This window comes from Hemitrygon akajei, chromosome 23, assembly GCF_048418815.1.
Source record: "Hemitrygon akajei chromosome 23, sHemAka1.3, whole genome shotgun sequence".
Classification (NCBI taxonomy): Eukaryota; Metazoa; Chordata; class Chondrichthyes; order Myliobatiformes; family Dasyatidae; genus Hemitrygon; species Hemitrygon akajei.
The window spans coordinates 46978748-47050836 of NC_133146.1; positions in this window are offsets into that span (position 1 = coordinate 46978748).

The window sequence follows — 72089 nt, forward strand, 5'->3', positions numbered from 1 at the left end:
TAGCCCTCCCCTTAGTGAAGAGAAAGGTCCTAGAGGTAGGAAATAAAGATGAGAAACGGATAAAGCTGTTAAAACGTCCAGAGTTGGACGTGGTTGATCTGTCTGGTTTGGCAGAATTGTTTGGAGAAGTTGAGAGTCCTAAAGATGTTCTCGATGGTCCCGAGAGTGAAATGAGGGCAGTCTTAGAGGAGAAGGGTACCCTTGCCGTGGAGAAGTCAGCTGAAATGGCCGAGGAGGTTGTTTCAGCTCGCAGGGTTGCGCCTTCCCCAACGGGGGGCTGCCTAGAGAGTAACTGGAAGGATCGGGGGACGTTAGAATTTGAAAAAGGTACGGGTATTGAAAGCCTGGAAGGGGCCAATGTCCCGTTTGAGTGTGTCCAAGATGGGGGCGCACGTGGTGCTGAACCTGGTAACAGAGCTCAGGGGAAGTCTGAGGTGTTTGATTCAGGGGGACGGGGCGGCCGTCCTCGTGAGTCAGATAGACCTGGTTCGGGGAAAAAGGGGTTAACCTTGGGAAGTGTGAGTTCCCAGAGGGTTGTACAGAAGGGGGTCTTCAGAGTTAATGTGGAGTTTACGAATGGGGAGATAACTGTTGTTGTGGAGGGAGACGGGAAATCTGTAATTCCCAAATCAAAGGAAGAAAATTTAAGGTCTGGATTGATGTCAGAAGCAGCAACCAGGCTGCAGAGACAATGGCTTGGTAACACGGTGCCTGCGAATCAATTACAGGTTGATTTGGAATGTAAAGGTGCCCCACACGCTATTGTTATTCAAGAGGGTGCTGTGAAAAGGCAGAATTTGAAATGCTGTCTGAACAAAGCGAGATCGCTTGCGGATCTTAAATTGGAAACTAATAGCATGACGGGTCCTGAAGAGGAAAACGACAAATGGCCTAAAATTAAGGAATTGGGTGGTCTAAGTTTGGAACACGCTGACAAAATAACTCCTATGAAAGGAGCGGGCGAAAGCTTATTTCGCCAGGGTGCCCAAGATCGCCACGAGGGAATTAACCGGAAAAAAGGCGAGGGTTAATGGGGGCGCGATTTTTAAAATAGCAGAAGCCGGTTTTAAGGGATTTTGACAAAGTATGTGAATAATAAAGACAACACCCATGGAAGCTTGACTGTTAAGTTTGAAAGTAGCATAAAAATTTGTCTTTTGCATGAACCTTTGTAGATGTATGTAAGCTAAGATCACACCTCCTTAGTTATGTTGCCGAAGAAAGCAAATAAATAAGGTGGTTATTGAGCTGAAGTTTGATGCTACCAGGCGTTAGTAGGGCACACGAGGTTAAGGTATTAAAGGAAAGGGGCACTGTACTTGTTAACTGTTTAGATGCTGACTTGAATGTATAACTGTATTACTCTGTATTAGATTCAAAATTTCTGTAAGACTGTACCACTCTGGGTTTTAACCGCTGGTAAAAACCTTTTTAAGAGGGGAGGTGTTATGATACCAGCCCCCTCCTTTGTGAGAATTGCAAGAGCCCTAGAAAAGGGGGGGGTCAATGACCCAAAAGAGAGAGAGAGAGACAGGCTGAATGGACACAGGAAATGGAAAGACATTCCACTGGGACAAAAGCTGGTGACTGTGGCATTGTTCTCAGGAGACACCTGGGAACTGCAGACGTGCCAACTCGCAGGGACATTGTAAAGCCCTCGGGCAAAGTGGGCTGGTTGAGAGAGAGATTGCACCACCTGCAACCTGATTGACACCTGAGATCCCGTGAGGCAGTATAAAGAAGGGTCTGAAAGAGGACGACCCTCAGACGCACCAAGGAGACACCAAGAAGCACGATAACGCTTCCCGTGGGAACGGGAAGCCATTTTGAAATAAGCCACGTGCGTTAAATTCCGAATGCGGGGTTTGTGGCTGGAACCAACGGAAGATCGCTTTTAACTAACAACGGGGAAGATCGCTCCCCTGATTACACGGATGTAAACGGCAAGTTTTTCCGTTTTATCTCTCTCTCTCTCCAACACGTGAAACCGAAAGCCTGCAGACTTCAGAGTGACTCTTTATATTTCCAATTGGACTCAGTATTATATACCCTAGACAACGAAAGAGCCTATTTCTGATTGATTATGGTTACACCGGTGTTTTAGATTGAGTTTTGACGATTTGAATGTTTTGTATTAACCATACGTTTGTGCCCTTATTGAATAAAACGTTTGAAAATAGTAGCATCCGACTCAGCTGATCCATCTATCTTTGCTGGTAAGTTACCTGGTTACGGGGTTTTCGTAACAGAAGGTAGAGGGAGGGGAAGGAGAACTAACTAGAAGGTAATAGATGAAGCCAGGTTGGGGGAGAGGGAAGGTAAAGGTGGTCTGCAGTGGGGCCTTTTTCAAGGGTAAGTAAGCAGAAGTGTCTAGGAGTTGTTGCCTAGCCGCAGCAAGGTAAAGGTTAGTCCATCACACTACGACAGCACCCCCTGTGTCTGCAGGTTGATGACATGGTTGGAATTGGTGCAGAGAGAGTGGAGTCAATGCGTTCAGAGTGGGTAAAGTTCAAGGAGGAGAGACCTTGCTTAGAGCAAACTGTCGGTTGTGTGTGTTTGTGTTCAAAAGCTCTGATTTTTCTTATCGATAGCTGGCAAAAAAAAGCAGTAAGACAATTCAGAACTGTTTTGTGGTTTCAAGTATTCAGGTTCAAAGATGCTAGAAATGGCCAGGTGAGAAAATGAAGCAACTTCACTGCTTCAAGTTAGGAACATGAATAATTTGAAGGTATTGATAATCATCTTGAATGTTACAATGAAGATGAAGATTTGGGGGATACAATCATCGAATGCAACTACTCTACTTTCTGAGGAGGCTGAAGAGAGCAAGAGATCCTCATGCATCCATACTCACATCGTTCTACAGATACGTAGTACAGAGCACCTTGACAAACTGCGTCATTGCTAGTTGTGGAAACTGCACTGAGACAGGCCGGAAGGCCCTACAGGGTAGTCAAAACTGCATAGTACATCACTGGAAACAGCCCATCTACCTTCAAGGGAGTATATACAGAAAGGAGTTGGAAAAGGGGCAGTATCATCATGAAGTGTTCCATACATCCTGCTCATGGACTGTTCGACCAACTCCCATCACATAGCATTCACACCAGGACCACCAGGCTCAAAAACAGTACTTTTCACAAGCAGTAAGGCTGATCAACACCCCTACCTACTAACTCCACCACTAATTTATTATTTCCTATCAGGTCACCTTATGTATAGCCTAGCGTTACTTTATGGACATACAGTCAATCTATGTATATAAGCTATCTTATGTATTTATATTTATTCTTTTTTTATTATTATTGTATTTTTTATCCTTTTTGTGCTGCATTGGATCCGCAGTAACAATTATTTCATTTGCCTTGCACTTTTGTACAGAAAATGGCATAAACAATTTTGAATATTGAATTTTGAATGAAAGCTGTCTATTATAGGGACTAGGTGTCTATGCTGATTTTGTTCATTTACAGTCAATCAAAAGAACGCGACAAGGTACACCATATGAATTTGTCCATCTATAACAATTAGGAACTAACACATAGTTTTATAGTATTGTAGTAGTATTGGGAGTATTCTAATTTGGTCCAAGTTAAACAGTATTTTTTTCTTTTTATGCCTTTGTAACAATTTCCACGAAACTTTAGCTAATTGAACAGCTGCTTAATTAGACAAAAATGTACTGGTCCCGATGTGTCCCAATTAACTGCAATCCACTGTATTAACATATTGAACTATCATGACCAGCCCAATAGAGTTTGTCGGTGGGACTGTAATAATAAACTGTTTATTTATGCAGCATCATAGAATATTGATGCTGGATGATCCAGTCACTGACTTTGAGTGCTCCTCTGTCCATTGGGTGAGTTTTATTTACTTATGTTGGAGTAAGGCCAATATTTTCTGCAGGTATCCAACTGCCCTGGTATGAGTCACTTTGTTGGATTGTAGGCTGTCAATGAGGTGAAGATCCTTGCACAATAGTGTTGAATAAGGCTTCTCAGGATTTAGACATATATCAAATAGTGATATATTTTCAGTTCAATGTGGTGTGTAATTTGAGGGGATTTCAGAGGTGCCGCCGTCCTTGTGCTTTAAGATCTTGGACTTGGAAGGTGCTACTAACAAAGCCTTAGCTAACTGCTCCAGTTCCGTTTGGACATGATAAAATTACAGTCAGAATTCTGGCGGCAGACCTGGGCATGAAGGGGGTGCATGATTCACTGAGTCGGTTTGTCTGGCTGGTGGATGTTTGCAAAGAAAAAGAATTTCAGGATGTATATTGTATACATCACTCTGACATTAAATGTACCTATTGAACCTATTGATATCAGGCTGTTTAATTGCTAACAGAGCTTCACTCCTCTGAGTAACCTCCTTCTCCTTGCGGGTTATTGAAAGGTGTCGAAGATACCCAGTCTTTGACTCGCTCTTCTACCTATATTATTTGTGCGGTTGATCCAGCACAATCTCTGTTCTGCGGTAGCATCAGGATGTGGATTGAGGGGAAATGGCAATGATAAATTGTTAGAAGTGGAGGAGACACCTTAGCTGGATTGCCTAGTTCTTGTCAGGAGTGAATGTAACTTTCTACATATAATCCTGTTTCTGCTGGTGGTGAATGTAGGTAGCTTGGGTCCAGGCATTTGGTGTCGCGGTGTTGGCCGATCTTGACAATGAGCTTGCAGATGATTCGTCACCAGTCAAGGTGACATCCTCAGTGTTGGGACACCACAGAGGTTCGGGCACAGGCAAACACGAAGCAGGCACGAGAATCTTTAAGAAGCATCGTTCCCTGTAAACACACATATCAAGGTTGATGCCATCCACGAACCCCCTTAGAGACAAATAAATGCAAGCCAATAGAATTCACAGGTCAGCTGAAGGGATAGCCAATCAGAATGGAGGCAAGGGAATGAGGTCCAATATAAGTGCATGCACTCTCAGAGAGAAACACCAACTACTGCACACTGAGGATATCACCTTGACTGTTGATAAAGCATCTGCAAGCTAATTGCCAAACTCAGCAAACAGCGCAACACCAGATCCTGCATGCAGTTTAAGCCTTGATGGCTCGTTACCTGGCAAGTTCCAAATGTGAGACACAAGAGTCTGAAGATTATGCACATATTCCAATACTGGAGGGAAGACCATTGTGATTGTAAATTGTTCCATGATTAGGCTAGGATTAAATAGGGGGATTGCTGGGCGGTGAGAATCGAAGGACTGGAAGGGCCTATCCTGTGCTGTATCTCATTAAGTAAGTAAATAACAATTATACAATGCACAATGTCATTCAGGACAACACAAGTTTTATCTAATTTTCTCCCTTAATGTCAAATTTTCTGAATTGATCTCCGTGAATAAAGCAAATTTATCAATCACACTTGATAAATATAGTCCTACAACTTTATTGAATTAAGGCTTGCATTATTTATAAGCATTATATTAAATGAGCTTTATTTGACAATCCAAAATGTCATCAACTCTTCATGACTTATGCTTCTCAAAGATGAGGGGAGTCAAATGCAAATACTATCGAAAGTGGATACATACATCATAACGTGTTAATAAACCATGTCCTTTGGCTACAGTGCACACAGTATGGAAACTTGGCACAGCCAGACAAGCACCTCCACCAGTAGCACTGCCCACTGTCAAGCATGATAAGTGGCCAACATCAAGAAAGACTAATTCCAGCTTAAGTTAGCCTCTGGTGCTTAAAGCTACCCTGTAGCTCAAAGAAAGCATGCTCTGAGGGGGAGCCAGACAATGGCAGTTAATTCGCAAGTGAATCTAACTTGGAAAACATTGAGAAACAGCGCAACATTGGGGAAAAGGAGCTCGAAGCTTCACTGCAGGTCTTGGTTGGAGTTATGTTGTTAAGGTGACCAAGGAGCCATCAGGGCACCAAAGGCAATAGGATCAAACAGCTATGTAGTGGCAAAATCGACCCAAAATCAGAAACAAAACAATTGCTGCTAACCTGCAGAGTTGTTATACTTGCATGACATGGCCACAGTTCCAATGATTGCTCCGACGAGTCAAATTCCCTATTTTAGTTAGCAAACAGAAGCATTAACTTACCAATCGGTATGTCTTTGGACTGTGGGAGGAAACCAAAGCACCCACAGGGCACCCACATGGTGACAGGGAGAACATACAAATGCACAGGCAGCAGTGGGAATTGAACCCAGGTTGCTGGTGCTGTAAAGCATTGTGCGAGCCACTATGCCACTGTGCCGCCTTGTGTTTTGGAAACTCTGAAATATTTGTCTGTATGAAAATTGTGACCAGAAGCATTACAAGAAATTAACAAAGATTCAAATAAATATTCTCTGTCACAAAATAGTAAAAGGGCGGCAAATCTTCATTAGTAGACTCTAATCAGAAAGCATTTAGGTGTGATTTTCCGGCCAGGAACTGTTACATAAAGTGTTACAATATGAAAGTTATGGTACCTTTCCAAGAAGTCCTAAAGTCAAGGTAGTAGGATGGTGTACACATGTTAAATTGAAAAGAAGCAATACGTACTCAGAGGCCAAGTTATGTGTTTATGCCCAGGAGATAACATTGTCATGATAGCTTTTTTTAGGGCTACTTCAGAAGTACTCACTTTCTTTTTACTTTATATGTTTATTCAGAACATTTTTATTCTCAGGATTTTTCTTGCTTGAACCACTGTTGATGACACATAACAGGAAACATCAAGCTAGTTTTGGAGCGGTTTGCCGGTGATGTAACGGTGGTGTATTGAGCACTGCTTTTCAATATACAGTAATCCTAGAGGTTAGGCTTTTGATTCCGTTGCCATAATGAGAGGAAGAAAACATTACCTTCCAACTGAGCCAACTCAAATATTTGACAGGACATTACATGCAGCCCTACTATATTAACTTTTGCCACTGAACTGTCTATATTGTTATCCAACTTGTATCTCATCTGAGCTTGATCTAAAATCTTATCTATTTTGTACCATTGTTAAAATATAACTGTCATATTGCTTTTGTGCTTGTTTGCACTCTTCAAAACTGATGTACTTTAGTTCTCCATGTACTGAAAATGGGAGTGATGTTAGTAGGTTCACAAGGGGAAAACAGAGCTCTCAGTTCATTCTCCCGAAAACTTAAACATATTGTGGGCAAGATGTAAAAAGGCATGAAATGTTTCATGCTGGATGATCTAGTTAAAGCTATTCAAACATAATGTTAAATAAAATGCAAATTTCAATGCTGGAACATGAGGGCAAAGGACTTATTAAACCGCATTGCTGTGTGATTCAATTAATGTATAGCTTACATTCTATAAATTAACCCATGAATTCTACATGACACCTAATTGTATTGTTCCTTTAAGAACGTGCTCCAAATCCCTTATAAAACTTAATTTATTGAAATTGCCAATTAGTATCTACTTGCACAGCAATCAGATTTTGTATTTTAATAACCAATCTCCTAATACAAGCTGAAGGCTATAATATTTTTACTGTTAATTGTACTGTACATTAGTCACAAATGGGTAAGCATGTTCTAGAAATGTTGTGTATGTTATTTGGTTAGTTAACCCTTTGAGTGTCAAAATTCTGTTTCAGCCATATACAGGTATTCTATCTGACTTAGTCTTTACAAATTGCCTTTATACAAATATTTTATGAAGTAGCATTAAATGAATTGTGCATGGTTTAAAAAATGTTAATTATATTAAATTGTTGAGGAGGGTTTAACATTTATATTGAAGAAGATTTAATTTGTACCAATGCATTAAACCATGGATATAGGGACTTGTTCATTTTCTAAGTTCATTTGTGCCAAGATTCAGACTGGTGAAACATGGTTTTGCACAGAGATAGGAGACTTTCCCATGAGAATGGATGGAAATTTGGTGGATGTGTCAACCTTAGCTAACCTCAGGCACCTCCTAGTGGCTAGTTAGGTAACTACACTGCACAAACCTGTGATGAGGTTACATGACTCAGGAGGTGAAAGTGTTGGAACGAATATTTTTTTTAAGAGGGAATAATTCAAAATCCATTAAAAAAAATAGATGTCTCAAAGTACATTCCTCCTCCAAAAGAAGAACGTTCGTGGCTTCACAAAAGCAGACCTCCTGATAGAGCAAACTCCATGGAAAAAAACCATGACTATGCTGAGGACTTCAAAATGCACATGTTTCCTTTGATTTTCCAGTCAAACTAAAGGAAAATCATAGGGAGTAGAAATATCGAATGACAGCAGGTTGTTACTGAGAAATGTCTGTCCCCTGCTTCTCAATTTTGCTACATCCATCCAGATGGCAGATTAGAAACAGGATTCTGTGAGGTTGTGACAAATACTGAGGTAATATCATTCAGTTTGCTTAACTGTGAAACAGAATTTACCACCACCCTTTGTTTGATTGTCGACCTGATGCGTCAGATGAGAGAGTCTCTTGGACAATCTGCCAGAACTGCAGCACAGCAAAATGCTACAGACAAGTGGTACTTGATGTAAGACAGCAAACAGTGCAGCTACCATGAGTGGCAGGCCATATGTTTTATAATCCACAGTATAGATACTTCTGCAAGAAAAATTGAAGGATTATAGAAAATAATCTCTCACCATTTAAAAAATATTCTATATTTTAACCTCCAAAACCATTTTATGTGACATCTTTTTCTCAGTATGTGTCAAAATAATTCTTCTGAAATACATTTAATTGGTTATAAGGCTAACGCTGCTGTTATCTGCCTTATCCTTCACTGCTGGAAGAAAATGCATTACCTGGGACTGCTACCTAATTATCCTAATTTTTTATTTAATGTAAAATAGAAGCTGTTCATATGTTAGACATACAGTAATGTTGCCAGATAGATTTGTGTTTAGATCCATCCAGAATCCAGTACAATAAACTCAAATTCTTTAATAAGTTTACTTCATTATTTCTATCATCTATTTAATCTGGAAATATTTATTTTGGCTTAAATATATCCCCTTTACTGAAAAATGTCGTGAATTCAACATCAATCATCTGGTGATCTCTGAGCATACTGTTATGAACCATCAGCAAACAAATCATCAGCATAATATTTTCATCATATTTACATGAGAAGGATCCTGGATAATTAGAGAAACATACGAGAATAAAAATAGTGGGTTTTTTTGCTTCCACTAGCTTTGCCTTCAACTGTCCTGAAAGCTGCTGTACAGTTCAAAGTTTAACTTTACTTGCCATACATACACATTCTGTAGATATTTCCCCTGCAGAGGCCCAGCCTTGTGGTCACTGTTAATGTTTATTTTTTTTTAGATTATTTGACCATCAAGGATTTCACAGTTGATCTTAATCTTGTCTTTGTATAATCTATGAGCATCCACTTTCAAAGAAAATGTCACAAGCTACTTGTTGGCTGTATTATTTTCCCTTTTCTTGCCTTTCAGCATTCGGACCATTTGGACTGTCTTTTCTCCTATCTTGGCTTATTGCACACGGGGAATCTTCTGGGCCTCTATGGATTGGTTACATATTTGGCCGAGGGATATATTGGCAGAGACTGTGCCAAATACTTGTTACATGCTTCTGAAAACACGATTCCAGGCTGGCCCAGGTGGATCATGTGATCGATCCAGTGGGATTGGTCCATGGAATTATAAATAATTCAGAAACTGTATTAGCAATTTAGGCTGCATTTTTACTTCCCATTCATGCACATTGAGTGCAGTTTTGGGATTATTAGATGCTTGCTAACTGCTTCAGCTGTAACTACTAGAACAATTATAAAAGATAGAGTTCAGAACTTCAATCTCCATAGAAATTTCACCTCACAATTGGGAAATAGTGGGTACATATCTTATACTCCTTCCCCAAGTCTGCTATGATGTTTTCTGTCTGGGCACAAAGAAACTGTTTTGTAGTTGAAGAAAAAGGCTGCAAAATTTCAATATTCACTACAAAGAACCAGCTAAGGAAAGTTTACACAAAGAACCTGTACAGTTGCAGCAAGTCCCTGACGCACAGCAATTAATGCACCTCCTTTAATTTACTGTACTATGGGCAACAATTTGAAGGTGTTGATGGAAGGTTAATGATGTTGCCCCATTGCTTCTGGAGGGTGATGACCTAACTAAAGAGTTGGATTCCACCGATGAAAGTGAAGACAGGTTTTCTAATGGCAAGTATAACTATTGCCTTTTTTTATTGGCTTCTGGAAAATGAATTTCTCAGTTATAACCAAAGCAATCTAGATGAAACAAAGTGGATTCAAACCTAACACTCCACCTTAATTTAGCCTCCTTTGGAGTCAAAAGAGCTAAACTAGGGTGAAAGTGTTTGGCTCCAAACTCAACCATTCCCAATAGAGATATAATGGGTTACAGTTCGGGCTAACATGATTAAAATTCCACTTTGACAGTGTGACTGCTCTGATAATTTTAGGATTCCAGGTTACAAATTGCAACCTTTCTTTCTGATACAAATATGAAGCATTGCATGAGCTTTGTGTTGGTCTGGATTGCTTTTACAATATGTCTTCCATAAAATTTAACACATATGCAACTCAATATTTAATGGAAGGTGAGTTTTCTTATCATTACGATTTAAATAGTAATATTACAATGTAATTGTTTTGTGTGACAAAGATAATATACAGGTCAGAAACAATTGTTAAGCAAATATTTATTACCTGAGATTGTAAAACACATTAGGTGTAACAAACGATAGATTTAATTGTTTCAGAAGTATTTAAATTAATAAATGTGAGAGGAATGCTTAACTAAAATATCAATTCACTGTAAGAATGTTTTTCAGAGGTAATGGCTCCAATCAATGTGCAAAACACTCCTTATATTGAGAAAAATTTTTGATATTCAGTGACTTCCAACACTCCTGTGTTAACAAAAAAAAGTTGACTGGAATCTATAAAAATCCAGTTAAGTAAAATGACTGAAAGATAATGCATAGAGGATATCACCTCTGATACAAGGTGGGAGAGATTCAGTTTTCTGAAGCCCTGAAGGGAAATTTTCTTTCTTCAATGCTACGGGCAAACCTAGAGATTTTGCCTAATACTCTTCTATATTCAATTCCTCCAGAATGTTTTAGCCATGCCAGAAAGAAGGTAGATTCATGTGATTATTAAAGTGTATTCTGGAGTTACGGTCTATAGCAAATATTAAATTCAACAGCAGCCAGTCTTAGATCTGAAAGTGAATCGCAGATTGAATTAAAAAAATGCAGCTCAGAGCAATGGTCTTCCTGGAGCTGCAGATTGTGGTCAATTGTCATTCAGGAAACACCCCATTGACTTGAGATGTCTGCATTTTGGGTGTCTGGAATGTTGGTGTGAAGCCAAAGGTGTTTGAAAATTATATGTAATTCAAAGGAAGCATTGTAGATAAGAAGGGAGGAATGCAAAAGAAAGGACATTGTAGGGCAGTTAGCTAATCCTCAGTGGGTGGGGAAGTGTTGAAATCTACTAATAAGGATGAGGTTTCAGGGTACTTGAAGACTAATGATAAAATTAGTCGAAGTCAGGATGGTTTCTGTAAAGGGAGGTCTTGTCTGACTAATTTGTTAGAGTTTTTTGAGGAAGTAACAAGCTGGATGGACAAAGGAGAGACAGGGAATGTCACTTACTTGGATTTTTAGAAGGATTTGATAAGGTGCCACATATGAGGCTGTTTAACAAAATAACATCCTCTGGCATTACAGGAAAGATACTAGCATGAATAGAGGAATGGCTGACAGACAGAAGACAGTGGGAATAAAGGGGGCCTTTTCTACTTGGCTGCCAGTGACCAGTGGTGTTCATCAGGGATCAGTATTGGGACCGCTACTTTTCACATTGTTTGTCAGTGGTTTGGATAATGGAATTGATGGCTTTGTGGCAAAGTTTGCAGATGATACTAAGATAGATGGAGGGGTTGGTAATGCTGAGGAAGTAATGCAATGCAGAAAGACTTAGATTAAATTGAAAGACTGGGCAAAAAAGTGGCAGACGGAATACAGTGTTGGGAAATGTATGATAATGCATTTTGGTAAGAGGAACAAAAGTGCAGACTGTTATCTAAATAGGGAGAAAATTTAAGCATTAGAGGTGCAAACGGACTTGGGAGTCCTCATGTAAGACTTCCAGAAGGTTAACTTATAGGTTGAGTCTCTGGTAAAGAAGGCAAATGCAATGTTGGCATTTATTTCAAGGGGAATAGAATATAAAAGCAAGGAGATAATGCTGAGCCTTTATAAGACAATCGCCAGGCCGCAGGTGAAGTATTGTCATCAGTTTTGGCCCCCATATCTCAGAAAGCATATGTTGTCCTTGGAGAGAGTCCAGAGGAGGTTCACAAGGATGATTCTGGGAATGAAGGGGTTAACATGTGAGGATCATTTGGCAGCTTTGAGCCTGCACTCACTGGAATTTAGAAGAATTTAGAAAATCTGCAGATGCTGGAAGAGTCTCGGCCCGAAACATCGAACTATACTCTTTTCCACAGGTGCTGCTTGGCCTGCTGAGTACCTCCAGCATTTTGTGTATGTTGAATGTTGAAAGGACTAGATAAGATGGACGTGGAGAGGATGTTTCCTAAGGTGGGGGCATCCAAAACTAAATGGTACAGCCTCAAAATTAAGGGGCAACCTTTTAGAATAGTGGTAAGGAAGATTTTTTTAAGCCAGAGAGTAGTGAATCTGTGTAATGCTCTGCCACAGACTGCAGTGGAGGCCAAGTCCATGGGTATATTTAAGGTAGAAGTTGATCAGTCAGGGCATCAAATGATGCAAGAGGGCAGGGGTATGGGGTTGAATGGGATCCAGGATCAGCCATGATGAAATGGCTGAGCAGATTCAATGGGCTGAATAGCCTAATTCTGCTCCTAAATCTTATGGTCTTAAATATGTTGTAACTTTAGAATTGTCCTGCTGTAACCTTTGACCTTAAGCATGTAAAAATGTCATTTAATATTGGGTCAGCAGGCATCTCCTAAGAGTGTCTCCATGCTTGGTTTGCTGAATAAAGACTTCGATGTTCTCCAGCTTCAGTGCCTCCCTGCACCTTTGATGACAGTCATAACATGCTGTGTGATTCAAACTGAAATGAGCAGCATCTCAAGCTGAGAAGCAGGGTATTAAATAAAAGTATGAAGGTGACCATCAAGAGCCTAAGTTTATTTTTGCAGAGTTTGATTCAGTAAAGTGTGAAGTGATACAATTTGGAACACTGAATTTGAAGGCAATATACAGGGTTAACGGTAGGTTTCTTAGCAGTGTGGAGGACCAGAGAGATCGTGGGGTCCCTGTCCATAGCTGCTTCTAAGTTGCTGCGCAAGTTGATCGGGTGGTTAAGAAGGGGTGAAGTCTATTGGCTTCCCTTAGTTAGGGGATGAAGTTCAAGAGTAATGTTGCAGCTATATAAAACGCACCACCGTAGTGCAGCAGTTAGTGCGACACTACTACAGCTCAGGGCATACCGGAGTTCGGACTTCAATTCTGGCGCCGTTCTATAAGGAGTCTCTGTATGTCCTCCTCATGGGATGCGTAGGTTTTCCCTGGGTGCTCCAGTTTGCTTCCACAGTCCAAAGAAGTACCAGGTATGATAATTGGTCATTAAAAATGAGTCTGTTATGGTTAACTGGGTTTGTCAAGGATTGCTGAGCCGGTGTGACTCAAAGGGCCAGAAGGACCTACTCTGCATTGTATCGCCAACATAAATTTAAAGTAAAATCCCTGGTTAGATCACACTTGGAATATCGTGTTCAGCTCTATTCGCCTCAATGTAGGAAGGGCATGGAGGCTTTATAGAGGGAGTGCAGAAGAGATTACTAGGATGTCTTATGAGGACAGCTTGAGCTTTACTTTTTGGCTTTTCTCTTTGGATGAAAGGAGGGTGAGAGGTGACCAGGTAGAGATGTACATTATGATAAGAGGCGGAGATAGAATAGACAGCCAGAGATCTTTTTCTTGGGCCAGAAATGGCTAATGTGAGGGGGCATCGTTTTAAGTTGATTGGAGAAAAGTGTTTGGCGGATGTCAGAGGTATGGAGGATGCATGGAATACGCTGCCAGAGGTGGTGGTAGAGGCAGGTACATTAGAGACATATAGGAGACTTTTACGTAGACAAACAGATGAAAGAAAAATGGAGGGCTATGTGAGAGGGAAGTTCAGATTGATCTTAGCGTAGTCTAAAGGATCGGCACAACATTGTGGGCTAAGGGGCCGACACTGTGCTCCGCTTTTCTGTGTTCTATATTCTAGGAACATAAGAAATAGAAGCAGAAGTAGTCCCGTCGAACATGCTCTGCCATTCTAAATCAAGTAATTTATCTTATTGCAATAAACACATTGATATCTCCTTGTATTAAGATCTGGTCGTGGACTCAGCTCCACTTACCTGCTTATTACATATAATCTTCTGCTATGCAAACATCTACCTAACTGTGTCTTAAATATCCTTAGTGAGGTAGCTGCTACAGCTTCCCTGGGCAATGAATTCCAATGAAATACCATCAGTCCATACAATAGTGCTGGTACAATGTTTATCTTGTACCAGATCAAGTGTAATGAAAATTGAGAAAGAATGATGCAAGCATTTTCCCAACCTATTCTGATTTAAAATAAATCAGTTATATTTTGTCTGAGTAAATAGAACTTTCTAACAATCTTATCTCCGTCACTTTAGCAGACATTTTCTCAAATAGCCAATGAAGAGAATCTTTTTCCATGATGGCCCACTCATTACTGGTTATAACTAGAATGAGATTCAAATTTCAAGTGGTATTTTCTTACTAGTACTTATAACTAGATCAAGTAATTTATCTTATTGCATAGAACACATTGATATCTCCTTGTATTAAGATTCAATTGTCTAAACATCTTTTCATTAGTGGTCATTATCATACCTTGTAACAGATGCCATGGTGATTATCCTAGTTTTGGGAAAATACCTCAGATCCTGATCCAAAATGGGTGGGATCCAAAAATTCGGTCTCTAATAATTAACTTCACACAATTAAATATCAGGCGTTTCACTACTGGCCGATGTTGCGATGTAGGCCCATCTTGCGCCACTGCCAGAGACGAATTTCTACCGCTTAATATTTTTGCTGAAAGAGAAGCTGTCACGTTATTGATGATATTTTAAAATGAATAAAGGAACTCTTGTCATGAATTTGAGAGAAAGGAATAACTATGAGCATACAGATGATCTCAAGAGCCCCTGGGGTACATTGCAGAGAATAATGCTTTCAGTATATATATGCTGTCTCAGAAGCACAGCCAAAATCTACCAAATCTCCACATTTACCTAGGAGACTCCTTGAGACAAAAGCTGTATATGGCTGCCCCTCATCGCATGTAATTTCTCCCAGAGAGAGTTATTTCTTCTTCTGTGCACCCTCTACCAAAACTACCTTAGTAGCATCTTTAGTAGTTATTCTGGTTTATTTTCTGAATAATGACCTTGAAAGCAAAGAAAAATCTCAGAGCTGAATCAGAAAAAGAGTTCGTATTAAGTATATTATATAAATAAAGATCACAAGTGCTATCTGGTACAGTACTAAGAGAATCATGAAAAGATTATGCCTTCACTTATTGCTCCAATTGCAAACAATGACCTTGACTTCAGATGCGGGGGAAGGTTGTTGAATTTTTCAGAAGGCAAAATAAAATGTTAGATTTCTAAGTTTTTTGAAATGAATATTTTTCTTCAGGTTCAAGGTTTCTTTTTGTTGATCCATGTTTAATAATTAATAAACAGAGTGAAAACACACCCGGGACACATTTTTCAATTAACCCTTTGAGGGCTTCAATAGCTCTGATACTCTAGTTCCAAAAAGAATGTAGAATTAGAATTCTATATATTTTTCACAAATTGTAAGATAAATTGCCACTAATGTGCAATTTGCCAAAACTTAAGTAAATTTACTATACTAACATTATTACACTCTTGTATTTGTTATCAAGTTGATAACAATATCCTCTAATTTATTCAATCTCAATGCAAATTTCATTGAGTTGAATTGTTGGTTTGCAAATTGCAATTGTTAATTCTGCATTATGGAAAGTAAGTAAAGGCAAGCTCTTAAATAGTTCAGACTGATAAAAAACAAAATGAGTGTTTTTTTGTGAACAATTGATTGGAGATTGCAAATAAAGTGTTGGAACTCTTTCACAGTGATATAATTAATCAAAAATGAAACTATAATTTGAGTTTTTTTACCTTTATTAATTGTTTCTGAGCTTGTTGGGTGAATTGGACTCTGGAAAAAAAATTGGGACTGAAAAAAACATCTTAGCTAACCCAATTTACGAAAGATTAGTTCCACTTATTTTTTACTTCAGAGCAGAACAAACATTCGGTCTAAGTAGATTGAAATAAGCAAAAATTGCAACGGAAATTCTTAAGTCTGGCAGCATCTATGGAGAGGAAACTGACAAAAAGGCATAGATGTGACACATTTGTCTGTTTTTATTTCTTCAGATATAATGCCTTACCAGAAAGTATTTTTAGCAACCCTGAAGCCACTTCAGATTTACATCTTCTGCTGGTTTTATTTGATTTTATTGACTTCAATCTATTAGTTAAGAGGTTAAACTTTGGCTACTTTGTTGAGAGCAATTTGCATTAGAATGTTTGGTTAGAATGTCCATAATATTGCACAGTTCAGTAAAGACAGAAGTATAAATGCTCTTTATTTCTTTGACAAGAAAATGGTTAACCTTTAAAAGTTGTCTGCAGATCTCTGATAGAATGGTAGTATATGAACCTGCTCAGGGAGAGTAAAAGTATATGGTAAAAAGTGCATGTCACAAAAACAATCAGTAGTTAGTGTGATCTGCTGATTTGTTTTGGAGGCGCAAGGTGAATATATCTCCAATCATTGGTTTTAATAATCGTCTGTGTTTTTTCATTAATCTGGTTTATGCTACACTTGCCTCCTGGTAATGAGGTGCAATCTAATCACAATGTCTACGGCAGCTTAGGCAGAATTTGGCTTAGTATTGCCCAATGGCTGAAGGCAACAGGAACTAAACCAATTTGAATCTGGAGACCAAAGTAGACATGCAGATTGGGAAGGCCAATAGGACATAGAGTGCAATTCTAGTCACAAGCAGACGGTACGGTTCATTCATGGATTAAACACAATCAAATGAGGCTCTGTTAATGAGAGATTATAATTCCATAATTCCAATTTACTCCTTTGGCACAGGTAGGATGGAATGGATGATCTTTTCATAACTAATAGTTTTCTAGTTTCATGCCTCAGCCTCTTGCAAAACCCTAACCTTGGATTTGATACTTCCCCTAAAGCTATGAACTGTTATTCTGTGGAAAATCTTACAGATTAAGTGTACAGAATTTCCCAAGGTGCGCCATTCAGATTGCTGTTGGTACACTGGAGTGATGTTTCATTTCAGACTTCAAATAATATGAAATAGTTTGGTTATTTTTCAATCTATTTGATGAAATGCTAGAGGATGAATTTTAAACATGTTATTGACATGCTTTTTCCATTTGTGATTCTGAAGCCCATCTCTGTTCAGATAAGCTGCAGTGTTTGAGAGAAACATTAATAATTTGCTTTCAAATGTAAAGCAGTGTAGCATAGGATGTAATTAATTATTAGCTTTTTTTAAATCTAAAACAAATACTCTGGGATTTTTAATGATGGTAAATAATTTATTCAGAGTTAAAGAGGGTAATTTTAACTTAACCTCCCCAGCGGGAAACGAGAAATTAAAATGGGGTGAAGAGTACAACAGGCACCCGGCAGAATCCTGTTGGTTTCCTGCCAGGTGGGTTAGGATGAAATTAACATCTAATTCTGCAAGTGTTTATGATTGACAGCAAGGCCAGCTATTCAGAGGCTTGTTGTCTGCAAGTCATGTGATCTCACTGCAACTTTCCATGTAGACATTGGTTTGCTGAATACAATTCCCCCATAATTGCCCCTGAACCGAATGTCTTGCAAGGCCTTTTCAGAGAACAATTAAGAGTCAACTCTGTGCTCTGAGTCTGAGTTCACATGCAGGCCAGGGTGATTAAAGGCAGGAAATGTGCTTCATTGAGGGGCATTGTGTGGGTTTTCATGATAAATTGATAATTTCAAGGTAACTACTGACAAAATGAACATTAATTCAAAATTTATTGCATAACTTGATTTAAAAAAATTCCACAGACACCGTGGTGGGATTTGAACACCTCTCGATCAATAGAATGCTGGTACTTGAAAAACACCAAATTTTCCAACACAAAGAGCTTTCAGGAAAGTGAGTTTCTGTATGTTTTGTTTATTTTCTTTTGAAGTCCAGAGGCCTAAGCAGCTCTTCCATGTGGGGTGAAGATTCTCCCAGTGTGGCTTTTTCTACCCTGGCTTGAGGAAGTGCAGACTAGGCAAACAGTTTGTAGAGCATCTGTGCACAGTGGCCATTCCTCACCTACTGGTTGTAAGCCATTCCTGCTCCAACACTGCACTGTCTGTCTTCAGTCTTCTCCACTGCCAAAGTGATGCCCAGGGCAAACAAAAAGAAAAGCAACTCAAATTTCCCATGGATTTTCTATGAACCAATGGTATGAAGATTGAATTTTCCAGTTTCAGGTATCCTTTCCCTTCTGTGTTCCCTTCTCCCTCTCTCCTGATTAAACTTTGCCCTTTTTTTTGTTCTCTTTCTCATACCCATCTCCCGCGACCCCCTCCCCCCCATCACCCATGTTCATCATTGTCCCTCTACTGGTTCCATCCACCTATTACCCACACTTTACCAGCTCTTTCTCCTTCTCCATTTGGTTCTATCTGCCCATTATCTTTATGTTAATGGTTCCCATTATCTTTTTCCTTTCTTAACAGATTCTAGCACTTGTACACTTTGTGTTCCCTTCTATCACCCTCCAGCTCCACTCTCCTTCCCCCAACCATTTTTCTTATCTAGTTCCACCTCTCACCCATCTGCATCTGCCTCCCAACTGTCCCTTTGCTGCCTGCATTTATCTCTTCTCATCATCCTTCATCTTTCACCCCCTCTTCAATCCATCTATCTACTGTCAGCCCCTGTCTTACCCCTTACCCCTCTTTTCTGTATGTTGATGCAGTGTCTCAACCTGAAATGTTGAGAATTTCTTTCCCTCCACAAATTCTGCTCGACCCACTGAGTTCCTCCAACAGTCCGTAATTTTGCTTCAGATTCCAGTTTGTTTTTTGTTTCTCCCTTACTTTAATACTAAAGGTGTTGTGTTTGCTCTATTTATTCTCCAAATCTGGGCCTTCTGGTTAGGCCACATTTAGTAACACTTCCTTAAATACTCTTCAAGGTCTTCTTGAATCATTTTTGTTCTCTGGGTGAATCTACTCTCTTGGAGTGGTTAGGTGGGGAATTACATATTTTGATTACTCAGAGATGATAATTTTATCCCTGTGTATGGTGAAATCACAGGTCTGTGCACTGTTTCACTATGTACTGTAGATGATACGTCTTGCAGCGCTAGAAATACACACAAAATTCTGGAGGAATTCAGCAGGTCAGGCAGCGTCTATGGAAATGAATAAACAGTTGACACTTTGAGCCAAGACCCTTCTTCAGGACTCCTGAAGAATATTATATCACACTCATTCTTTATATCTTGTAGTCGGTGCAAAGGATTTGGGACCTCGGGAAGTTAGTCCAAGCAAGTTCCTAGTCATTGTTCCACTATTTTCACCACAATGTTTCTAGTCAATATTAATACACAAATGTTCATGAAGAATATTCAGCGTAATGGCAATGAAACTCGAGGGGAAATGTTTAGCTTTTGCTTTGCTAAAATGCAGCAACAAAGAAAGCACAGCAGAGGCTATAATTCATTTGGAATTGAGTAGATTAGGAGAGCATTCTAACTGGCTGCATCACCGTCTGCTGTGGTGGGGGAGGGGGGAACTACTGCACAGGAGCAAAGTAAGTTGCAGAGAGTTGTAAACTTAGTCAGCACCATCATGAGCACTAGCCTCTGCAGTATCCAGAACATCTTCAAGGAGCGATGCCTCGAAAAGGTGGAATCCGTCATTAAAGGCCCTTATCACCCAGGGCATGCACTTTTCTCATTGCTACCATCAGAAAGGAGGTGCAGAATCCTAAAGGCACACTCTCAGTGATTCAGGAACAACTTCTTCTCCTGTGCAACCAATATCTGGATGGGCATTGAACCCACGAGCACTACCTCACCACATTTTTTTATTTCTATTTTTATGCGGTGTATACGTATATATCTACACCATAATTCACAGTGTTTTTCTATTATTATGTATTGCATTGTACTGCTGCCGCAAAGTTAACAAATTTTACAACATATGCTGCTGTTATTAAATCTGATTCTGATTCATTGCTTGGTATGTGACCAATCTTCAACCCAACCCTAGATGTTATTCAAATTTGCTGGATGCAGACAAGGATTATCTTATAAATTGCAGGTGGAACTGAACACTGCAGTCATTAGTGGATCCGCCTATTTATGACCTTATGACCTGAGGAAGCAGCTAAAGATGGTTGGCCTAAGGACCCTCTTAAGCAACAATGTCCTGGGACTGGGGAGATTGCTGTCCAACAACCAGAACAATCCTTCTTAATGTTAAAAATGACTGGAGTCTGCAAATAGACATCCCATGTTTCTTGGCGACACCATCAGGATATTTTAAAGAGTTTACAATGAATATTGTTTTGTTTTACTAAAAAATATAACATCCAATTTGAAATGGAGAGTATATTGAGAATATATCACAGCCTGGTATGGAAACTCAATGCCCTTGAACAGAAAATCCTACAAAAAGCAATGGATATATCTCAGTCCATCATGGGTATCATCTCTCCATCACTGAGCACATTTACATGAAACACTGTTGCAGGAAAGCAGCATCCATCATCAGGGACCTCCAACACCCAGGACATGCTCTCTTCTTGCTGCTACCATCAGGAAGAAAGTACAGGATCCTCAGGACTCACACCACCAGGTCCAGGAAGAGTTATCACCCCTCAACCATCAGGCTCTTGAACTGGAGCGGATAACTTCACGCAACTTCACTTGTCCCATCATTGAAATATTCCCACAACTCACTTTCAAGGACTCTTCATCTCATGTTCCTGATATTTATTGCTTATTTATTTATTATTATTATTATTTCTTTCTTTTTATTTTTGCATAGTTTGTTGTCTTTTGCACACTGGTTGAGTGCTGAAGTTGATGTAGTCTTTCATTAATTCTATTATGGTTATTATTTCATTATGGATTTATTGAGGATGCCTGCAAGCAAACAAATCTCAAATGACATATATATACTTTGATAATAAATTTACTTTAAACTTGTAATTATATAAGGTATCATAACTAGTGTGTGATTTAAAAAAAAAACTAATTACAAGCAATTTGGTGGAATTGGTAAAATTTGTTCAATGTTCCAGGACAATTCACTCTCCTCCTTTGAAAAATGGCCTCAAAGCTTTTTAATAAGTCTAGTAACGAGCTTCATTTTTTCTTCTTGCATACTGTATATAAAAAAACAGCTGCTCCGTATTGTAGAGTTCCCCTGGTGCTGCATCGCTGCACTCACCATAAGTTCGTGGAGCGAAAGAAAAAGTTGATATATTGGTCCCCACTATCCAGACCATGCCATCATCAGGCAGGAGGTAAGAAGCCTGAAGTCCCACACCATCAGGTTCAAGAGCAGCAACTTCCCTTCAATTATTCTGATCCAAAACCAACTGGCAAAGCCATTATCAACAGGGTTTAGCAACACTATGACCACTCTGCACTAAAATGGACTTAATTTCTTTAGTTCTTATTGTGTTCTTCTTTGTAAAATTTGTGTATAATTTTGCTATGTGTCTGTAATGATGTTGCAAGTAATTTTCATTGCACTTGTCCATACATATGAAAGTTCAAAGTAAATTTTAATATCGAAGTACATTTATGTCACCATATACAACCCTGAGATTCATTTTCCTGTGGGCATACTCAGTAAATCTATAGAATAGTAACGATAATAGGATCAATGAAAGATCAACCAGAGTGCAGAAGACAACAAACTGTCCAAATTTAAATTTAAATAAGTAGCAATAAATAACGAATACATGAAATAACAAGATAAAGATTCCTTAAAGTGAGGTCGTTGGTTATATATGAAACTAAATTGGCTTTGACTCTTCACATAGTAGTGACTCTAAGCTATGATTTGCCAGTTCCTTCCACAGATTCTGGTTGAGTTCCTCATCTGCAGTTCCTCATTCCAACATCTGCAGTTTCTTACGTCTTCATCAAGATTCTGTGCTCGTGAACTGCAGTTAGGTCTAAAACCACATCAAGCTGATTAATATTTGGATATTAAGGGAATTAAGGGATATAGGGTTATTATAAGAAGGTAGTACTGGAGGTTCACCATATTGGTCCATTGGAAGTCACCTTTGCCATTTGAGAAGTAATTGTATAGGTTAGATCTGTTTTTCATTCTCCTGAGGTTGAATGAAGTAGATACAGGAAGGGTGATTACTCTAGTTGAGGAAACTAGCATAAAAGATCATGGTCTCAAAATAAGGGTCAGCCGGGTAGATGAGCGAGGAAATTTAGTAAGAAATAAAGAGATAAGTAAGGGTGTGGTGAATATTTGAAATTCTTTATCCCTGCAGAGCCGTGGAGATTTGATCACTGAATTCAATACTGATGTTGCAGAAGATCATTTTTGATTTTAATGAATGGGTTGGGGAGGAGTGCAATGGGTGAATGGCCTAATCCTGTTTCTATTTTCATAGGCTTATGAATAAGAGGGAAAATGCTACCTTTGAGCAAAGCTGACAATTATGAATCAGGATCTAATGAAGCTGAGTGTCATAAGCTTTTGATCTTGCTTGCAAGCAAAATGTTGAAATGTTATGTTTTTTTTTGTAGTTAATCATCTGCCTAGAATATGTATGGGGTTGAAACTTACTGCCTAACGCAGCCAGTTCTGAAAAGTTACTTTGAGATTGCCTACTTTCATGTGCTGTAATGTATGAAATTTCTAAACCCCTGAACAGATTCAGAAGCCCAAATGTCACAGACATTTAAAAACTTTTAATAATCCCTCACAGCTTTCATAACTGGCAAAAACTGGGAATGAGGCATCACCATCTGCCAAAGTTTGTGGTGGGGCTCTCTCAAAACACAACTGAGAGCGCATAGCTGGAGACCACAGCAAGGATGGCTGTCCGACTTCCAATCCTGTCTGTTGAAGGGTCATGTCTGGTGATTTAAGGCACAAGGATGTAGTCAACAAAATCTGGCTCAATGCAACATAACTCATATTTGTTTAAGTCCTCATATGATTTCCCTTCTTACTGTATGAATTATGCATCTTAATATTGTCATGCCATACAGAAGCCATTAGGAATAGAAATCTTTTCAAGTTATGTTCAATATGCATTTCACTACAATTCCTTTCCACCAGCTGGAAGCAGCAGCCATGAGGCAATGCACATTTCCCTTTTAAATCTACAATTATTGTTTATGCAGGCAGCAATGATCTGGGCTGACATCAGAATAACAGGTTGGGAAAAATTGTGTAAATTAGCCATTATTGCTTAATTATAAGTCAAAATGATTATTTGCATGTCATGGGGAATGATATGGGGATGGGTGGAGATTAGCTTCATCTTTTGTGAGCACAATATGTGGTTACACAAATGAGATGTTACAGAAAACACATCAGTCTCACACGGGATGTTTTTGACACAAAAGTGTACGTTGCTTTTCTTATTGCTTTTTTTCTCTGTTGAAAGATACATTCAGAAAGCATCTTTGCATAATTTCCTCTTTTTATTACAATGATTTGTTTAAACTTTTTAATTATGTAGTTCTGCATGAATAGGAAATGCACATTGTTTAAAGATCTAAACAATTCCTTTTTTTTGTTATTGGTTATTCCCCAAACAGCAGGTGATGTAATTGAGCATCCAAAGGCAGGGTTCTGAAGAGGAATTCAAAATGGTGCTCCTGGTGTGTCACAGAACTCGGATTAGCTTTGTAAAACTTTTGAAAACATCAGCTTTGCTCAGTGCGATAAAGAACAAAAGCAACTTTAAGAGCAGGCAAACGTATACCAATGTACAAACTGAGGACAAAGCTGTATCTAACACTTTATGTAAGAGATAATCAAAGAACAAATGCTTAAATGTAAATATATATTTTTATGTTATAGCTTCAAAGTCTAGTTCTCACTTCTACCTGAATTATTAAGGAAGATTTGTATCCATGTTTGTTTAACATTAATTTCCAGTGGACAATTTAATAAAGTTTCATTTCATTTTTCATTATTGATCACAAATTTTGTCCCTCACTTCACAATGATCAGAAATAATGCTGAAACTACCAGTGTTTGCCATCATTACACTGAAACTGAATAGTACTTTGCAAATTTCCATGCCTATGCAGTTTACGAAAAAATGTGAAATTGCTGTTTCTTTTACAGATTGTATTGTTTGCAATGTTCTCCAAAGAAAAGCAGGGCAGTGTAAGTAAGCTCTTTACAAACTGATGTAAAATCCCAGTTTAAGTTATTCTATGGATTTTTTGAATATGCCCACAAGAAATTAATCTTAGGATTGTAAGTGGTGACATACATTTACTTAGATAATAAATATACTTTTGAACTTTTTAACTTTAATGATATTTCACCTTTACTGCCAATCATATATGAATATTTCAGTCCCAACTTATTGTATAATGCTTCAAATATTTAAAACATTTAATTTAAATTGTTAACACATTTCATGGCATACGCCAGTGATATTAAACCTGATTCTGATTCTGATTCTATTGCTGTGGGAATTCTTTATGTGTTTGGTTGTTCAGGTACCTAATGTCATCGCAACCTTTGGATTCCGAGGATCCAAATGAACCAACACTTCACACCAATGAGCACCACTGCTTCCTCTCCTCTCAGTGTGGGTTAATTGGCCACTGTAAATTGGCTTAATGTGTAAGTGTTTGTAGAAATGGAGAGCGCTGATGGGAAGGGTGGAACAGTAAAATGGGTTTAGTACTATTTACAAACTCATTATGATCTTGCACATAATTGTTTACCTGCACAGCTCTTCATTGCTAGCTTTTACACTTTATTCAGTATTATTATTGTTTTACCTTATTCCAGCGCAACGATTTGATCTGTATAAACAGTATGCAAGACAACACGGTATGCAAGACAAGCCTTTCACTGTATCTTGGTGCACGTGGCAACAATCATAAGACAATACCAATAGTGTAGGATTATTAGAAATGGGTGCTCAATCTTCAATAGAGGCTGAAGGGCCGTTTCTGTATGATACGATTGTACAGCTCTACAAGGTGATTGTATCTTGCTTATCTAAAAATATGGTTAAAAATAATACAAAGCTAAAGTATAATCATGGTAAAAAAAGTAATATTTTATTTCAAAGCAGTTCATCATGAATTTTTCAACAGACATGAATGGCCTGGCACTGGAATAAGCTTCTCTTTGTGTTGTTTTCACCAATTACTTTCTTCTTTTGTCTGGCAAATTGTAAGTGGCAAAGGAAAACAACTTTCTCCATTTATTACACAGTGAAGAACTCCTGTTTATTCCAAATTGTGGAGCCTTTTAAGGAGACTTATTAGTGGAAGGAGACAATACTGCTGTTAAAGTAGATGCCATAATAAAGTAATGCATTCTGAAGACAAGATTTTCAATGACTGGCTTGCCCACTTGGTTAATTTGTGCATCAGACTCATATAACTAGGTCATATTAAATATTCTGCTTCTTGACTATATTTGTAGTATTTGACTATATTTGTAATACCATAAGACCACAGCACTATAAACATTGTAATCTGTTCATAAGAATATAAATGGATTCATAAAGAACAATCAAATTGCCACAAAATTGTATAAGATATGCATTTCTTTTTATTTCCTTTCTCAGATTAATTTCTGGCATTTCTCCCTGTTTTGTAAAAGGTATTTATCTTCTGTGGCCAAGTTCTGTAATTCTGCAGTTCAGCCAGAATCAAATCTTCTCTGTTGACCATGGAGACCACACATTAAGGTGCAAGTCCATTAGGCCTCCTCATCCAGCTCCAGTTATCTGCTGACTCTGCTATGCAACCTGACATTGACATGGTCTTTGTCTGATCCAATTTCAACCTGATCCAGCACATTCCCACTCATCCAAGTGCCTTCCTCCCTGACTGGGTTGGAATGGAATTTTCTCTATTAATTCCCGGTAGTGTGTAATCTTCTTCTCTGTATACTTATATTCAGCTCATGGAGATTCTGAGAAAAATATGTTAATCATTTTAAAATATCCAAATATCAAATATATTTGTGCATTAAATTGCGCACTTTCCTGTGAATTCATTTCTGCATTTGAGTGTTGAGGTTTGTTATCCCAACTCCTGAACACCTGTGCAGTCATACAAGATATGAAAGAGTAAAATGGTTCTGCAACTCTGTTGTGTGACTGTTTTTGGGCAGTCATGTCTTACTGTCTCATTTCTGATCTGACTTGCTCTAAATGTTTCTGTCCACACACTTCAAAAACTAATTTTGCATTTTGCCTTACTGTTTTGAACACTTCTTCTTTCATCACCTTCCTCTTAACTTTTGTCACCAGTTGTCATACAAATAATTGACTCTAGGAGACATCACAGGCGATAGTATAAAACGTTTTGCATTCACAGGGTGGGATTGTAGATTCTGTGTCCAATCCCCAGCCTGGATGAGCAGCGTACCTCTTTGGTCTGGGTCCTCTTCCTTGGAAAATCTGGCACAATTGAACCTGCCAGAAGCAAAAATCCTTACCAGCACAAATTCTGACAATTATTTGATCACACAAATTGTCCTACATAAGCAAGGGCACAGGACTGCTTCACTTGCAGGCTTAATTAGGAATACTTCCTTCTTTGTAAAACAGAAACAATAGTACATCTAGTAGAGGAAGACTTCTCTTACGCCGAAGGACATAAGAACATTTTAACGTGGGAAATAGGAGCAGGAATGGGCCAGAAGGCCCCCCAAGCCTGCTCCGCCATGCAGTAAGATTACCACAGACTTAATCTTGGCTTCAACTTCACTTTCTTGCCTAGTTCCCGTGACTCTTAATTCTCCTAAATTGTGAAAATCTGTCTCTCTCAAGCCTTAAATATACTTGATGACAGCCTCTACAGTTTTTTGGCATAGTACATCCTGGTGATTCATAACCCTCTGAAACTTCTTATCTCTGTCTCGAAAGGGAACCATTTATTCCAATTCTAGATTTCTTCATTGGGGAATGATCATCTCCACATTTATCCTCTCTTGTTCCTTCACAATAACTGCTCCAATAAGATAATTTTCCATTCTTCTAAGCTCCGGATAGCACATTATTTAATATTTTAACTCAAGTTCTTAGTAACTAGAAGCAATTTTGAACCTTCTCTGCTTTGCTTCCAAGAAAATTATATTGTTCCTTAAATGAGACAAGATCTGTATAAGATCGTCCAGGTGTGGGTTCATTGAGGGGTTGTGTTTGCTTCATTCTACTGTAGCCATTTCTGAATTCCACTTCTCTGACCAAGCCAGCACCACCACTGGTGGCATTACATAGCTGAGTTCATGCAGCGAAGCAGTTAGGGCTGGGACCTGTTGAGAACTTGAGTTGATTATTAAACCTCTCACTTTTGGACATGCACCGGTTGTGCTAGTCATACCTTTATCCAAGGCCTGACCTAAAGGTTTTCCTTTTTTTATCCAGGTTCAATGCCATTGGCGCTTGACCAGCGATGACAAATTGTGTAGGATTTTTCCTTCAGGACTTTTAGTAACAACTGGAAAATATCTTTTGCTATTATCACATTCTGGTAAAATAGTGCATATACTTACAGAGAACATAGAACATTACAGCACAATACAGGCTCTTTGGCTCTCAAGATGATTGTGCCGACCTTTCAACCTACTCTTAAGATCAACCTAACCTTTCTATCCTACATAGCCCTCCATCTTTTGATCATCCAGGTGCCTCTATGTCTCTAAAAGTATCTTCAATGCCTCTATTGCATCCACTTCTGCCACCACTACCAGCAAGGCATTCCACACACCCACCCGCTCTCTGTGTAAGAAGAAGACAAACTGTGTGAATAAAAAGAAAAGTAAATAAATAATACGGGGACAGTGAGTTCTCGAGTTCTTGAAAGAGAGTCCACAGGTTGTGGCGTCATTTTAGAGTTGAAGTGAGTGAAGTTGTCCTTGCTAGCTCAGGAGCGGGATGGTTAAAGGGTAACCGTTCCTGAATCTAGTGCTGAAAGACCTAAGGGTCCTGTACCTCCTTTCAGATTTTAGCACATGGCCTGGATGGTGGGAATGCTGGTTAATGGATGATACTCTCTTGTGGTGATGGTCCTTGCTGAATGGTGGAGAGTTTTGCAGGTTCTGACAGGTTCTGTCCTTCTGACAGTCATGAATGACTAATTAATGTCATAAAAACATATCTAGTAATATAGTATTGCCAACAGTGTCATTGTCCAGTAGCACTTACATCCACTGTGAGGAAGTGCTTTGAGAGATCTGTGATGAAACATATCAAACCCTGCCTGAGGATCATCTTGGATCTGCTCCAATTTACATGCCATCACAACAGCTGATGCCATTTCATTGGCTCTTCACTCAGGCCTGGAACCTTTGGACAGTGAAGATGCATACATTAGGATGCTCTTCATTGACTACAGCTCTGTATTCAACACCACCATCCCCTCAAAATTATTCAATAAACTAAGCTTTATTACCTACTTGTGCGACTGGATCCTTGATTTCCTCACCCCAGTCGGTTCAGAAATGCCAACAGCAGGTCCTCAACAATCACCACCATCTCAGGTGCACGGCAAGGCTGTGTGTTTGGCCCCCTACTCTACTCACTTTATACTTATGACTGTGAGGTTAAGTGCAGTTCCCCACTGTAGTTGGCTGAATCAAAGGTGGTGATGAATCAGAATATAGGAGGGGATTGAAAATCTAGCTGAATGGTGTCACAAAATCAACCTCACACTCAACGTCAGCAAAATCAAAGAGCTGATTATTATCTACAGGAGGAGGAAATCAGATGTCCATGAGTCAGCCCTCACCAGAGGATCAGAGGTGGACAGGGTCAGTAATTTTAAATTTCTTAGCATTCTAACTTCAAAGGATCTGTCCTGGGTCTAGCATGTAAGTGCCATTACAAAGAAGGCACTGCAGCGCCTCTAGTGACTTAGTTGCTGTGAAGATTCAGCATGTCATCTAAAACTTTGAAAAACACCTACAGATGCATATGGAGTGTATACTGACTCATTGCATCATGGCCTGGTACAGATATCCCAGTGTCCTTGAACTGAGAAGCCTACAAAAGGTAGTGGACAGAGCCCAGTCCATCACAGGTAAAACCCTCCCCACCTTTGAGCATATCTTGAAGGAGCATTGTTGCTGGAAAACAGCATCCAACATCAAGGACCCCCACCACACAGACCAGACACTCTTCTCACTACTGCCATCAGGGAGGAGGTAGGTACAGGAGCCTTAGGTCGCACACTACCAGGTTCAGGAGCAGTTTACTCCTCAACCTTCAGGCTCCTGAACCAGAGTGGATAACCTCACGCCAACACTGTGGTCCCAGCTGATTCCACTACCTATGGGCTCACTTTCAAGGACTCCGCAACTCCTGTTTATTAATTATTTATTTATTAATATGATTATTTTGTTTATCTTTTTGTTTTTGCACAATTTGTTGTCCCTTGCACATTGTTTGCCCATCTTTGTTGTATGTAGTTTTTCACTGATTCAATTGTATTTCCTTGTACTTATTGTGAATGCCTACAAGAAAATAAATCTCGAGGTAATACATGGTGACGCAAATGCACTTCAATAATTAATTTACTTGGAACTTTGAACTTTAAATGAGTACCCCAAAATTAAATTCTGAAGAAAACATGGCCTGTTGGCTTTGACAGCTTTGGAAACATTTTAATATGAGGTGTGAAGCTATTGGATCAGCCAGTGTCATCACAATACCCCTTATGGAGTGGTAGTGGTAGAAAAGTAGAGTGGTCTGTTTCTAATTTTTTTTGTGACTGACCAAACAAGATCTTAGGTTGCATATTTTTATGCTGGAAAGGAAGAAAGTGGAATTGAATGAATAGTGACATCATTAGCTGAAAATCTGATTCCGGAAAATGTTATCAGTTGTGCTAATGCGAATGGTGCTCAGAAATGCCCAGTTCAATTTTGTGATGGGTGCAGTTTCAGCGGAAAGCGATCTCCAGAGCAATCTAATCCAGATTTACAAAAATCTGTACATCTTGCACAAAAATGACCGCTGATCTTTCCAATTTCTGGGCTTTGCTTTCTTCATAGTGTGGCCTTGTTTCTGAGATGATTAAACATTCTGGCAACAGAATTTTATTTATTATCTATCTTATTCAGGTTATGTACTCTTCTAAAGCTTAAGAGGCATTAAATCCAGGTTTTTGCATAAGTATTCAAGCATATGGGGATATTTCAAAACACAGCAGCTTATGGCATTGATCTACTGTAAGTCATTCATGTTTGTCAGGTTTTATTATTCATTCAGCCTGTGCCTGATATAAACCTGGTACATGGGTGGGTAATTAAATGAAGCTGATATCATAGAAGGATAATATACAAAGTGCGCATTTACACGCAGTGGCCACTTTATTAGATACACCTGCTCATTCATGCACATATCTAACCACCCAATCATGCGGCAGCAACTCAATGCATAAAAGCATGTGGATGTTGTCAAAATGTTCAGCTGTTGTTTTGCATCAGAATGGGGAAGAAATATGATCTAAATGACTTTGACCAGGGAATGATTGTTGGTGCCAGATGGGGTGGTTAGTGTATATCAGAAGCTGCTGATCTCCTGGGATTTTCATGCATCAACTGTCTCTAGAGTTTACGGAGAGTGGTGCAAAAACAGAGAAATACAGCTAGTGAGTGGTAGCTCTGTGGGCGAAAATGCTTTGTTAATGAGAGAGGTCAGAGGAGAATGACCAGACTGTTTCAAGCTGACAGGAAGGTGACAGTAACTCAGATAACCACGTGTAACAAGATTGGCATTCAGACGAGCATCTCTGGATCTCAAAGTGGATGGGCTACAGGAACAGAAGACCATGACCAGAGGTACCTAATCATGTGGCCATTGATTGTAAATTTCCAGACTAGGAAGTTACAAATGAACTGGTATTGGACAAGAATGGGAATGAGCTGCAAAGTTCCTCATAACTCAAGTGCTTTACTTTTTGGCTTCTATTAGTAAAGAACGTAGGTCCAGGTTTCAATGAACCTCTCAATTACTACCCCACATTTATGGAGTTGTAACTGAATCCTGTAAATAATGCATTATTCCATTAAAATGTAATTTTATCCGATGCAAACTAGCCCTGGCTTCATTTGGAGTGTTGACACATCATCAGCAAAACAACTTGGTTGCGTTACAGAACCCGATAATGTAAATATGATCAATTAAATCGCACTCCCAGAAATTCTGCTGTTTACAGTCTGAGCTTTTTAACTTCAGCAATAATTCTCCCCAAATTCATGCACCACTTCTGTCAAACCTATCTGGCAATAATGCAACCATGGAATCATAGTGCGGAAGAATATTCAGCCCCTCTATGCTAGCTAAAAGTGGAGCTAAAGTAGTCATCCTAGGTTCTAACTCTGCTCTTTTATAGCCCTGTAGCTCGCAACACTTCAATTGCTCAATTTGTTAATGTGCCAGGTGTTTTGGTCTTTATAATCTTTTCCAAGCTATGAGTTGCTGATATTTCTGTCCGTCTTCATACCCCACTGCCACACACACACACACACACACACACACACACACACACACACACACACACACACACACACACACACACACACACACACACACACACACACACACACACACACACACACACACACACACACACACACACACACACTTACTTCTAATACTCCTTTCCCAGATTAAATGTTGCTTCAATTTCGGTCCTGTGCCATGATCTATATTATAATTGTACTGAAACAATTCTTGAGTTATTTACTGATTTTAGTCTCATTTGTTGGAGTTTGACATTCCGGTAAATAGATGTCTTTCCTACACTGATATCGCATTCACCACCGAGCACTTAGTAATTCTTCCAAACCCTGAATGTCACACCATATGCACAAGAACAACTTTGTGATGTATTCTTGATTTCGCATTGCAGCCAAATTGAGTTGAAGGTGTGATTTGGACAATGTCAATAAGGAATGTTACAAATATGTCTCATGTTGTTTTGCCAGGTATATGTATAGCTGCAACAGGCATAAGCACATATTGAAGAACCACAATAATCACGAGTTCATCACATTAATTCAATTCCATTATATTGTGTGAACCAGCAAATCCGTTTTAAGTCAGTAATACCCTGAGATCAAAATTCACTATTTAAACAATAAACTAAATTAAAAAATAATTATTTGAAATTATAGTTCTCTGCAATGTCTGGGTTCTTTAAATATGGTCTTGATGATAAGACTTCAGTAATAACAATCAATATTTGCCAAATGATCATTTTTGTAAGCAAGATTTGAACTTTACTGATGAAAATTTAGAAATTAACCCATTCATTTTCAATAGGGTATTGTCTGTTGTTCCAACAGCCAAAGAAATGTCATGATGCTCATTAAGCATCCTTATCTAACAGTAATTTCTCAGCCCTAATTGATTTTTTTTGTTCTAATTAAACTGAAGTTATTTGCATTACCAATTTTCTGCTCTGCATTGTTAGTAGTTGAGTATCTGAGTAAGGTTCTGTTTTCTACAACCTTTATAAAATGTATGTCAAGAGTGGCAAGAAGCAGGTCAGAGATACTGTGCAGACTTGTAATTACTTTTTCAAGTCAAATCATTGCATTAATAGAATGTTGTCTGGAAATGTCCCTGTGCACTGTGAATGATGTAAAAACCTTAAACACTTCGTCTGCATTTTGTGGTGAGTGCGATGGGAAAGACTCTTGCTGCACAATGTGCTTTGTGCATTTGGGCTAGCAACAGTCTTTTCAATGGCTTTTCAGTGTGAAGCTATGCTACCAGAAGAAACTATGATATGGGTGAGCAGGACCAAGAATTCCTTTGAGCAGGGAATGAGATTTTTTTTCACATTCCATGAAAGGATCTAACTGAAAACCCTGTTGCTTCATGTGACCGTGCACTTAGCACATGTTTCTTGTAGTTTGCTAATGCTGTTGTGTGCCTTCCAGAGGAATGTTGCTCTTAAGTATAGAGGAATCTAGGCATGCACAACTATGTCAACCTACTTATGTGGTCTGCAGATGGTATTGGTCACTAACACAAAAGTTTTTCATTTAACGCTAGCTTGTACATGACTTCAAGGGGCCAAGCCCGACCTAACTTACTTCTATAGATTCCAGCAAATGGAGCTTTCCAAGAATTTTACTTGTTGCATGCTCCGTCATCTTAGCTTTGCTGCAGATGTTGGTCCCAGCACACTGAGACGGCAGCGTTCCTTCACGGACATCTGCTTCAAAAGGGAAACAATTAGACCAGTGCCCAAGAAGAGTAGGGTGAGCTATCTCAATAACAATTCCCTGGTGGCACTCACAAGTATTGTGATGAAGTGCTTTGAGAGATTAGTCATGGCTTGAATCAACTCATACACTAGAAAAAGACCTGGACCCACTGCAATTTATCTATCGCCACAAATGGTCTACAGTGGATGCAATCTCACTGGCTCTTCACTCAGCTATGGATCACTTGGGCAAGAGTATTATTTACTTCAGTCTGCTGTTTATTGACTACAGCTCAGTGTTCAACACAATCATACCCTCAGTTCTAATCAAAAATCTCTAAAACTTGAGCCTATGTACCTCTCTCTGCAACTGGATCCTTGACTTCCTCACTGGAGACCACAGTCTGCGCAAATCGAAAATAACATCTCCTCCTCGCTGACAATCGACGCTGGTTTACCTCAAGGGTATGTGCTCAGCCCACTGCTCTGTGCTTATGAATGTGTGGCTTGGCACAACTCCAACACCCCCTCTAAGTTTACCAATGGCACAACTATTATTGGCAAAATTTCAGATGGTGACAAGGAGTTGTACAGGAGCTGGTTGAGTGGTGTCGCAGCAACAACTTTGCACCCAATGTCAGTATGACCAAGGAATTGATTCTGGACTTCAGGAAGGGAAAGTTGATGGATCAGAGGTGGAAAGGGTGTGCAGTTCCTGGGTGTCAACATCTCTGAGGATCCATTACACAAGGCTAGGGACAACCTGCATATTAAATTTAGAGTCACATTTGTAAGACACTTGCAAATTTCTGAAGATGTATTGTGGAGAGCATTCTAACTGATTGCATCACTGTCTGCTATGGAGAGGACAATGCACAAGATCAGCAAAAGCTGTAGAAAGTTGTAAGGTCAGTTTGTAAAGCATCCAGGATGCCTCCTTATTGAGGCATCAAAAGGTGATGCCTCAAAAAGGCTGTGTCCATCCTTAAGGACCCCATCACCCAGTACATTCCCTCTTCTCATTGCTACCATCAAGGAGGATGTATAGGATGTATAGGAGCCTGAAGACACACACTCAGTGTTTCAGGAACAGCTTTTTCCCCTCTGTCATCAGATTTCTGACTGGGCATTATGAACACTTACTTAAAATGTTTTCCTCTCTCTTTGCACTACTTATTTAATTTATTTTTTAATCTATACTTTTTATTGTTTATATTACTATGTATTGTAATGTACTGCTGCTGCAAAACATCAAATTTCATGACATATGCTGTGAAATTAAACCTGATTCTGATTCTGAATGTAAAAATGAAAATTCATAACACAATTTATTCTAACGAATTTTAAAAATTATATCTGAAGCTTATTTTGGTTAAAAAAATTGCCTGTTAGACCTTCACAGGCAACCCAGATCAGTCATAAATTTCACAGACTCCTGCTGAAGGGTCTCAGCCTGAAATGTTGACTGTTCTCTTTTCCATAGATGCACCCTGGCCTGCAGAGTTCCTCCGGCATTTTGTGTGTATTGGTTGGATTTCCAGCATCTGCAGATTTTCTCTTGTCAGTCATAAACCTGATGACTTCAATCATTTCTGCACTTGGCCCTAGAAGTGATGACTTTACCTCCGCGGTGACACAACCCAAAGTCCTGAAGTGTGCAGGCTAAATTTAATATGCATGTCGTCTCTAATCTTGTGTAATGGATTATCGCAACAGGAAACTCGTGTACATAAATTGCATTGACACAATCAATCTATGTTGCTTTCATTTGTCTTTCAAGCAAGGAATATTATTCAGGATATTTTCAATCAGATTTATTTTTTACTGATAAAAGAAGTCTGAGGCTAGATGTGAAAGCTGTAATGTTTAACCTGGCCTAGGTGAGTTCGGCTGATGATTGCGAGCTGGGGCTGGTCCAGTAAGTTCAGACCTATGATATCTAAAAGCTATCTGAGCTACTCCTGCCATTATAAAATCCACCTATGGTGTTTTTATAATGTAGCTAGTAGAGATGCTGCCTCACTGTATCAGAGGCACTTTCCTTGCACAGCCCAAGGAAACTTTCTGGATGTGCCACCCCCTTCGAATTTTTAAGTGGCACTGCTAGCTCAAATAGCACTTAGAAATCTTAGAGCTGACATTGCTGACCAAGGTTGATGGCTTAATTGGTCACTGTAAATTGTTCCTTGCACATAGTAGAATTTGGAGGCAGAGGAAGGGACTGGTGTGGTGGGCTGTAGGTGTTGAATGACACGTTAATCTGAGGAGAATAGTTTTTTAAAAATATTGGAATATTACAGGAATAGTATAAATTAATGATTATTGTTCAGCCTTCAGCCTGAACCTGTATTTTATAGCATAATAACATTATGCCAAAGTACATGACCATAAAAAATAATATTGGAAAATATTGAAATATGCTGTACATCTTTCTCTGTTGTATTTGTAAGGGAAGGGCTAAAGTATTTGCATATTAGGATGGAGAATGTTTGCCGGAAGATTCATTTCCAACTTACATTAACCACATCAAGTAGTTTCAGCTTAGGTATACCACAGGCAGAATATTCTGGCAATATGCTCTCATTCCAGCCTCAAGAGGAACAATTGTACATTAACAGAGAAAGAATGCTGTTGTGATGCAGCCTTACAATTAATGGTCAACTGGGTTGAGACCACTGAAAAAAACATTTTCCATTGAACAATGAAGAAAGGGACCTTTGTTTACTTTGTATCAGACTGGAAACTAGATTGAATTAACAGAAGCAACACACACAAAATACTGGTGGAACGCAGCAGGCCAGGCAGCATCTATAGGAAGAAGCACTGTCGACAAATTAACAGAAATTCAAAGTTCTGCTTGATATTTCTAATGAGTAAATTTGCCTGATATTTAGATGCAGAGAGGAAGCAACAAGCCAACCACTACCTTGGTAGTTATTTTGCTCAAAATCATCGAAGTATGCCTCATGGTGAGCAATAAAATGCATCTCAGGATCCTTGTGGGTGTTAATGAGTCCCATCATCCAACTTCTGAATGAGGAACATAAATGTAGAATTGAGTGAGGGAGGGACTTTGATGGCAATGGCAGCTCACCCCTTCCAGCCATTTTTGTGTTCTGTTCTTTATATTAATACGTACTGTGGGTTTCTAATAAAGAACCATATTCTGAAAGAAATAGAACTTTTATTTAACAGCAACAATCATATGTGTCTTACACTGCCATGCTTCCAGATCTTTCTATCATTTCCGCGCATGCTTAGAACTCTCTCCAATCACATTCTTACATGTCGTAACACCACATCTTCCTTTCCTTAAAAAGAAAAACAATTAGCAACATTGACCACAGCAAATGCATAATTTAACATGTCTCTATCAGTCTCTCTGGGGGTTTTATGAACACGAGTAGACCTTCTAAGTGGTTCACACAGTTCTTGTGTTTCATTATTATTTCCATGTTTTGTCTGGTCTGCATCAGTTAACTGAAACTTCGAAATTGGCTCTTTCTTGAGGTCTTTGCAATTTCTTCTTAACATTGCTCCTTCTTCTGCTTGGACCATGTATGATCTGGGTTGTACTTCTTCAAGTACTGTAGCTTTCTTAATTCCTTCCACTTCCATTTGTAATGAAATATGAATCTTCTTTTTTTCTTCTAATTCATTCATTAACTGTGTAATCTTTTTTATACTGAGACTTCATCATTTCAATAAAACTTCTCAATTCCTTCACTTGTTCTTTCACTTCTTCAATTGGATCCTGATTCTTGTCATTCTTTGGCTTCAGATACGTATTGTACTGTACTGGCAAGCTTGGTCTCTGTCCTCCTGCAGAGGTGAGATTGTGATGGAATGCATGGCCCAGTGATGCATGTTCGTTACTTCCAGAGGGCAAAATTGCAACTCCTGGTTTTGGTGGCAATGCTTTGTCAGATGCTGGTAACAAAGGGATGGGTCTGGGAGCTTTCCTTATGACTTCTAGCTGTTCCATTCTGTCAAACTCTGTTTTCGGTTGATGATGTAATGCAAAAGGCACTTTTCTACATGGATGTACTACGGGTTTCAATTTTAATCGTGTGCTCTCCTGGAAGACAACCAAGCCCTTTGAACAAGTCCTCATACTCTTTCATCAAGTCACTGTATTTTGACTCTGTGTCACTGTCCAGGATAAGACTCTTTTCACCAAATTCGGTCTCTCACAGGCAGGTAAACCCAGTATTGACTATACATTCCTTGGCACCACCACAAATGAAAGTGTGTGCGCAATATTGTTGTGTGATACTTTTGCCTTGCATGTTCCTTTAACTGGAATATCTGCACCTGAACACCCAGTCACTTTTATATTTGTCTTATATAACTTTGGTCTTGGTTTTAATGCATTAAACTCAGATTCTGCAAGAACATTTACAGTATCAAGTTTAAACAGAATAATGTTTTGGTTCACTTGCAATGGCATAGTCCAGTCATGCTTACTTTGTTTGTTTTCACAAAGCACATCGACATAAAACTTCTCACGTTCATTTTCAAGCGCTGCATTTACTTCTTTTATTTTCTTTCTACTTCTGCAACAGCGTGGAAAATGATTACTCTTACCGCAGTCGTTGCACATTTTCCCATATGCTGGACACTGTTTTGGTCGATGCTGCCACCCACAGAGATCACATAGCTTTTTTTCTCTCAGATGACATCTTGCTCTCTGTCGTTTTTGTTGTCGTTTTATTATTTTTTTGAATGTTTGCGCTCTCTCACAGCGTGTATGTTGCAGCTCTCAATGAAAAGTTCTTTAGCCTGTGACGTCACGGTTTCCAAAGCTTTGCATAGTATCAAGGCCTTTTCCAAGTCTAAGTCTTGTTCTCTTAACAGTCTTTCTCTCAGACCATTATTCAGAATGCCACAAACAGTTCTGTCTCTAATGAGAGAGTCTGTCAGTTCTCCAAACTCGCATATTTTACTCCGGTGTCTCAACACAGTAACATATTGATCAATAGTTTCACCAGCTCTCTGCGTACATGTAAAAAATCTTTGCCACTCATACGTCACATTACGCTTTGGTATACAAAATGCTTCAAATTTATCCGTTATTGATTTTAGATTTAAATTATCTCCATTTTCAAAAGTAAAATGGTTACATATACAGAATTCAAAATTCAGAGATGCAAAGGGTCTTGCGAGTCCTTGTGTATAATACTGTAAAGGTTACTTCCAGGTTGAGTTGGTGGTGAAGAAGGCGAATGCAATGTTGGCATTCGTTTCTAGAGGTATAGAATATAAGAGCAGGGATGTGATGTTGAGGCTCTGTAAGGCACTCGTGAGACCGCACTTGGAGTATTGTGTGCAGATTTGGCCTCCTTGTTTTAGAAAGGATATACTGACATTCGAGAGGGTTCAGAGAAGATTCATGAAAATAGTTCCAGGAATGAAAGTGTTACCGCATGAGGAATCTGGCAGCTCTTGGGCTGTATTCCCTGGAGTTCAGGAGAATGAAGTGGGATCTCATAGCAACATTCTGAATGTTAAAATGCCTGAACAGATTAGATATGGCAAAATTATGTCCCATGGTAGGGGATTCTCGGACAAGAGGGCACGACTTCAGTATTGAACGATGTTCTTTTAGAACTGAGAAGCGGAGAAACTACTTTAGTCAGAGGGTGTTGAATCTGTGGAATTTGTTGCCATGAACGGCTGTGGAGGCCAAATCAATTGGTGTATTACGGCAGAGATAGATAGTTTCTTGATTAGCCCGGGCATCAAAGGGTATGGGGCGAAAGCAGGGGAGTGGGGACGAATGGAAGAATTGGATCAGCCCATGATTGAATCGTAGAGCAGACTCAATGGACCAAATGGCCTACTTCTGCTCCGATATCTTATGGTCTTATGCTCTTACACCTCAATTGCATCGTCATCTATTATGTGGAATAGAAGCGTAGCTTTCATTTTTTCCTGTTTTTTGTCTGCATCAATCGCCGATAAATATAATTCAAAATGTTGCTTAAATTTTCTCCAATTCTCAGCTACGTTCCCAGACAATTGAAGTGTCGGTGAAGGTTGCAGCCTTTCCATTTGCAAAACTGTTAGCAAACACCAAAGCAGTTTGAACTCTTTCCGATTATCTTCGATTCTCCCGTGTTCGGTAACGTATTATTCTTCCAGACCGACTTCTGACAACATGTTGTGTTCTTTACATTAATATATACTGTGGGTTTCTAATGAAGAACCATATTCTGGAAGAAATAGAACTTTTATTTAACAGCAACAACACATGTGTCTTACAGCACCATGCCTTCCAGATCTTTCTATCATTTCTACGCATGCTCAGAACTCTCTCCAATCACGTTCTTACACGTCATATCACCACAGCCATTGTTTAACTTTTTTGTTCACCTTGATAATATTTATTTTACAATAGCTGGATTAATTAATTGGAAACAAGAGCTGAAAGGATAGGCAGCAAAATGAAGGCAAACGTGCCGATAGCTAACAGCAGGAGAACTGCCGGGTTTTAACTTTGGGGGTTAATTTGAATATATTAGAGGAACTTCCCATTCAATAATGCCTTTAGATGAGCTTTTAGTCATGATGATTTCTGACCAGCATGCCAAGGACCACGTAATGTCACAATGTCCTGCTTAAACTGTGTGCTTTCACCTCTTTGAGCTTTCAATAGAATACTGTTAAACTAAATTCTGTTCTTGGAATAAGTTTTGGGGTCGTCCTAAGTTTTCAGATGTGTCCTTGAAGGTATAATTGGAGAACATTTGCACAGTACTGTTTATAATCCAGGCTCGATAAGATCAGAATAAAAAATAAATTATTTTTCTTACCCACTGATGAAAGAATTGGCCATGACCCATAGCCAACAGATCTGATGTAAGTTCTGATATTGGTTAATTAGGACATCACTTTCTTCTGCATATCGTATGTGCTATCCCATTTAGATGTCATTTATAACATGTAGATTGTTGCATCTCCATGTGATTGTTGTTTCTGATGGCCTGTGCATTCCACATAACAAGACATTATCACGTTGGCCGATCTTGTTCACAGTGGGTGTCTCCAAATATCTTCCATGGAGGCTCAGTGCATTTTAGAACACCTTGAGCTTTCTTTGGTGCTAATCAAGAATTTCTCATATATTTGAGATCCCTTAAAGTGTAGCATCTGTTTCCATCTGGGCAGATATTAGAGCATCCTACCCTTTCTGACAATCACTGCTGTCCCTCCCTTCACAGTGTGACTTTGTTCACTTGTGATGTGTGAATCAGCATCAGACTTAGAAAAATGTAAATGTCTGAGCTGATGCACAGTAGACATAGATAACAGTGCTTCCTCAGAATGTCACCTCCTCCACAGGGTGTCTGTAGGCCCTATAGGAGACTAATGTTAGCATGAATGTCAAGGTATGAATATTTACCTTGAACTTGCCCTAATTGGTTGGTAAACCCAGAAATAATGTGTTTATGCGATGGATATATTAAAATCTTTGCAAAAATTTTTGTGCATCCCCTAAAGTATGCTTCCTTAAATAACATAACACTTCAGTTATGAGTAAGTGAAGAAAATTTCGCTTTTTATTTTCATGACCAGTTTAATCACATTTGAGCCTTTTAATGCTGTTGTCTTTGAGAAATGTAATATATCAAGGGTGATCTATATCAGCTCAAAATTAATGAGGGTTTCAAGTAACTCATTTGACTTCCAAAAACATACTATGTCACTGTGAAAAATTGCTGCATTTTATTTGACAAAGTTTCCCAATTTATGAGTGATCTGCTTAGCAAAGAACTGAATTCACACAGATGGAAAAAGTTGACATTAGCTTTGAATTTCAAACGTGGCCAGATACATTATGGATCATGACAATAAAATTCTACAGGAGTAGTTATAACCTCACGACCACAAGGAATTAAATGGAATAATGGAGCTCAAAGATTTATTGCAATGATGATCTCTTGCTTAACGGGAACCAGATCACTCCATTAATAATGACTGCACGCGAGAGATATCTGTTTAGCATATTTGTTGTCCTGAAACCTGGAAACACCACTGCAATCCTTTATGATGTGCCAGCTACCAACCCCCTCCCCCAGCCCCACCCCCAAGCTACCCCTCCCCCTCCCCCTCCCCATTGCCCTTTGAGTATTATTGACCATTATTCTATTTAGATATATTTAAACTACTGCCTCATGAGAGAGCATTAGGAGTAACCTTTAACCTTACAATATTCATAGTTCAAATGGTGTGATAACATGCAGTGAATATTTACAAGCGTACTTATAATATAATAGAGTACTGCTGTGAACATTAGCACGTATTTTCTGCTCAATCAGGCTTTGATGTAGAGTTTTTGCTTTTACCCTGGAGAAATTGCATTCTCCAATAAGCTATGCTACTGAAACTCCACTGAACCCAAACAGCTTGCATTACAGGACTGAGTGGAAGCTGATTAAAAAGCAAGGGTGTACTTTGTACTTTGAAGAAAAATAACAATGTCTGATTTTAAAGAAGTATACCATACATAATCCTTTGTAATGTCATAATGTTCAGTATTTGCTGGCTTACATGATGAAAGTCCTCTGACAACTTTGCCCTTCAATTTTACAAAATACGTTACTACTTAGGAGTATAAATGGTTGTATTACATAGCATGTAGTAAATGTAGATGTCTGTTGTATAAGCTAAAGAAAAACTTCCTTTGCATTACCAGAATGGATTGAAGATTGAATCCAAACATTACATTAACTGAAAGCATATAAAATCTCAGATTTGATGGTTCATAGAAAAAAATTCAAATTTTATACTTCTGACAAATAACATACAACATTCTCTAGTGTGGCTTTAGCAAAGATTGCATTTTCTAGCTATTATTCTTCAGATTATAGGTATACTTTGCCAAATTGAGCATGGGCTGTTGAATTGTAAGATGAGCCTGAATTTTCCATCAGTCTTCCGACTGATGTATGTCGTTTCTATCCAACACCTGGCATAGGCTTGCAAATGACAGATATGTTAAAAGCTGCACAAGAATTGGGAATGGAATTAATGATGGCCTTGCAGACAAAAGCACCTGCTGCCTTAGTCTAGCCATGAAGAAATGTGTTATTACTTATTGACATCTACAGTAATTCAATATGGTTCATACATTTTCTGGTTGCTATATAGTCAGAATCAACAGCTAATCATTTGTTAGTTTAATTCTGACTTCTATTAATTAAATATCATTATCTTTATATGTGAATAACAACACTGATGTAGAAGGAAAGGATATGCCACCCAAATATTCTGGTCCAGAATTTACAGGCCACCTGTGTTTATCTCAGGCCTAAAGGAAAAGCACACTTCGTCTGTGCAGCTGCATTGATTAGAAGTTGCTTGGGCATCAAAGCACAAACAAGAGAAAATCAGCAGATGCTGGAAATTCAAGCAACACACACAAAGTGCTGGAGGAACTCAGCAGGCCAGGCAGCATCTATGGAAAAGAGTATAATCGACATTTTGGAACATCGGAATTATATCCATAATCCACGGAAAATGGTGAATGTAGGTCCCTTAGAGGTGAGAGGGGGCAATTGTTATTGGGTGATGGCTGAGGCTTTGAAAGACTATTTTGTGTTGGTCTTTATGGTGGACGACACATCTAACATGCCAAAGAGGGATGTTATGGATGCGATGGGATATCAGGACCTCGATACAATAGCTATCACTAAAGAGGTAGTGCTGAGCAAACTTGTGGGCCTGAAGATATGTAAGTCCCCTCGTCCTGATGGAATGCATCCCAGAGTACTGAAAGAAATGGCATAAGTTATAATGAAGCTTTGGTGATAATTTACCAGAATTCTCTGGACTCTGGGCAGGTCCCGACAGATCGGATGAGGAAATTAGACTATGAGGAGAGATTGAGTCGTCTGGGACTATACTCACTGGAATTCAGAAGAATGAGCGGTGATTTATAGAAACATATAAAATTATGAGCAGGATATATAAGGTAGGGCCAGGAAAGTTGTTTCCATTGGTAGTGAGACTAGGACTAGAGGAGATAGCCTCAAGATTCGGGGAAGTAGATTTAGGGCGGAGATGAGGAGGAACTGCTTTTCCCAGAGAGTGGTGAATCTGTGGAATTCTCTGCCCAATTAAGCAGTGGAGGATACCTCAGTAGATATATTTAAGACAAGTTTGGATAGATTTTTGCATAGTAGGGGAATTAAGGGTTATGAAGAAATGCCAGGATCTCATTGAATGATGGAGCAGGCTAGATGGGCCAGATGGCCTACTCCTGCACCCATTTCTTATGAAAATAGATCAACCTATTAAAACCTTTAAAAATATATATTTCAGAATTCAAAAATGATAAAAGCTTAAAGTAAGCTCAACCATTAAAAATTAAAAATGCTAACATCCAATCCTTACCAATTTCTTCTGCAGAAAATGGGTATTCCAGGTGTAACCAGGCACAGTGCATTCAAGGGTATTTGCTTAAGCATTGCCATGGCTCCATGCCACGTGATGGAACTTTGAGGCAGTGTTGGGAAATAGACAACAACAGCTGCCAGGAAGTTTCAGCACTTCCACATTGGCATAACCTGCGCAGCACATTGCTAATAACTATGCACACTACTGCTGGCATTTTCATTCAAAATGCAGTCCAATATGTGTAGCATCATGATTTGCCACCTGCTTCACACCTGCGGCCATCTTGGGCCCTCTCCTGAGAAGGCACTAAAAAAGGATAAAAACCCACAACGATGTTTGGGGTTAATATTTCCTCAGGATTATTTTTTTCCCGACACTCTACTCATACTCTATTCCCTGACTATGCACCAATGTCTTGATAGTTCATCTGCCTTTGTTAAGATATGAACAATGTCTAACAATTGTTCGAAAGTTTGGAGAAAATTCACAAACACCACATACCCAAAGCAATTCTAATGCTCACTATTGTCCAGGAAAAGATGAACCAACCAACATCTAAACCTGCCCCTTTGTTGCATAATGCTTGGGTTTTTCTAAAGCAGGGGTGGTGAACGTTTTTGACAGTGTGTAAACAAAATGGCAATAATTTCTAAAAATATCTCTCACATGCCATGGTAATTTTGAGCAGACATTGTCATCGATTAATGATTTATTAACAATAATTATGGATATTTTTAAGGACAAAAGGATGTCCTGATGCTTATTTTTGCATATTCATTGTTTTGCAATAAATAAAAGTATAACAGATTGAAATAAATAAATGAATCATTTTAGAAAATCTGTTCTAAAATTATTAATATTAACCTTTTATATAGACAATTGAAAAAATAGCATAATTTCTAAAAGTGTTATATAGTACTTCAAACAAAATTAATCACTGCTTCATTTGGCAATAAATATAATCCTTATATGTTGATTTATTATGGATGCTGTTTAAAGAATCAAGGGGTGGCATCCTGCCACGTGACAACAAAATTTTTGCGCATGTAATCTTGGACATGCATGCCATAGTTTTGTCACCCCTGCTCTAAAGTATTCAATTAAAATAATATTTCATTAGGAATGGAACCCATCTCTTAAACTGACACCAAGTAAGCTGGAAATCATTGTTGTGACTCTCCTCTGAACTTTTCCCTTGCCCCTATACTAATCATGAATAGAGCATAACAGCCTGCAGTATTTGGAACATGATTAAATGCATCCAGAGGATCAATGTTGCCTCAAACTAAGCCATAGCATTGTCCATTGTCAACATGGTCTTACTGGTGAGACAAGACTGAAAGAACTACACTGAGCAGCACATGGATCTCTACAATATATTCATTGCTTTGACATAGATCAACAGGGAAGCACTCTGGGTCATCTCCACGAAGTTTAGCTGTCCAAGAAATGAGTGATTTTTTTCCCTTTCCTTTGATGGCATGATGGGTTTCATTCTCTGCAGCAGTGACACTTCGATACCATTTGACAGTTCCAATGGGTGAAACAGGGCTTTGTACTCTTTCCAATTCAGTTCAACCTACAGTGTGTTTCATGTGTGTCCTGAATAGTGCCATATGCAATCTTCATTGAGGTGTGTAATTGAGATGTAGACTGGACAACTCTCTCTTCGACTGCCAGGGTCTGGAGGTAAAGACTACCTGAAGGGTTGATCTCTAGGTGGCGTGGCAGACGGCAGCACCGGCCTTTCGGATCTGGTGCTACTTTAATTTAGTTTTTAAATTTAATTTTAAGGCACAATAGGGTTTAGGGTAATGGATAACAGAGCGACTATCTACCATTGCCAGAAACTGCTAAAATACAGAGATTGCCCAAAAACAAACCGTCATGAAAATCTGCTGGTTAGATTGCGCGACCTCGGCTTGCTGAGGGAATCGGGCCTGCAGTCCCCGGAGTCGCCTGATGCCCGTGGCCAAAGGTTGGGACGTTGTAAGCGGTGTGCGAGGAAGCAGAAGGTGAGGCGAGTGGGCAGAAGTCCATGCCAGGGAAAAAGCAAGTCCTAGCCGGCCGGCTCTCCCATCCATTCTGCTCTCCAATGGACATTAAATTGGACTACATCTGTGGCAACGAAATACTCGGCATGAGTACAGAAACGGATGGAATCCCAGAAGCCGCCATTCAGCTGTTTATTTATGTAACAGATTTCCCCCCAAGCCATCGGACTACCAACCTACTGCCCTCTGCTGTGCCTATTGCCTTGTTTATTATTTATTGTAATGCCTGCACTGTTCTGTGTACTTTATACAGTCCTGGGTAGGTCTGTAGTCTAGAGTTGTTTTTGTGTTGGTTTAAGTAGTTCAGTGTAGTTTTTGTATTGTTCATGTAGCACCATGGTCCTGAAAAATGTCTTGTTTTTACTGTGTACTGTACCAGCAGTTATGGTCGAAATGACAATAAAAAGTGACTTGACTTGATCTTAGAGGCACTTTTTGCTGATGGCTGCACCCTCTTGGAACACTTGGAGTCAGACATTCAATTAATTTTTGTCAAGTTTATCAATGCCTCACGATCCTTTAGTCTTACGATCATTCTCAAATCTGAAGTCCTGCTCCAGTCCCCTCTGGGCTTCACTGTATATTCTTTTAGCATTAGCAAGGGTGGCACTGAAGAGAGTTGATCACTTCAAGTACTCGGGAAGCATTATCTCTTCTGATGGCTCTCTTGACATAGAAATAGCAGCTCAAATCAGCAAGTTACTTGGCTGCCTATGCTCTCCTGTGGCGAATCACAGCAACATCAAGCTGTCAACCAAGATCAAAGTGTGCGAAGCTGTTGCACTCAGTGGACTTTTGCATGATTGTGATACTTGGATGCTTTACAGGAAGTACATCAAGTAGCTCGAATGTTTGCACTCAAGGCCTCTGTGGTCACTCTATCGCATCAAATGGTAACAAGGTGACAAATTTGGAAGTTGTAAACAGGACTAGCCTGGTCGGTATTGAGGCTGTGATCGCCGTGCCAGCTCATTTCCTACACAAGGCTGCTGGAAACATGGGCATCCAAGAAGGTGAAACCAAGACGGTATCAAAGGCAGCATCAAATGTGGAGAGGTGGTGGCTGGTGCCCAGGACAGAACAGGTGCTGTGCTTTAACTGGAAGGGCTTGCATCGACTTCGAAGACAGCTGACAGGAGTGAGTCAGCAGAGCCAAAGAAAGCAGGAAAGCCTCAAAATTTCCACTTTTCCTGTGCCCCCACTGTTCTGCAGTGGGTAGTCCAGAACTGGTCACACTTACCACCAAATGTTGCACAAACGACATCCTCAAACCAACAAACCAAAATCTTGTAACAAAACAAATAAAGTGCATTTTGTTTCATGTTTAACAATCTAATTAAAACAATCTAATCAGCTTTTTCTTTCATTGTTGTTTCTCTTTTTAGTTCTAAAATACGCAGAGAAATTAAATTGTGAACATATTATTAGACAATTGACAGGCATGATAATGTAGTGCTACAATAAATTCAGGCTGTTTGGTCAACATTTTTGTCTGCCCCCACACGGTAAGTTGGTAGTTGATTCCCTTACCCTTCCCATAATGCTATTTTACTTCAGAACCGTACGATTAAAAATTAATTTTACCCAGTGTTGAATCAATAATGATCAATGCTGGGTCATTATGCTTTACTCCAGAAATTCAGCTGGGTGCTTCCTAGGGTGATTCATCCTTGTGCATCTGATGCAATTCCATATAGTTCGTACAATAACATGCCATTTTAGAGAGTGAAGAGGAACTTAAGTTATCTTGTTTAAGGAATTAATTACGTAGCACTAGATTAGGAGACTCCTCTTAAGAAATCCCTTATTCGCCTTTGATTCAGTGACCTTGTCAACTCAAACACAACAACAAATCCCTTGCCTTCACCCTTGCTCCTTATTCCCAGATCCAATTTCCACACCTCTGATTTCCCTAGTTTGTGACCACGCACTTCTACGGGTGCCTCCATTTTATGTACTTTTCCCAATCACCTGATCAGGCAAGGTTTCTGATTCAGTAATCTGTCCAGTTCCCTAATGATAACTTCTTTCCTTTCCCCTCTACACGAGCACTTTCTTTCATTCATATCCTGATCCTTGTTCTCTCGCTCTGCCCGGCGAAATCCCAGACCCAGTCTTGATCCTAGTTGGGATACTTCACAAGAATGAAGAACAGTGCATCTAGGGCATCCATAAAATATGCAGCAAGGTCCTGATACTTGAGGTGACCGGTCATCCCATTCTCCAATCTCCAGCTTGTAAGGAGCAGTATTTCTCAACCCAAGTCCCAAAGTTTGCAGTTAAGCAGCCTTGCACTTCCCGATTCATATTTAGTTGCCACTTAAATAAAAAGCCTGGTCTGATGGAGCTGCTGAGAGGGTGTCTTTGGATGGACTCATGCAAGGATCCTATGAAATGGAAGTAAGCAAAGGAAGAAACTATATACTGTATAAATTAAGACCATAAGATATAGGAGCAGAGGTAGGCCATTAGGCCCATCGAGCCTGCTCTGCCATTTAATCATAAGCTGATTCAATTCTTCCAATCATCCCCACTCCCCTGCATTCTCTCCATACCCTTTGATGCCCTGGCTAATCAAGAACCATTCTATCTCTGCCTTAAATGCACCCAATGACTTGCCTCCACAGCTGCTCATGGCAACAAATTCCACAGATTTACCACCTTCTGACTAAAGTAATTTCTCTGCATCTCTGTTTTAAATGGACATCCTTCAATCCTGATGTCGGGCCCTCGTGTCCTGGACTCATCTACCATGGAAAATAATTTTGCCATATCTAATCTGTTCAGGCCTTTTAACATTCGGAATGTTTCTATGAGATCCCCACTCATTCTCCTGAACTCCAGGGAATACGGTATCCCTTTCATTCCTGTAATCATTCTCATGAATCTTCTCTGAGCCCTCTCCAATGTCAGTATACCCTTTCTAAAATAAGGAACCCAAAACTGCACACAATACTCCAAGTGTGGTCTCATGAGTGCCTTATAGAGCCTCAACATCACATCCTTGCTCTTATATTCTATACCTCTAGAAATGAATGCCAACATCGCATTTGCCTTCTTCACAACTGACTCAACCTGCAGGTTAACCTTTAGGATATCCTGCACAAGGACTCTCAAGTCCCTTTGCATCCCTGGGTTTTGAATTCTCTCTCCATCTAAATAATAGTCTGCCCATTTATTCCTTCCACTAAAGTGCATGACCATACACTTTCCAACATTGTATTTCATTTGCCACTTCTTTCCCCATTCCCCTAAACTATCTAAGTCTCACTGCAGGCTCTCTGTTTCCTCAACACTACACGCTCCTCCACCTATCTTTGTATCATCGGCAAATTTAGCCACAAATCCATTAATACTGTAGTTCAAATCATTGACATACATTGTAAAAAGCAGCGGTCCCAACACCGACCCCTGTTGAACTCCACTGGTAACTGACAGCCAGCCAGGACAGGATCCCTTTATTCACACTCCTTGTTTTCTGCTGATCAGCAAAATGCTCCGCCCATGCTAGTAACTCCCTTGTAATTCCATGGGATCTTATCTTGCTAAGCAGCCTCATGTGTGGCACCTTGTCAAAGGCCTTCTGAAAATCCAAATACGCCATGTCTACTGCATCTCCTTTGTCTAACCTGCTTGTAATTTCCTCAAAGAATTGCAGAAAATTAGTCAGGCAGGATTTTCCTTTCAGGAAACCTTGCTGGCTTTGGTTTGTCTTGTCATGTGCCTCCAGGTAATCTGTAATCTCATCCCAAACGATCGATTCCAACAACTTCCAAACCACTGATGTCACATAGGTCTATTGTTTCCTTTCTGCTGCCTCCCACCCTTCTTAAATATTGGAGTAATATTTGCAATTTTCCAGTCATCCGGTATAATGCCAGAATCTATTGTTGAAAGATTATTGTTAATGCCTCCGCAATCTCTCCAGCTAGTTCCTTCAGAACCGATGGTGCATGCCATCAGGTCCAGGAGATTTATCCACCCTCGGACCATTAAGCTTCCTGAGCACTTTCTCATTCGTAATTTTCACTGCACAAACTTCACTTCCCTGACACCCTTGAAAGTCTGGGATACTGCAGATTTCTTCCACTGTGAAGACTGATGCAAAATACGCATTCAGTTCCTCTGCCATCTCTGAGTTGCTCATTACAATATCTCCAGGGTCATTTTCTATTGGTCCTATAACTACCCTCAACTCTCTTTTACCCTTTATATACTTAAAAAGCTTTTAGTATCTTCTTTGATATTAGTCGCCAGCCTTCTTTCATAATTCATCTTTTCCTTCCGATGTCCTTCTTAGTTTCCTTCTGCAAATTTTATAAGCTTCCCAATCTTCTATCTTCCCACTGGCTTTGACTTCCTTGTATGCCCTCTCTTTTGTTTTTACTTTGGCTCTGACTTCACTTGTCAGCCACGGTAGTGTCCTTCTTCCTTCTTCTGGGCTCTCCAACTCATGATTGGAGCGCCAGTTATAGCCAAGTTCCTGCGAAGCTTTCCCCTTTTAAAACTTTGCTCCCCAGACCTGTACGCTGCCTCCTCTCTCGGAGCTCTCCAATTCACGATTGGAGCACTGGTTATTTTGCTAATAAATATTGCTAAATTTCATCTCAAGGTCAACTATAAAATAGATTGGGCACCATTGTGGTTTTCCCTCATATTTGACTACTTCCGTATGCTCTGGTGGAGATTTTTCCTTTCTGCTGAGAGTTTAAACTAAGATCTCTTCAAATTACTTCTTTGATCATCTAAGGACATAAGAAATAGACATCTTGCCTTCTACCATAATAGTATTTTCTTGTCCTATCCTTCTAACTCTCAATTTGTTACTTATCCAGAAATCTATCAATTTGAATTCAATCATTAAACTTCCACAGCTAACTTGGGTAGAGGATTCCAGATTCACTAATCTCTGAGGGAAAACAGTTGATCCTTGTCCAGTCCTAAAAGTCCTACCATTTATTTTGAGATGATGACCCTTTCCTCTAGATTTCTTAGCCGAGAGAAATAGTCTTCCTTCACCTACCCTCTTGAGTCCTCTGAAACTTTGCATGTTGCATTGAGGTCATTTCTCATTCTCAAAAAAAGTGTAAAGAATAGAAGCTCAGCCTGCTTCTCTTTAGTTGATTGTTTATTCCTCCCCATAGATGCTGCATGATCTGCTTTCCTCCAGTACTTCATGTCTGTTAGTATGAATTTCCAATGTCTGCAGAATCTCTTGTGTTTAAGCTCAGCCTAATTGATCTCTCCTTGTTTGTATGAACAGTATACAAGACAAGTTTTCAGTGTATCTTGGTATATATGACAAGGATAAACCAGTACCAATAATAACAAGCCAATATCAATACATGCCATTACAGGAAGCAATCAACTGAATCTTTGCTGCACTCCCATTGTAGTAGTTATATCTTATGTTAGGTATGATCAAAACTGTAAACATTGCTCCAGGTATGGTCTCATCAATTTTAAAACTGTAATGAGGCATGTTATACTTATAATCAAATCCTCTTGCAATTAAAGCCAACTACTATTTGTCTTCCTAAATGCCTGTGTCAGCTGCAGGTTAGCGTTCAGTAACCTGCATACAAGAACACACACGTGGCTTTTAACATCAACGCTTCTCAACTTCATAAATAATTATCAACACTGCTGCCTTCTGCCAAGGTGGAATACCTTGCATTTTTCTACATTGCACAATATTTACTACTTGATGGAAACACAAGACACTGCAGATACTGAAATTTGGAGTAACACCAGATTGCTGAAGGGACTTTTGGTGTAGGGCAGGATGCAGTACAAAAGGATTTTGACCCAAAATGTCAACCGACCATTTCCCCCCATATCTACCACATGTTCCTCTCTCATTTAGCTTGCCCATCCCTTGAAGCTCATTTGAATCATTCCTATTCACATTTCCACTTTCTTTAATGACCAGATTTGGAACCGTTACATCAGCCAAATTGTTGATGTAAAGTGTTCATAGCTGGGGTTCAAACACCAAACCTTGTGGTGTCCCATGCGTCACAGTCTGTCAATTCCAGAGGGAGCTATTTCTTTTCCGCTCTTTCTTGTCAATCTGTTAATCCAGTTTCAATCTGCATTACTATTTCACCCTTGGCATCATGTATTTAAAATTATGCAGTACTCTTACAAAAAGCCTTCTGAAAGGCACCAAATCCAATAAAGTTCCCCCTCCTTGATATAGCCACAAAAAATTCCAGTAGTTTAGACAAACATAATTCCCTTTTAATAAATCCATGTTGACTCTGTTGAACCATTATTATGTTATTATTTTCTAAGAAAGGTGTCTTGATAGGATGGAATCTTCTTGAGAGAGAATGGGGAAAAATATGGTAACTTCATTATTTTTAATAATAAGGAGATCATGCATTTAATCCAAATGAACCTCTTGACCATATCTGCATCTTTTATGCATTGAATTGTGGATACATGATTGGCTAATTAGATATTTGCAGTCACAAGCAGGTGTACAGCTGTACCTAATAAAATGGCAACCAAGTGTATGTCAGCTCTAGTGTGTATATAAAATGCAAAATACATATACAAAGTGCACTGTATAATTGTGGTAATTTTCCTATATATGGTACACACTCTAGCCAATATCTGCTGGTGGCAGATAAAATGAACATTTATGTTAGTGGATACAGAACCAAACAAGTAGCTTCATTGCTTTGGCTGTGCTTTGTCCTATGGGGGCAATTTTCCACATGGTCAGATATGTGCCAGTAATGTAACTCTACTAGTAGTTTGGCTAGAGGCATAGAAAGTTCAGAATAGCATTATTTGAGTACTACAGCTGGGATGTTGTCCTGTACCATCTCGTACCATTACCATATCCAGTGCTGTCAGCAATTTCTTGATATCAGGTGGAGTGAATGGAACTGGCTGATCACTTGTTCTGTAGTGGTCAGACTGAGATAAATCACTCATTTGGCACCTGTAATTTCATAAGCTTGCAAATTAATTGGCTTTGTATGCAGCACACATGTACTGGACCCCAAGGTATTGAATTGGACCACTGGTTTCGGGATCACTTAACACTGACGATGGGGATGTTCTTAGATCTACACCTCCTATTGGTTGTCTGCACCACCCAGGACATGCTCTCTTCTTGCTGCTGCCATCAGGAAGAAGGCACAGGAGCCTCAGGACTCACACCACCAGGTTCGGGAACAGTTGTTACCCCCCAACCATCAGGCTCTTGAACCAAATGGTACAACTTCACTCAACTTCACTTTCCCCATCATTGAGATGTTCCCATAACCAATGGACTTATTTTTAAGGACTCTTCATCTCATGGTCTTGATATTTATTGCTTATTGATTTCTTTTGCATTTGCACAATTTGTTGTCTTCTGTAATCTAGTTGAATGCCCTAGTTGGGATGTCTTTCATTGATTCTCTGATAGATATTATTCAATAGATTTGTTAAGTGTGCCCACAGTAAATTAATCTTAGTGTTGTATATGGTAGCATTTATGTACTTTGATAATACAATTTACTTTGAACTTTACTTTAAACTTCTGTTCAATTGTCCATCAACACTATGATGAGGCAAAATTGCAAGGTATTGATTTGGACTACTGCTTTTGGGATTACTTAACACTGTTTATTGCACGTTAATTTTGAGGTTTTACATCAAAATAATCCCGTATTGCAGATTTGTGCTTCATTTCTCCATATTCCTATCATGCCTGGACTCCTCGGTGAATTAGGGTTGATGACCTGACTTCATTCTAATAAAGTAATGAAGGGATAGTCTCTGTATTGAAGCTGCTTACCGTACTAGTGTACATTTCTACTTCTGCTGATGTACTTGTGTTTTATGGATGCCCGGTTTTGAGTTTCCAGGTCTGTTCTGCTGGAGAAGTTGTGAAGATGCAGTGTAAAGATGTGACTTTGCATCCACGGGGACAATGTGGTGGTCACTCTTTCCAGTGCTGCTGTGGACAGGTGAACCTGCCAGCTACCTGCTGTGGAGCAGAGATGGAAGCTATGTACTTTGGCATTTGGCCATCATTGTTGCTGCTAAACCACTCATGGTAACTGTGATTGCTTACTCCTTTCTGTGTTTGTTCTAAGAGGAGCATTGATTTGTCAACTGAAGGAGAAGATCTCCTTGCCTATGTTTGATCCAATGCCATGAGGTCTGAATTAAATGTGGAACATTCCTGAGTTACTCTCCCCACCCTCCCATTTGTATATTATGGTGCCACCTCCTATGGCAAATCTGTCCTATGGAAAGCAGGATATACCCAACAATTGTGATGGGGGATTCTGGCACTCTATAAACTATGACTCTACACATATGATTAACCATTTGTGGCTTGCATTCCCATTAGCCAGCTACCCTACCAGGTACCAGGCATTTGTGGGGAGAAATAGGGCGATTTTATTCTGCTTGATTTAGATGTCAAAATTTGGGATTTTTCACTGTTGTTCTTTTTGCACTCAACTTTAACTCTATGGCTTGCTTGCCATTTCAGAGGATGTTTTGCTGAAAGATTTGGAGTCACATTATTTGCCAGATCAGCTCAGCCCTGTGGGGCATTATGAACTAGACTGCTTTCCAATGACGATCACATGGTACTTTTGTTTGCCTTGGTTGGGTTTGAACTCATGCCTCTGGGCTGATGTCCAGCCATCAGAGTGACTAGTCCACTGGCCTAAGTGCTGCACAATACAATACACACAGCATCATTCCTAATGTCCTAGCCAAAAGTCCTTATCCCTTATCAACATCATTAAAAGAAAGTGAATGGGATAGAATCAACAATTAGGGAAATGAAACTACTGGGAATTGAGAATAAGAGTTCTCTTCTTTCTGATGTAAACTTGGAAGGAGTAAATGTTCATCAATTACCTGCACAATCTATACCTCCATGAAAAGCACCCACATTGTCAAATGAGCTTCTCTGAAAACATCCACTTACCTCTCGCTATGACCACGCTACAGATGCATTTATTTTCAGGTGGGTCATTAACAGGATCGTTCCCAAGGGTCCTAGCTGATGAATCACAATGTTTGCAAATTGCCTTCAATTTATCATCCAAATAAATATACAGTGTTGCCAGACAACAGATGTTGTTGTGTTGGTTTTTGATCCCTGCGTTGAACAGCTTCTAGTGAAAGGAAAGGAGATATCGGTATGTAATAATCAGTGTGACCAGTTGGCTGGTCGAATTGTTTTTCTTTTCTGTTGCTTCTCTAGCCTCCTTTCCCCACTGTCCTCCCTTGCCTAATTTCTATGCTTGATCTTTGATTAGTTTGACAAGGCACTTCTGAGATGGAGCTTTACATGAACAAACTGGAATCAACAACTGCCCAGAAACCCCCATCGGTCCGTTCACAAAAACACGCAAAGTAGGAGCACGAGTAGGCCAGTAGGCCAGCAGGCCCCTCATACCTGCCCCGCTATTTAATATGATCCTAGTAGATCTATACTGGCCTCTTCAGTGCCAGTCCCCACTAACTCTCGATACCTCCTTCTTTCAAATATGTGTCAATCTCCAACAAGTGTATCTGATTATCTGGCCTTCACCACCCTCGACGGCAGAGAATTCCAGAGATTCACTACCCTCTAAGAGGAGAAATTTCTATGCACCTCAGTTTTAAAAGATTGGCAGCTTAAAAGACTGGGGCGGATTGGTTGTGGTGAGGCTGGTGAGGTAGCATAGCAGTTGATGCAGCACTTCACAGCTCCAGCAATTAGGCTCCAATTCCCAAAGAATGTTCTCCCAATGACCACTCAGGTTTCCTTCGGGTGCTCTGGTTTCCTCCCACATTCCAAAGACATATGGGTCACAGCTAGCAAGTTGTGGGCACGCTGTGTTGGGGCTGGAACTCAGCGATACTTGCATGCTCTCCCAGCACATCTATGGTGTTGGTCATTGATACAAACAACACATTTCACTATATGTTTTAATGTATATCTGACAAATAAATCTAATCTGTAAAGCTTATCTACTTATTTTGTGATTTTGCCCTATTGTTCCTAACTGCCACACTTGTGAAAATATCTCAATTTCTACCCAGTCAAGACCAGTTATATGTTTGAGTAAGGTCAGCCCTCAATCTTCCAAACTCCTCTAAACAGAAAGTTAATTTTTCTACCCTCATAGTCCCTTAAGACTGTGGGTAGGGTTAGGTTGAGGATCAGATGAAGTGGGACAAATCCCAACAGCAACTTCACCTCAGGTGATGTGGTGCCATAACTGAAAATGTAAATACATTGAAAAATAATTAAAACATGGGTGACAGAAACATTTACTTGCCCCATTCTTCCTGGTCTGCATACCCAATGAGTTCAGTGGGACCTTAAATCTTTTGTTAGTTCAAAGACAAGTTTCCTCAATGTAATACTGTGGAATCCCAACAAGACTGGGGGCCAGTGGCAGAATTTTTGATGACAAGTCTGGCTGTATCTTTCACTCAGTATGTTTTGAAATTCCATATGTTTCAGTGCATGTGTGACACTCCATAAAATTAATTGAGCTTCAATATTTGAGAGCCAATAACTCCAAATGGAATTCAGTCCAGTCCACCCAACTTCAGCCCATTGTGTTAATGATATCAGAAGGAATTAAAGATTGCCCATTGTCCTGCAGCAGTGAGTTTGATAATCTCATTATTAAGACATGGACAATTATAATTGGTTTATTAAGTATTGGAATTGGTTTAATATTGTCAAACGTACAAATATACAGTAAAAAGCTTTTCTTACATACTTTCATACAGATTAAATCTTTACACAGTGCACTGAGGCAAACCAAGATAAAACAATACCAATGCAGAACAAAGTGTAGCAACTAAAGAGAAAATGCGATGCAGGTAAATAATAAGATGAAATATCATGGCAAGTTAGATTGTGAGGTTCAGAGTCCATCCTACTGTGCTGAGGAACCTTTTAATAGTCTTATAACAAGCGGTTTAGAAGCTGTCTTTGACCTGGTGGTATGTGCTCTGTCAATACTTATGGCTCTGAAGTGCCCAAGTAGAGTGGTACCATGGTATCTGCTCGGTACTGGGATGGATGGGTTGCTTATGTCCTGCATCTTTACCAGTGCTTCCTTGTATAGATAAAATTATTCAATATTATAAATAACAACCACTTACTTCATGGAAGTATCAAATATTTGTAGTTCCACTTGTGTTCTTGGAAAATGATGCCTCAAGTAATAAAGTTGATATGGTTGCAATAATTATTACACCCTTTCTTTTTAATTCCTCTTGCTTAATTTTTGCTTTCATAATTTGGGAGCAAGGATGTAATATTCCTGAAAACTTTGTTCTCCAGAATTTGCCTTTGCACAAGTGGTGGAAGATCACCTTCTTGACCCATCATAGTCAAATGGTGGAAGTATCATTACAGTGCAGGGAAACCAAGGGTTTGCAGCCAGTGACGATGAGGCAACTGGGCCAGAAATTGAAGCTGATCCTCTGTATCTCCTTTACCTGTCTTTTTACTGCTGCGGCTAAGACTGGTACTTTTTGAGTGATGGATTTCCCTTTAACGAAGTGGTTGAACCAGGTACAATTGAGAAGTCAAACTTATAGCATAGGACTAAAAGTCCCTCATTTTTGTTGTCAAGTTGTTCAACCAGCTTGGGTAATTCTTTCTTACATATTGACATGCCGAAATCATCGGAAGCGGCAATTGGTGCAAGCTGGATCTTGCATTTGGAGCCACAAAGTGTGATGTAAATGTAATTTCCCCAGCATAGAGAATGGAAAATGATAGTTTATTGTTGATTAGATGAACTTAGGCCAGATGCAAATGAGGCTGGATCATCAAAGTGTTAATTTCTTTAAGAGACAGACCTAATCCAAAACGATAGTGATTAAGAAAATACTGCTCAATCGTGAATGTCTTATGTCAGCAAGGAATTATTTTATTTATGATGTTTTCATCTTAAATAAGTTAAATTAGAAATACACCATGTGTTTAGGTTGGGTTGTTCGCCGATCTTAACAATTTACTTGCAAATGTTTCATCACCATGTGAGGAGACATCGTCAGTGTGCTGTCGACGTGGTGAGTCCTCTGAATGCTTGGCCTTTATATGCTTTACAATCTTCTGAGTGGGAATCATTTCGAAAACACAATTGTGATGTGGGAAGGAAATCTTGTCGCTGCTTGGCTGTGTGATGAACTTCATGCATTGAGGTCTGGAATTTTGCCCATATCAGCTCAAAAATAGGATTGAGGTCTGCATGTTTGTTCACAAAACAGTTCGCGGAGAGCCACTCTGCTAGGGATTCTCGTACATGCCTCATGTTCGCTTGCCCCATGACTTTCATTCACGCCCATTTGAATTTCTGCCCCTCACGACCTTCGTGGGTAGAGACTAGAGAAAGTTGGTCAAGCCACTTTACAGCCAGTTGATGGTCGTGGATCGATTTATGTAAGATGTAATGGATTGTTGTTTGGACTCAGCATGCGTCTCCAAAGAAGTCGTGGGCATTTGCTACAATGCATTATAAATCCTGTAGTTGCAGTCTTTTCTTGTGTGTTGTTGGAGGTGGGTAGAATTGGGAACCAAGAAATGATGACTCACCCGGAAGTATCTGCTTTCTGACTTGCCTTAGTTGTAGTTTTTATGTGACTGGATCAGATGGTTTTGATCAGTGGTTATCTCTTGGTTTAGAACTCAGCCATGCCACTTGCATTCAATGGAAGGAGGAGAAGCTTAGATTCTCTGCGTTAATAAAGTTAATTGCCTGGCATCTGTGATATGAATGTTTCTTGCCATGTATTGGCTGAGGCCTAAATTTTGTTCAGTCTTGCTGCATACTGCTTCCTGATCTGAGATATTATAAATGGAACTGAACACTCTGTATCATCAGTAAATCTGTGCTTATAATGAAGTGAAGACCTTTGTTGAAACAGTTGACGGTGGTTGGTCCTAAGGTATTGCACTAAACTCCATGTCCAATAACCACAGTCACCTTCCTTTGGGTCAGGTCACAGGAGAGTTTGCAAATGATCTGCAGTGACTTTAATTTTACCAGAGCTCTTTAATGCCGCAGTCAGTAGAATGCTGCTCTGATTCCAGGGGCAGCCTCCCAGAGGTACTAATTCACCTCTGCAATTCAGCGATTTCTGTCCATGTTTGAGCAAGGTTTGTAATTGGAGCTGTAGCTGCCAGACTCGAGCAGAGCCCAAGCTGAGCATTTTAAGCACTGTACAATCACTCTGCTGATGATCCTTCAGTCACTGTTGTTAACAAGATGGAAGGAGTAAGTCAATAGATAGATTTGCTGTACATTTAATTTTTAATGATTATATTTGTGTGTGGTAATGTGGTAGAAATAAGTTCCTGCTGACTTTGAGTCTAGTTTTAATATTTTTAAAACTGCTGCCAGCCATCTTTATTTCAACAATGTTCATTCATTTGATCTCTTTGACATTAAAAGAACAACTTGCCTACAATGATTCCTGTATTCAACACTATTGTTATTACAACTACAATCATCCTTTGCTTTAGAAAATTACAGATTTTTGTTTCATTTAGTCACTGGTACCTCAAAAAAAAGTGTTGAAGTTCCAAGAAATAATTGGGAGATGGGACACCTCCACATCGTGTTTTATTGAGATTGTGGTATCTTCTGTTTATGTGATTGATGAATTAATATTAGTATTTCCAATTTGTACAAAAAGCAAATTAAGTAACAATATAAATGGCTACTCAGCCTCCAAATAAATCTTTTTCATTCCTTTCAAATTGTTCAAGTTTTGTCCACAAACTAAAGATATGGTCTTGAGTAACAGCCTAATCAAGATTATAAGCAGCATACATTATGAGATGTTTATTTTAATATTGACCCAAACTTTCATACAAAGCATGCAACATTAATCCACCATTCATCTTCCTCCACAATTTATCACATTCCTAGTCAACATTTTTCCTAAATAATATGGGCTCTGACGGCATTCAAGCAATTAATTACCGCTGCTGCCCATGTGACTACAGTACAAGAGCGCAGGCTGCACATCCAACTACAGCATTTTCCAGCAGGAAATCAAGAGTTCCCACTGGAGAGAAAATAAAACAAACAGAAAAATGTTAAGTCATCTCCAGAGGCCAAATTTGGATAACTTTCTGTTCCCATTTGGTTTGACTCTCATCCTTATTCTTAGTGCACTAAATAACCTTTGTGGTTTAGAAGTTTAATAGACAAATCAATGTTTAATGTCAAGGAATTATAAAGAACTGATTTTAAATTTATTTTCAGTGTTTCTGTACACATATAACAATCAGTATTTAAACTACAAAACTACAGAGTTATGGTTTTTACTAAGTCATCTTTTAGACACACACCCTAGTTAATATAGTAGTTAATAATTTTCTTCTTGGTAGTAGGTTCCAGAGTTTCTTTAGAGTTTGCTGCCTTGGCCCATGTGGGTTCGAGGAGCCTGAATGTGGGTTGCTCAACTGTTACTGTAGTCAGTCATGTTTGACAATGAAACCTGAAACAGGCCTCTGGAATTAATTTATATTGACAACAGATCTCAGTGCCTTTTGGTTGGCTATGTTGGATACTGGAGGATGCCATAACTAGTTTGGCTTATTACTTTATATAATCATGGAGAGTACAGAATGGAGTGACACATATGTTTGCAACAAGAAGATAAAAGAAAGGGTCTTTACCTGAATATTATCATTCCTATCTGAATTTGCAGCCACAAAAATATCACTTCTTAAATAATCTTCAAGGCAATTCTTCCACAATTATTGAATTATGAATATTTAATAGAGACTTGGCTTGCCTCCAGTAGAACTTCCCACACACCATTAAAATACATTGAATCAAAATAGAAAATGAGCACATAGACTTCTGAGAAAGTAATTTTGGTATGCGTTACAGATATGGAGCAGATACCACGTTTATTTTCCATTAGAATTCATTTTTGTTATTCATTTCCTAAAATATTGGATATACTGTAAATAGTACAAATTCCCATCGAAAAAATATGTAATGCACTTTTATCTGCATTGGATAATACAAGAAAACATTGTGAAAAGAGAAAGTGGTTAATACTGATGATTTTTGGAAACAGAGAATAAGTTGCTTAAATCGTATTGTGTTTCTATAAATTACTTTAGCAACTACCAGCTACATGGATTTGAATTGTTGTTTGTGAAGAGCCCATATGGAAGAGGCCATATTTTTAATCCTTAACCAGTCACTCTACTTCCAGCAGAGCTAAGTGGAATATTGGTATTGTGCCCACCATCACTCCCTTTGAGACAGAAGATGTTGGAATACGGGGCAATAAACAATCTGCTGGAAAAAGATGTCACTCAGCGGGTCAAACAGCATCTGTGTGAGGAAAGGAATTGTTGACACTTTGGGTCAAAACCCTGCATCAGGACTGAGAATGGAGAGGTGAGATAGCCAGTATGAAGTTGTTGCCTTCCTGATCCTGCCCTCACAGTAGATGTTACACCTGTCCTTACATCTCTCCTCTCACCACCATTGGCACCTAAATATCCCTTCCAGGATAGGTAAAAGTTCACATGTACCTCCTGTAAACTTATCTGTTGCATTCAGTGCTCCTGTTCTGGCCTCCTCTAAATTGGCAAGACATAAGAACATTAAGAACAAAAGAAATAGGAGCAGGAGTAGGCCATCTGGCCCATCCAGCCTGCTCCGTCATTCAATAAGATCATGGCTGATCTGGCCATGGACTCATCTCCACTTATCTGCCTTTTTCCCATAACACTTAATTCCCCATCTATGCAAAAACCTATCCAACCTTGTCTTAAATATATTCACTGAGGTAGCCTCCACTGCTTCATTGGGCAGAGAATTCCACAGATTCACCATTCTCTGGGAAAAGCAGTTCCTTTTCATCTCCATCCTAAATCTACTCCCCTGAATCTTGAGGCTATGTCTGTTAGTTCTAGTCTCACCTACCAGTGGAATCAACTTTCCTTCCTCTATCTTATCTATCTCTTTCATAATTTTATATGTTTCTGCAAGATCTTCTCTCATTCTTCTGAATTCCAATGAGTACCATCCTTGGTGACTCAATCTCTCGTCACAGTCTAATGCCCTCATCTCTGGAAGCAACCTGGTGAATCTCCTGTCCTCCGCCTCCAAAGCTAGCATGTCCTTCTTCAAGTAGGGAGACCAGAACTGCACAGAGTATTCTAGGTGCGGCCTCACCAGCACCCTGTACAGTTGCAGCATAATAAGACCGGGCAACCATTTTGCAGAGCACTTATGCTTATTCTGCAGTGCCCACCCTGAGTTCCTAGTTGCAGACCATTTCAATTCCCCTTCCCATTCACACACTGATCTCTACATATTTGCTCTTTTTTTATTGTTGGAATGAGGGCTAAAAGGCAAACTAGAGGAAGAACTGGAGGCTTGGATAGTCTACGTCCCAATGGTATAAATACTACGTTTTCTATTTTTAGGCAATCTCCTTCATTTTCCCCTTCCTCCCCCTACTTTGTTCTCCCCCCATACTTATAATCCTCCCCAGATCTCTCATTGTGTCCATTTTCCCCCATTCTCCCTTCTCTAAATCTTCTTCCCTTCCCCCTCCTGATTCCACTCACTAATTCACACACAGGACTCCCTTCACCCTCCCTCTCCTGTACCCTCCATAAATGATCCACCCCTCCCTCAGTTGTTCTCATTCTCACCTCCTCCCCTCACCAGAAATCCAGCGCTGGATAGACTTTGTGTTCCTGCTCATCTCCCTCCAGCAGCTGTCTCTTACCTTCACACTCTCCTCCACCCACTTTGCTCCATCTGTTTGTTTTTCCTTTTTCCTCTTTCTCTTTGTCCGCCATCCGTCTATCATTCACCTGTCTTCCAGTTCCACCCCTACACTCCCCAGGCCGCCAATCACCTCTGTGTCCTTTCTCTGCCCTCCCCTTCTCATCTTTATACTGGCCACCTTGCTACTCCCCTCTCTGTCCTGATGTGGGGATTCAACCTGAATCATTCACAACTTCCTTCCTGCTACAGATGTTGCTTAATCTGTTGAGTTATTCTGTCAGATTATTTGTCACTCTCCTATCAGGTCCTTTGGGACCATTCTGTTCTTGGGAACAAGAGCCGGGTTTTTCTATTTTGCTTACCAACGGAACCCTGAAACTTTGATATTGGCTTTCTTGGTTACTTATACAAATAATTACTTCATCTTTATAAAATATATGATCAAAAATACAAAAAAAACTAATCATAAATGAAAACTCTTAAATTACAAACTTTTTGTTATCTGACAGCAATGTGGTAATCTTCCTTCATAACTTATTTGCTTCTCTTCATGATGAAAAAAATCACTATTTGTTACTCAGTAGCTTAATTTAATTTCCATCTGCTTGCTGTAGAACTAAATTTGTAAACAAATATCCTTAAATTATGGAAAAAATTTCCATTCACGCACTGAACTGGCTTTTCCCCATTTTTGCTGAAGGGAAAGTTTGAACAGTTTGTTAACTATATTGATTATTAATTTCCAGTCCAACCAGCAGTCTAAGAATTATTTGTTTATTTTATTTAGAGATGCAGCACAAAACAATCCCTTCTGGCCCAATGTGTCACACCACACAGCAATCCACCTATCTAAGACTGGCTTATCCACAGGACAATTTACAATGACCAATTAACCTACTAACCAGTGGGTCTTTGGATTGTGGGAGGAAATTGGAGCACCAGAAGGAAACATTCCAGTTTGAAGAATTATCTTTAACATTGAAGAAGAGTTTACAACCAGAAACATTAACAAGCAATTGTTTCTCCTCAAGTGCTGACTGATCTGTTTGGTTTCCTCAGCTTTTCCTGTTGTAATGCCTTCGATATACCCTGAAGTATTTTGGTTTATGGATTTTGCATTACAGACATTAAAATTAATGACAATGAAATGAAAAAAACTGTATAGTCTGAATTCAGAACCAAATATTAATTAAAATATTTTAAAACAATATAAAGCAGGATACGTAAGTTTAGAAGTTACTTGTTCCACTGATGTATCACAGCTGCTAGCCTGTTAATAAATATAATAAATAAAATCTGTATTATTGACGGCTGATAACATTCCTACAATAAATTAATATGATGAAATACAACGTGGCTTCTATTGAGCACAAAACTGACTATAGTACGATATTCATTTGTTATAATTTTGCAGTCATTGTCTGAGGCCAATGGTTTAGGGAGGTGGCAATGTCCTATTGGTCTCATGAATATAATATTCAGGTTTGGAAGAATATTATCTGATCCATTCTGTCAACTGGAACTAATGTAATTCAATATAAATGAAGAATTTATCTTCAGCATTGATAAGGATACATGTGAAAAATGTATGTGTCAAATAGCTATCGTTACTAATATAGTACAAGAGATTCTGTAGATGCTAGAATTCATGAGTAACACACACAAAATCCTCCAAGAAGACCACCACCTTGTTTCAGGGTTAGGAGGCCTGTGTGCCTCAACGACCTGGAGAACTATGTTGGTTGGAATCAGGACCTTGTGCTTTGGCTCTTGAAAGGGTCACCCATACCAAACAAATCAAAGGGTAGAGGCCAGGCTAAGCATAGTCCATCAGTTCTCCAGATTTGGGGGTTCAGCTCAGACCTAACAATCCTGACAGGTCAAAAAAAGTTGTTATGCAAAGAGCAATGAAGAATCCTTCTATATCAGTGTGCACCGGTATGGACAGACAGAGAAGGGGGTCCTTTAATGCTGCCCTAAACCCGAGCTATGTACCAGGCAGGAGAAAATACACAAAATGCTGGAGGAACTCAGCCAGTCAGGTAGCATCTATGGAGAGGAATAAACAGTCGACATTTGGGTCAAGATCCAACCCATCCTGATGAAGGGTCTTGGCCTGAAATGTCAACTTTTTATTCCCCTCCATAGATACAGCCTGATCTGTTGAGTTCCTCCAACATTTTATATGTTATCGAAGTATTCTGAGCAATATTCATTTGAAATGGGAATTTAAGGGAAAAGGGGAAGAAAGGGGAAAAGGGCAGGTTCATATGAATTTGAATTTAGGGTGATTGCTAAACAAACCTATTATGAACAGTTTGAAGCAACGCACACAAAATGCTGGTGGAAAGCAGCAGGCCAGGCAGCATCTATAGGGTGAAGCATTGTTGACGTTTCGGGCCGAGACCCTTCGTCAGGACTAGACAAATTCGACAGCGCTTCTCCCTATAGATGCTGCCTGGCCTGCTGCATTCCACCAGCATTTTGTGAGTGTTGCTTGAATTTCCAGCATCTGCAGATTTCCTCGTGCTTGCTTTTTAAATGAACAGTTTGAACCTGAGTTAATTTTAATACTTGAGCATTACTTGTTGTCTGCCAGTCAGCTACCCACCTAATGAGTACCAAAAAGACAACTGCCTAATTTCAGGTGTATTTAGTTCATGGGAATGAAAGATTACTTTTTGCAAAACTATCAAGGCAATCAAGGACATTCTATAGATGAAGCTGAATGGAGTGGTTCAGGAGATATCAAAACTCATGGGATCTTTATGCACATTCCTGCTCCTTTTGGCCCCTTTATGGAAGTCTCTGACTCATCTTAAAATTCTATATCTAGAAGCCATTAGATTGTCTCAGGGACTATTATGTATTAATGAGGCTTGAACTAGATCAGTCAGATAGCTCAGTTACCTAAAAAATTGTCTTGGCTAAGATGGCAGCAGATGTGGGTACATCATGCTCATGAGATAGCATATCTTTGCATTTTACTTGCAAACTCACACAAGTTTTGTTAGGTTGGGCGGGCTAAAATTTCCCGACAAATTTTCTGCGTTAATGCCTCAGTTATAATCTAGAGAAAGGCCTTAAAAAAAATCAGACATGGGTCAAGATCATTATTGTAAGGCTGATATTTCTTCAGAGCAGCACCTCATCCAAATGAGACAGTAAACTATTTAAAGGTGAAGACATTACACGTGCACTTTTACAATAATTTATTACTGTACATATCACCTTTGATAGTGTTTAGCAATTGTGTTTCACATATTTCTCTGTAGATCATTTGTCACTTGATTAACCTACATGAGGAGCTAACATATAAAATATGGTTCTGATTTCATCTGCATCTCCGCTCAGTCATGAGATACTTAAATTGCAAATTCAGGTGAACTGTGACCCCAGTCTTATGACTCTTGATGCCACATTTCCCTGTAGATCATCCGTCACCAAACACATGTGTCAAAATTAGAGTGTGAAACTTTTACCAAGTAGGAGGGCTAAGGTACAGCTATATGAGTAAATGTAAGAAAGACAAAATAATTACCTGGGTAAGTGCACATCCTTGTGTCATTCTAGATTTGTTTTCACCAAGAAGTGGGACGGAATGTGAATATAATCTCTTTTATCGAGATAATCTACTTAATTATTTTGTCATTTCGAATCACTCATAAATGCTGGACTTAGTAAAGGCAAAAATACAAAGTCTGGTGAGAGCATTTGTCAATACTCTGACAGGTTTCTGGAATAACAGAGCCTACAAAAAAGGCAGATGTAAGATGTGGATTTCTAACTGTTGTTTCAAAGAAAGACCTTGAGGAGCTCCTTGAGCGTAACCTTGTTCAAATGAGATCATAATTAGGGCAGAGAAATGAGAAGAGAAGACATCGATTGCTGTCTATTTCGGAATCATCTCCACCAGATATTAATCTGGTCTCTGTAAATTAAACAAAATAGGGATAACGGGTAGGCTGACCTTCCAAATATTTCAACTACCCACCCTAAGATTCTTGTTTTGAAAACTTTTAGATATACATTATAAGCAAAGAGCAAAAGTAATTTTATCACTAGCAAAAATTATATATTTTAATTATGACCATAAGCAAAATTATTGTTTATACTACATAATTATCTCCTCTATTGAATATGTCACTAAATTAATTTTGGTGTTAATTTATATACTTGCTTCCTCCGATCTATGTGCAGGTCAGGTAAAATGCTTTCACTTTGTAAACAATCTCAACGTAAATGAATTACCCCTCAGTTCCCCACGTAAAGATGATTAAGAAAGTTTCACATTTGTTTAAAGTAAATTTTATTTTCAAAGTACATATATGTATACAACCCTAAGACTCAGGATACAACTACTGAAATTCTGAATTTACCATTTAGTAAATTGTAGGACTGAATCTTAAACACAAACGATTCTGCAGATGTTGGAAATCCAGAACAACACACACATAGACAAATACTGAAGGATATCAGCAGATCAGGCAGTATCCATGGTGAGAAATAAAGAGCTGACACTTCGTGCCGAGCCTTTTCACCAGGACTGATCAGTATTGGTCTGAATTTGATGTGGATGTGGTGAACTACATATATGTGTCTGGACACGCCCCCCCCCCCCCCCCCCCCCCGCTGACTGCTCCTGTGGCTCCTCCCACGGACCCCGGTATAACAGCGATTGGAGACCCAGCCCCGGCCTCTGTCTCCAGGATGTAGTGTGGTAGTCACTTGCTGCTTGTTCTTTCTTCCAGCCAATAAAAGCCTATATCTCGTCTCACGTCTCCTAGAGTTATTGATGGTGCATCAGTGGATGTACCTTATTTGATTACCAATACATTATAAGACCATTACACTTCCACTAGTCTGTGGAATAGAAAAGATGCAGCACTTGGAAAGGGGCATAGAAGTATTAAGGAGGATAGATTCAGATATGAATGGTGAATCTTGGGCTTCAGTGTGTTTATGTATAGGAGTTGCGTGCAGTTTTAAGTCTCGTTGGAAATTCAGCTTTATGTTCACAATGCTGGAAGCTCTCATGCAGTCTCAGCAGAAATTGCAGTTTTGTGGGCCTGACTTGCATTGCTTTGACCTTGAGCAGTGGGTTGGAGAGAAGATTGGGCATCTTCATCTCCAACAGATGATTTATAATGTGCTAGTTCTGATGTACTTCTAGTGTAAGCATCAGAGAGATCATTAGCAACTTCTGCTAACTTGACCATGGAGACATCTAGGCTATTGGTTGATGTCAGTGGGTGGTTCCCTTAACAATGGCTCAGGTAAATTTGGGCTCTTTTCCTTGTGCTCAATCTGACCTATATCTTTCCATTATGCTTGTTCATGCCTTAGGCAATTTCTTTGATGCATTTGTGCACTCCAATTCTGCATCAATATGTCAAATGTGAGCCTTGTACACATTGAATTTCATTGTTGTGCAGCCAACAGCCTCTGTGTGTAGGTGTATTATCCACCCAGAGGCCAGCAATACAATGATGTATCACAAGCTATAACACTGATTTCATTTTGTGATTGATTTTGTATTTTAGGTCAATCAGGAAACATATACTTCGTGATTGAATTTCCAGACCTGTTTCTATTAAAGAAGATAAAGATATATAAAGATGTTTAAAACTGGGTAGGCGGAACCCAAGAAACCAAAAATCAGTTTGTTCAGCTTTCATACAGAAAATATTCTGCATTATTAATGAACGCAATACCCAGTATCAGTTTAATTCAATCCACAAGTGTATTCATTACAAATAATGGTCATCTTTGAGCTAACTGTTTATAGGCTTTAAGAGGCAGGCAATGTTTATTTACTCTAAGATAAACTTAACATTTTAACCTGATTTAAACCTCCTGAGAATTAGAAATTAAATATACTGCAAGTAGATGATTTGAGTTGGAGTAAATTATTTTCACAGTAAGGAAGTATGAAAGTGCTTTAAATTTGTATTCTACTCAGCTTTCACTTCAAGGTCAGATGGATGTATTTTCCAAAGCTTGACCTTTCTGGCATACTTAGAAAATCTTTGAACTGTTCTTCCAAGAGGACTTCTTTGAATATTCTGCAGATGGTTTCTAAATAGCACATCAAAGTTATTGAATTTAAAAATGTACTTTCTAGTGTTTGGAGACTAAGGCTGGTTTGAAAAAGTAAGATGGAAATCAATGACTTTATCACCTAAGCACAGATTCAATTGGAAATATTTAACATTTAAATGAAATTGCACCTAGTGTGTCTTCATTAAGCTTGATTTAAAAAAATTATGGTTGTATTTTCAGTTAGTTGAATTTTCCCACAGGATTGATGCCAAGTTAAAGCTGGAATAAGTGAGTTTAAAGTTGAAGAATCAGTTTAAACTATTGAAAATCACCCAAAGATGGAGACTGGCCAAGAATGCCTTTGGAAAATGCCCAATGTTCTCAGTAGATTGTTAAGTTTCAGAAATTCATTATACACCAGAACAAGTCCCAGCGTTTTAATACAGGATAACAAAAACAACTCTTCAATCATGTCTGTCCCCCACAAATAATAGTATTAATGCAAGTTTTGAAAAATTTTCTTCTCTACTTCCCTTAAAATGCTGGTGAATGCAACATATCAATTGAAGGACATAAAATAATTCAAGTTCATAAAAGATGGAAGAATGAATAATTGGAATGCTGGGGCATAAGGAGGCAAATTTCTATGTTGTTTATTGTAGATGTGTGCAACTTGTAGTTAAAAATTTGAAGATTAAGATCCACACAACCTGTTAGGATAACGCATACTGATCTGGTCGACAAATTGATTAATCTAAGTACATCTTGTTGCTGTTGTCATTGACATTTAACTTAATTCTGAAGATGGAAGATGACTGCAGAAGTCCCCCAATAGAGAATATAGCTCACAAAACCTGTAGACCTGGGTTTAAGTTTGATCTTGGTTGCAGTCTGTGTGAAATTTGCATGTTCTCTCTGTGATGGTGTGATTTTCTTGAAGTTGTCCACTTTCTTCTCATATCCCAAAAATTTGTGGGTTGATAGGTTAATTTTTTTTTACCTCTGGTGTGTGGGTGATTGGTAGGAACTGGAGGAAGCTGATGAGAACATCAGGGGAACAAAAGTAAAGTTAAGCCAGGATTAGTAAAATTTGGTTGTTGACAGTCTGCAGGGACTCAATGTGCTTGTTTCTGTGCTGTATTTCTACATGACCCCTTGTCTATACATATTTATTTATTTATTGATGCTGTGCGGAATAGGCCTACTGGCCCTTCAAGCCACACTGTATAACCCCTGACAAACCTGATTAACCCTAACCTAATCACAAATTGCAATGACCAAACAGCCAAACCAGTACTTCATTAGACTGTGGGCAGAACCCAGAGCACCCGGGAAAACTTATGCATTCCGTGGGGAGGATGTACAGACTCCTTACAGAATGGCGCCAGCATTGACCTCTGAACTCTGGAACTCCCCAAGTTCTAACAGTGTTGCGATAAACACCACACTACCATGTCAACCAATATCTACCAATACCATGGCTTTATATCTAGACAAAATTCATAAGGTCGCAGAAAGTCTATTATAAGACAGAAAATTTTTTCTTTTTTTTGTAAAGGAATATTCTTCTCCTGAAACAAACTTTCTCTAAACTGCTTAAACTTAATTTCGTAAGATAAACCTGTGTTTAAAAGTTGCATCTAAGTTAAAGGCAATATTATAAACTAAATTTTAATTAATGAAATATTATGATTTGTTCTAAGAAAAAAAAGAATATAGTGTGAAAAGAAGTTAAGTATTAATGAAGAGACTTCATACACAAGTATACCAATTGGTTTAAGCAAGAATTGATAAATACAGTATATTGCATAGTTAATTTGTGGTTTTGTTGGGTAGAGGAACAATGCCCATATTAAGTTACTAATTTTAAATCAGCCAGGAAAGATAGAGTAGATGAAAGCTGTGGAACTTGGAAACAATGACTATTGTATTATGGTGTCGCCATGTTCTGGAACAACAGCTTCTCCATTGACTAGCTCAGGGAGGGCAGAAAGATTTCCTTTCCTCCTATAACGGCTTTTCCAAAACTGGTTAATACGAATGGCCAGGTGTCAGGTACGGTACTTTATGAGGGATAAGTTCAAAGTGATGTATGAAGATTTAAAGAAAATTGTTTGGGGAAGGGTATTCACACTTCATGAGAAGACAAATGGAACACCTTTAAAATGTAATACTGAACATGCATGGCAATGTTGACAAGCTTAGACAGGCCAAATGTGACCTGGAGTGCATTAACCAACAAAACTGTAGTGAAGTATAGAAGATAAGTAGTCTCTACAAATCTGCAAGAAAAGAGATAATCCTAAGTTCAACTGAAAGGGTGATGAAAATGACTGCAAAAGCTGTAGAAACAAGCATAGTAAGGAAAAATATCAGTAAAAACTGACATCTATAACTACAAGCTGATCGTCAAAAGCTATAGAAGATGCAGATGGATGTTAAACTACAAAGTGCTCAATGGTAAGTATTCTGAATAATTTTTTCCACAAAATTATTCACAGGAGAATGCATTAATATATTTCCTACCTAAAGTCGGAGTGTCAAGGTATAATTCAGGACTGTGATATAAAATAGTTGGGAGGTGTGGACAAATGAAGGGTTTAAACCAATAAATTGCCAGGATAAATTGTATTTATCCCAGAGTTTCACTACATTGATCGGAATCACAGTAGATCGGAAATAGGCTATCTGGATGTCTATTCTGTTATCAAAAAGGATGACAGAATAGGCACAAAGCCATTAGCCCTCAACATCACTTTGAACATCTTATAATATCAGCCTCGAAAGCAGCCTTACAATGGTTTTAGATAGGTTGTTGCTAACCAGCCACTTCTATTGCTTGCTTGAGGAAGTGATGCACAATTTGATTATGTGTTTTGTTCCCTGAAAGAAAGTTTTAAACAGAAGGTTACCAATTAAATTAAAATATTTAGCAAATTTGGACAGGATTTGTTTATACTTAGCAGTTTGCTGTGGAAATAGGACCGGGTATTGATGAGATAGGTAATGTCATTGTTTGGAAGGAAGAATTAAATATTATCTTAGGATGTTGTTGAGACCTTTACTGGTTACAGTTTATATCAGTAATTTAAACATGGATCTCAATGCAAAACTGGGCATGCATGATAAAGGCAGGTCAGAAATGATACAATAAACTGAGAGAAGAAGAGAAGCAATTCAATAGAGACAAATATAAGAGACAGCCTTTAGAGAGAAATGGTGACTCAGAAATCTACAGCAGAGAAAGAAGCCATTGTCTCATTGAGCCGCTGATAGCTTTTGAAAAGAGTGATGGGTCTTTCTTTTGCATCCCCATGAATTCTGTAAGTTCC